The sequence below is a fragment of the Quercus lobata genome, chromosome 3, assembly GCF_001633185.2.
Source record: "Quercus lobata isolate SW786 chromosome 3, ValleyOak3.0 Primary Assembly, whole genome shotgun sequence".
NCBI classification, from domain to species: Eukaryota; Viridiplantae; Streptophyta; class Magnoliopsida; order Fagales; family Fagaceae; genus Quercus; species Quercus lobata.
In genome coordinates, this window is record NC_044906.1 from 49,893,322 (window position 1) to 49,965,410 (window position 72,089).

Genomic DNA, 72,089 nt, shown 5'->3' on the forward strand with positions numbered 1-72,089 from the left:
TTTATTATTATTACGTTATAAAAGTTGGATCTCACAACTGATGGATGCACACAACTCTGACAAGTGACGCAATTTTCAATCTATTTAGAATGATATGGACAAATAATGCCACATGGCAAATAGCAATTTGTCCATGACATATATAACACATCTAACTTGTGTTATATATTTAATATCTAACTTGTGTTATCTATTTAATTATAGAATAAAATCAGTTATTTGAATTGATTCTAAATTAATGGTCTGTTCAAAAAAAAAAAAAAAAAAAAAAAAAAGAAGGTCTGTTACCAACATTTTGTACTTAATATTCACAAAAAGTTTATACTTAATATTCACAAAAAGTTTAAAGGAGAGAGAGAGAGAGAGAGAGATATGGACGTTTGAGGTGCATCTGAATAGGAAAAAAACCTTTGCCATACTTAAATCATTACCAAAATTATATTTAATATTATAATTATTACAATAGAGATAGAGATCCACGTTTAAGGTGCAAACTAAACAGGAAAAAGAAAAATGTCATACTTAAATCATTACCGTAATTATATTTGTTGTTATAAATATTACCCTACAAGGGAAATGCTAATGAATGCTCTTAGAGCATTGGTTAATAATCCATTTAAAGAAAGTTTTTATGAGAAAAGAAAAAAAAAACAATTAATGTTTTGATAATTTTTTTCATTTCCTATAAAAATGGTGTCAAAATTTTCCTTAAATGGATTGTTAACCAATGCACCAGAAACACTCGTTAGCATGACTCATATTACAATTAAGAGAAAGATGTACCAAAAAAAACAAAACACCCACCAAATCCGAGTCATGTAACCCATGCCTATTGGTTTGTCCTATGAACTCTAGTTATTGTCTAATTGATGCCTCTTCATCTCTTGCAACAACAAAACGCACAATTAATCGAAAATGGTAAATGAGTGTTTAATAAACCTTGCACTGTATATTAAGCACTTACACATTGGGCTCCCTTTGCAACAAACCCAGTGAACTTTTCTTTTCTTCTTAGGGTTTGAAGATTAAAGCCCGAGTTAGTGACTATGGGATGTGTCATGTGTACAATCTGCAGAGTAAATAATTTATGAGCCTGGATATGGTGTTGCTAGATGAATAGGAATGATGCACATGCAACCATACAATTTGAACTTTAACAATTGTTTTTTTTATTATTAGTAAATTACTGAATGATTTCTTCTTTTTTATTAAAAAATATATTAATGATTGATTATTTAATTCATGATTAAATAAAAAATTTACAAATTTGAAATATGAGTGACCGATGTGACAAAAATGTCCACTTAATAGGTATTGACACCTACAAATTTAGTTTTTTTTTGGTGGAAAGCGGGAGGTTTTATTTAAAAAACTGAGTTCATACAACACCTACAACTATGCTGGGTTACAAAGCCGAGTTTCCCCCAGGCCAGTCAAGTCCCTCACATATGATACATAAACAAAAGTGGGACATTCGCTATACATAGTCATCCTATTTCGGAGATGGGTCCCCCGTTTTGCTAGAGCATCTGCACAGCCATTTGCCTCACGGTACACGTGTTGCATGTGCACTTCCCATTCTTGATCCAAAAGGTTCCTACAATCATAGATCAAGGGCAGAATATTAGTGGGATAGTTCAAATTTGAAATTGTTAGCCAGTTTAGGACCACTTTAGAATCTAGTTCCAGTTGAAGGAGCTTTACTCTCATATTCCACGCCATAGCCAGTCCCTGTTTAACCGCCGCCAACTCAGCCATATTGTTTGTTGCGAGGCCCACATGCATTGAGAATCCTGCGATCCATTGGCCCTGGTGATCTCGAAGAACACCCCCTGCTCCGGCCAATCCTGGGTTATCTAGGGCACTACCATCAGTGTTGAGTTTAAGAAAGGGGTAGGGGGGCTTGCCAGCTGATAATCTGAGGAATCAGATCCGAGGGTCGTTTGGTGGTACCGATGAGGAAATGGAACTCTATCGCCGCTTGAACAGAGGAATAGATTAGGCTATGTTGGGAGTGTGATTTGTTTTTGAATATTCTTTCATTCTTTGCTAACCAAAGTTTCCAACAGGTAAAGGGAAAATAGACCTGCCATGGGGGGTGGTGGGGTAAGGAGGTCCTAACTACCGTAGCATTATATCTCAGCTAGTCTTGAAGTGGCAAATGGAAGAAAGACAAGGGCAGGATACTTGGAGATTGGTGCCATACCTCTTTTGCCTAAGGGCAGTCACGAAGAATGTGTATAGTCGTTTCAGGTGAGTGGCATCTAGGACAGCGGGTATCCACATATGGACGACCAAAGGATAGCTATGTTTTGGTGGGGAGTCGGTCACGCATAGCCTTCCACAGAAACATTTGGATCTTTTTGGGACAAGGGGATACCCAGATCCATTGCCAAAGGGCTTTGTTCCAAGGGGCTTGGTGGCGCTGATAAAGGAATTTTGACGCGGATTTGACGGAACACATGCCCTTATTGTGGGGCCATAGAAAAAAGTCAGTAAGGCTAGCAAAGCGGGCCACCGAAATGCCTTGAAGAAGGTCTTGGAGTTGGGTGGGGAGGGGAAGATTTAGAGAGTCGAGAGACCAATCCTGGTTTGACCAAAGAGAGTTGACACAGCGGTTGTCCTCTTGGGGGAGGAGAGGACCCTTAATATAGTTCTGCAGGGATCCGTTAGGAAGCCAATGGTCTTTCCAAACTCTTATAGACATTCCATCTCCTACAATCCATCGCATGCCTTCAAGAAGAAGCTCGGCCCCTAATGAGATAGCGGTCCAAATGTGTGAGCCTCTTGATGTTCAGGGACTGGTAAACACAGTAGCATGAGGAAAATATTTTGCTTTTAGGACCTTGGGCTAGAGCGAAGTGGTATTGGAATAGAGGCGTTAGGCCTGGTTCATGAGGATAGCTTTGTTTCTATGTTGGGTAGAGGACATACCCAATCCTCCAGCCTCTTTAGGGAGCGTGATAGTCTCCCAGTTAACAGTGTGGCAACCCCTATGTTGATCGGTGTCCCCCCAGAGGAAGTGACAGCTCATTTTATCTATGTGGTGGCAAATTTTTTGAGGGAGAAGCGTGGTTTGCATGGCGTAAAGCGGGACAGAGGTGACCGAAGCTTTGATGAGGGTGACTCTGCCAGCCATCAAAAGATACCTAGCTTGCCATCCTTCTATTCTCTTACGGATATTATCCACCAGATATTGATAGGAGCTAGCTGTTCGACGGGTGGTAAAAATGGGTGTTCCAAGATAGGTTCCTATGCGGTCCGTGGTAGGGAGGCCAAGGATACCTGCCACTTGATCTTTTATCTGCCTAGGGGTTCGGGGAGAGAACCAAGTTTTAGATTTAGTGGCACTTATAAGCTGGCCGGACGTCGCACAGAAGTTAAGTAAGAGTCTTTTAAGATTTTTACAATCCCTGGCTGTGGCTATCGTAAACAAGAAGATGTCATCGGCAAAAAATAGATGCGAGAGGCAGACCCTAGTTCGAAAGTTTATTGGGTGGATAAGTTTATCACAGACAGCCTCATTAAGCTTAATGGATAGTCTCTCCAAACAAAGGATAAACAAGTAGGGGGAGAGAGGGTCGCCCTGTTGGATGCCTCGACTGGGCACCACTTCCGGGAGAGGGGATCCATTCCATAGAATGTGGAATCGCGTAGAAGAAATCATATTCATGATGAGAGTAATGAGATTAAGAGGCACCTGAAAGAATTCAAGGGTTTCTCGGATAAAGGACCACTCAAGACGATCATAAGCTTTTTCGAGATCTAGTTTAAGTGCAACATATCCCGTCCAACCCCGTCGAGAAATAAGAATCCGAATAACCTCTTGGACAATGACGATATTATAACTCGTACGACGGCCAGGCACAAAGCCCGCTTGACAAGGATTGATGACTTCTTCCATGAAGGGTTTGTGACGATGAACAATGATACGGGAAAGTAATTTGTAGAGGGTATTGCAGAGACTGATAGGATGAAATTGCGTGATCACATCAGGGTGAGCAACTTTTGGAATAAGGACCAAGTTTGTGATCCCCCAACTAGGAGGGATAGAGAGATGCTCAAAAACTTCTTGAATAACTTAGATAATGCTCGGACCCAAACTAGACCAATTTGATTGGAAAAAGAGAGTGTGATAGCCATCCGGTCCGGGGGCCTTTAAGGGGGGGAGAGCCTGGAGGGTCTGGAGAATTTTATCAGGTTGGGGAATCCTAGTAAGTAACTGAGCATGGGTTCGGAAGGGACTATTGGGACAATAGAGCCTCTCATTACCAGGGGTGGTGCGGCAATACGATGATGAGGCTTGGAACAAAGATTTGAAGGCATTGTGAATGTGATGGGTTAGAGGCTCTCCAGTGAGCCATAATCCCGTGCCATCCTTTAAAGTTATCACTCGTAAGTGACTGCGACGTTGGACGGTTTTGATGTGGAAATATTTAGTATTGGCATCTCCATAGTTTAACCACATGATTCGAGATTTGAGACGCCAATATAAATATTCTTGGTGGAGAACAATATTGTACTCTTGAGTGAGTTGGCTTTCGAGCGAGTGCAAATATGCAGAGGGTTTCCTAGCTAAGGCCATTTGGATACCTCTAAGTCTGGCTACTAGGCGGTTTTTGCAGTGAAACACATTTCCAAAATGAGTTTTGTTCCAGGAATGAATGTTTTCCGTCAACGCATCCAGGCGTTGAGGGAACCTAGATAAGGATGAGGAAGCAGTAGGGATATGTTCTGAGGCTTGCCAGCTGTTCTCCACAAGGGATGGGAATGTGGGATCGGTCAACCACATTTGCTCGAATCGGAAGGGTTTGGGGATTTTAGGCTCCGATAGGTCAGTGTTCAGCATGATAGGGCAATGATCAGACTTGACCCTAGGGAGATGGTGAATTTCAGCGATAGGAAAGAGCAAAGTCCAATCGGCATCGCCCAGACCTTTATCTAACCGCTCCTTTATGGTGGACTGCCAGACCGGGCTCTTGTTGGTCCACGTGAATTGGGGGCCATGAAAACCTAAGTCTATAAGCCCACATTTGTCCAAGCAGTTTCTAAAAGCTGTAATGCGGGTTCTATTTATAGGAAGACCTCCAAGTTTTTTATCGTCCGAAATCATATCATTAAAATCTCCTAGAAGGATCCACGGAAGAGATATATTACTAGCAAGATTTTCTAAGTAATCCCAAAATGGTTTTCGCTTATTAAAATGTGGAGGAGCGTACACAGCAGTAAGTAAAAAAGAAAGGGGTGGAGAAGGTACCTTCACAAGGGCGTGAATACTGTGATCACTACAGGTTATAATTTCGACACTGAAGGAGCTCACTGGAAGGCTCCGTTGCCTAACTGGTGAAGCTTGTGTCCTCCTTGCCTGGGTGTGATAAGGATGGCTAGACCTATTTACTCGGACATGGGCTCGGTGGCTGCGGTAGGGGTTGGAATGGAGAGGTGGGTCGAGCCTCAGAGGCAGGCTCGGAGTTTGAGTTGCTTAGTTCCAGTTCATGGTTGTTCGCGGATGAACCGGTATACGGACATAGCCCACTGTCCCGTCGAGAGTTTGTTCTAGAGACAAACCGCTCCAAAGCTTTTCTAGGTTCTCCATTTCCTGCTTGTAGGCTTGGAGAGGAGGGGGATGGTTGTTCAAAAGGGGTATGGTTGGGATAGGTGGGGTGTCTTGAAGTGTTGGTGTGAGTTGAAGGTCGGGGTCCGTTGGTGTAGGTGAGGTTGAAGCTTGGTCCAATGAGGGAGCCATATGTTTGGTTTGTGTCATGAGAGATTGGGTCGGCTAGAAGAGAAGGAAATATATCTTGCCTTTGCTGCATGGTGTTAGCTTGAGGAGATAGGTGATCTTCATTACAGTTGGCCATGCAAGGAGTGCGCATGTCGTTCATAGCCACATCATTCAGTTGGAATGGAAGACGTGAACAACCGGCATCACCTGGCTCTTGCATGCACTGCTGGTCTATCTCACGTGGCTGTATTAATTGAGCTTTTTTACCCTTTGATGCCACCTCGCCACAGTTAAAACCAGGTGGCTGTTTCACATTTTTTGGTTCAAGTCTTTTCACCGATTCAGTTGAGTGAGTGCGTTGCCCCTGTTCGTGAATTGATGATGCTTGACCACGTGGTTGAAACATTGGGTAAGTCTTGGTCACATTTGTTTTATCGCGTTGAGTTATTTCATTTGGGCGTCCACGTGTCCGAGAGCGGCGAGTTTGGACCGTTTTCCAGGGGGTTGACACGTGGGTTGGTTCAGGTGGTGAAGCGGTTGGGGTGTGAGTTTCTGTCTCGTGAGGTAGCACGGTAGTAGGAGATGGCATGCCTTCTGTGCACTGTGTTTCCTGGTGTCCGATCTGACCACATCTGTAGCAATGCATAGGGAGGTTCTCATATACAATGTCTTGCCAAAATGAATCTATTTTCACACGTTTGGGCAGCGAGTTGGCCATATTTATTTGGACACACACTCTAGCGAATCTTCCTCGAATGGTTGTGCTAGTGATGGCGTCAACTTTCAAGAGTTTTCCTAATTTTTTGCCCACATGTTTGAGAAATTCTGGATGGTAATGTTCAATGGGTAATTGTTCTAGACGGATCCAAACCGCCGTGGTTGTTATTTTGGCAATTTGTGGATGAAAATCCGCTTCCCAGGCCTACACATGCAAGTAATGGTCTCCCACAAACCATGGTCCATCCAAGAGAACATGTTGGTAATCTTTTAGCACATCAAAATGCATAATGAAAAATCCGTAACCAAGGTCAATTAAATGCGTCGAACCTGTGGGGTGCCAAATACCAGCTAACCTGGTTTGGAGTACCCGATATCCCAGTGGCCTTCCCATAAGCTTGAGGATAACGCTTGTTTTCCATGGTCTCGCTAGCTGGTTCTTCAATTTTGGAGTGAGTTGGATTTCCCAGGTTTCATCAGTGTGTTCATCTTCAGTTTTGGGTTGGATGTCTTCATTTTGTGTCCGCTGCTCCACGGTCTTGTCCTGGTTGGGTAGCTCTTCATTATCTTCTTCGCCCACTCCATAACGTGCTTCTAGCATATTGGCATCTTGGATCACCTCTGCGTATGTCTTTTTGCGTGAGTTATCGCGTAGGTAAATGTTTTTAGGATCGTTAGCTCTATATTCAAATAGTTGCAATGTATATGCTAAATATATTTGATCATGTAAATCATATTGATGTCATTGGAAAAGTGTCAAGCATTTCCTTTTCAGTGGAATTTGTTTGTTGTTTGAGGACTTGGTGATAGAGTTGGGATGTACTCTAATTTTATAAATGAATAATAGTCATTGCCTGGTTTATTCAAATTTCTATTATTTTGGTAGTATGTTTACACCTTTTATATATATATATATATATATAGATATATTTATGTGTGTGTGGGTGGTTGGCAATGATTTATATGTGTTGAGGACCATTTTTTCGGTCTACATGGCATTACTTCATTGGCAACCTATGTCACGTCAACATATTACTGATTTTTTTGGGTAAATCTATTTAAAACCCAAAATAAGTTCATATCTCATTCAACTACATGGATTGGGCTTACATGGCCTGCAAGATCCTTACTTCAAGAGGCGGATTCATGGTCCACATTTCCTCTTCATCAATTGAGATCATAACCCCACGACATCATCAGCATCATCAACATATGAATTGGGCTTAAGCAATGAATCAAAGCTCACGGCCCATATTACCTCTCTTACACTCATGGCAAATGGCTTCTTCAACAAGAGCCCATATTTACACAAAATGACAACAAAACCCAAGGTACGTAATCTCATCTTCGGCTTATGATCCAAGCTCATAAGTCTCTTTGCAGAAACTTTAGGAGTCATGGTTTGGAGGGGCAAGAGGTATGTTCAATAAAGTTCCAGTGGTTTAAAGTTGATAAAAGAGACATGTTGCTTGGCGTGTTTTCTCCAACTTCCTGAACTTTGACGAGTCCGTGTGTAGCAGGTAACATATGGTAAGCATCTCTTATCAAGTAGCACTTAAAATGATAGAATTCCTCATTGCTCTTTTTCCTAAAACTTAATATTCATCATGTGACAAATACTCAATATCTCCAGCCATCTAATTGCTGGGTAATTGTTCATTCAATCCCTAGCTATTGCTATACAAATTTAGAAACTTCATTATATTATTCTACATAAATCTCATTACTACTTTCAGCTAAAATTCAACTCAAACACATGACCTAATATGATTGGCTATTTTTTATCTCCAATTATATACAAAATATTGATGATATCTCTAATACCCAGTTGTTGTTTGCCACAATCAGACCATATATGTCTCTGCTAGCTGCCAGAGCAGAGTATAAAATACTCTTCTTGCTCACCAAGATTATGTCACAGTACAATGAGACCTTGACCAAATCTCTAAAGCTTCCTTAGCCTTTAACCAATCCTTCTATTACTTGTTAGAAATGTGTTGTAATGGAACCTTGGACCAAAAACACAAACACCAGAAAAGGAAACATTTCCAACTAAACCTCAGCAGTGCATTTAGCACTTGACACCTGGCTGGAAGTGATATCATCAGTCATTTAATGCTGAAATCCCAACAGCCAGCTGTTATACCAAAAATAGCAAGATACCCTTCAAAGAGATCTTACAATTTTAAGCCAAATCCATGAAATGACTTCCCCAGCAGTCTGAAATCACCCATCTAACCTCATTGGCTTCTGCTTAAAGCAAATAGTTGTCTTATGACAGTTGTGACAATTGTCTCATGATAGCTGTCACAGCTTTTCCTGACAGTTGGGACAACTTTTTCATGATAGCTATCACGACTTTTCCTGACAACTAGGACGACAGCCTTTTTTAGAATAGCTGTGCATTACTGATTTTTTCCACATTTAGCTAAAACCAAAACCAACCAAAGAAACTACCTTTCTCTTGCTAAAATACTTTCCTTTTCTGCTACTCTTTCCCCAATAGCTCTTACCCAAAACAACAACAATACCTTAAAGCTAAACATACCTTTTTTGGCCAAATCTTAAGATGGATTCTCTAAAAATTTATTGCTATTTGGGACAGATTTTGGCTAATATTATTTGCTAAAATACCCCTTTAAACTCAGCTAAATGGCACCCTTCATTAACACCTCAAAGGGGACACCAATGGAGAAAAACTCTCTCATAAGCTTCCCTGTTCTTTCTCTCTCCGATTATCTTCTAAAGCTCTTAATGAAATTCTAAGCTTCTGAGTTTTTTAGTTTCTAAATTAGGAACTAAACTCTTCAGCTCTTAGCTCATAAATGCCATTCATAAGCCTTCATACATCCTTCAGCAGAAGATCCCAGCAGAAAATCCCAACAGTTTTGCTAAACACACTATAATACTATTACTCTCATATACTTATTATCTCACTCTCCATATTCTGAAAATACATATATCTTGCTGCCCATATCTCCAAACATCTCTTTCTTCACCTCTCTTACACAATCTCATACACACTTACTACACCATTACATATAACACACCACAACTCTTTTAAGCTCCACTCTCATACTCTCATACTCTCTCACTTTGAAATTCTATTGTTTTGATACTTATAAACACATCTCAATACTCTTCTACATCTATCTTACTGCTCCTATCTCCAAATACCTAAACACATCTCCATACTTTTCTCTTACAAAATCTTTCCTCTTGGAAAGCAATCTCTACAACTTTTCCAGAGGTTATAATCTCATATTTTTACTATCTTTAACCTCCATATCTCTCATACTTTCATATATCATACATATTACAAATACTACATCTCACAAAACATCTATATCTTTTACCATCTCCACACTTCTCAAGAGATATCAAACACTCATACTAAAAGTCCTTCTCATGGAAGGCATGGACTTCTATTACTAAAGTCCTTCTCTTAAAAGGTACCAAGATCTTATATCAAAGCCCTTCTCTTAGAAGGCACAAATACTCTATGCAAAAGCCCTTCTCATGGAAGGTAACACTATTCATAACTTCACAATAACTAAAAGAGCATTATCAATGGGAAAATTCATTTAAGTGCATGATAAGAGGGGCAAGCTTAACCAGCCCCTACACACAACTGGACATACTCTCTCTCCCTCAAGTTGCACCCATTTTCCCCCCTCAATCTTGAAGTTATTATGGCAAACTACCTCTCTACCGCTGGGGTCACTCTACTGGGATATTATCAACTCACAGAAGCTGTATAGTTGGGGCAGCAAACCATCAGAGATAAGTGACCTTGCTTCCTTATCTTTAAATTTACACCATTGAGTATATGATTACTTCACATTTAAATACATATTACTTTATTCCAACTACTATTACAACTATTAACCAAGGTTTAAACTCATTTAAATGCATGATAAGAGGGGCAAGCTTAACTAGCCTCTATTGCTGGCACTTTGCTGGAATCCTATCAGCCCACTAATGCTACAAAGCTGGAGCTATAAACCATACAAAGATAAGTGATTTTGCTTCCACATCTTTAAATTTACATCATTGAGTACATGGTTACTTTACCTCTAAATAAATACTACTTTTCTTTCAACCATTATTACAATTATTAATCAAAACTATTATATCAAACACATATTACAAGGCTATTATATCAAACACATATTATATATTTATTCGACTATTATCGTGATTCTTAGACTTTGGTTTTAATGGTCTTGTAGGCTTAAAAGTGGTAGCCATTGGACCACGTGACCCAATGTTAAATTCCGGAGGCAACTCCCCAAAAAGAACCTGGGCCTAGTAAGGTCATCCATTCAACGGATCACACGTGGCCGACGAACCGAAAAAGGCCCCCGAACAATATGCAATACTAAATCTTATTAATTTTTTTTTGAGATAGATAAATCTTATTAATTTAATTGTTCTATATTTGGAAAATATTTAAAAAAAAATTACCATATGTTCCTACCTTCTATCAACTTATTATCATTAAAATCTTATTAGTCTAAAACTTTACTTTAGGTTATGATATTCCTTTTTGACAAAAGAAGCATAAACTCTACATGCAAGTGTTATTTAAAAGGCGAAAACACAATTTTGGTCCCTACATTTTAAGGTTATAGTCAATTTAGTCCTTATATTTTGGTAGTAGCTAATTTGGTCCCTGTTATTTTCAACTTGCAACCAATTTAGTCATTACCTTTAACTCACTAACGGAAAATACATATGTGGCAAACGATTTGCATTGTTGGCATGCCTAGTATTAAACTATTACATTTTATGATGACGTGTCTAAATTTTAGTGACCACATCAGTGCTTAGATGGCAAAAAAGCCACGTCTCCCTTTAAAAATTCTATTTTATTTTCTCAAGTTTTTTCCCCCATTTCTTGCAATTTCTTGGTAACAAAACACACTCTCTCTTTCTCTGCAACTTTATTCTTTACATAAACAACAATTAATTGGGAAAGAACCTTTGATTATTTTATTAGTGCTACCACTATCAGATATCAACAATGATCCAAAGATTCTTTCTTTTCCTACAATGAATGGGAATTCTTTAACGAGGTTTTGAGAGCAAACATGAAGTCCCAAAGATTATTTAAAAAAAAAAAAAAATCATCATTTTGCTTCCCATTGTGGTTTATTAGAACTAGAAAGTAGATCTCTGTTTTTTGAGGTGCTTTTAGAAATTAGAAGATTCAAAACTTATAAAGGGTAGAGGAACCAAAAAACAAAAAGGAACAACCTTATATGTAATCAAACCCAGATTATTCTTGGTAACCCCTTCTCATTCTTCTCCAGGACCATCCATTACGAATCTCATTCTTGAAGAAACTTATTGAACTGTTGCAGTGGAGGGACGACGATCTTCTTGGGTGAATCGAAAAATGATTGTTGAGAAAGCTTTAGGGAGTTGGGACGAAGTCCATGGTGGCTTCATGAACACTATATATGGTTCGATTTTGCCGATCATTGGTGGAGGCGTAGAGTCTTTGTTGATAGCCATTGATGACTGAAGAGAAGAAGAGTGAAGTGAAAGAGAGTGAAAGGCAGAAGAGACGGAGAGGGAGAGAGAGAAGCTAAAGAGTAAAGAAATTGCACAGAGAGAGAGAGAGAGAGAGTGTGTGTGTGTGTGTATGGGTTTGGTAACCCAAAAATTACAATAAAGAAATAAAAATAAAAAAGAAATTTTTGTTTGGTTAAAAAGATGTGTAAGAAATTAAAAGAAAAAAAAATGGTAAAGACAAGAAAAGTAATTTTAAATGCTAATGTGGCCACTAAAAATTAGACACATCATCATATAATGTAATAGTTTAATACTAGGCATGCTAATAGTGTAAATTGTTTGCCACATATGCATTTTCTGTTAGTGAGTCAACAGTAGGGACTAAATTGGTTGCAAGTTAAAAATAATAGGGACTAAATTGATTGCTGTTGAGGACTGTTTTTTTAGCCCACTTCATTGGCACCCCATGCCACATTAACATATTATTGGTTTTTTTGGGTAAATCTATTTAAAGCCCAAAATAAGCTCATATCTCATTCAATTACATGGATTGGGCTCACGTGGCCTGCAAGATCCTTACTTCAAGAGGCGGATTCATGGTCCACATTTCCTTTTCATCAATTGGGATTATAATCCCACGACATTATCAACATCAACATATGGATTAGGCTTAAGCAATGAATCAAAGCTCACGACTCATATTACATCTCTTACAATCATGGCAAGCGGCTTCTTCAACAAGAGCCCATATTTACACAAAATAACAACAAAACCCGAGGTACATCATCTCATCTTCGGCTTATGACCCAAGCTCATAAGTCTCTTTGGGGAAACTTTGGGAGTCGTGGTTTGGAGGGCCAAGAGGTATGTTTAGTAAAACTCCAGCGGTTTAAAGGTGATAAAAAAAAACATGTTGCTTGGCATGTCTTCTCCAACTCCCTAAACTCTGACGAGTTTGTGTGTAGCGGGTAACATATGGTAAGCATCTCTTATCACATAGCACTTTAAATGATAAAATTCCCCATTGCTCTTTTCCTAAAACATAATATTCATCATGTGACAAAAACTCAATATCTCCAACCATCTAACTGTTGGGAAAATAATTGTTCATTCAATCCCCAGTTGTTGCTATACATATTTAGAAACTTCATTATATTATTCTACATAAATCTCATTACTATTTTCAACTAAAATCCAAGTCAAACACAGGGCCTAATCTGATTGGCTATCTTTTATCTTCAACTATATACAAAATATTCATGATATCTTTTATACCTAGCTGCTGTCTGCCATAATCAGACCATATATGTCTCTGCCAGCTGGCAGAATAGAACATTAAATACTCCTCTTGCTCACCAAGATTATGTTACAACACAATGAGACCTTGACCAAATCTCTAAAGCTTCCTTAGCCTTCAACCAATCCTTCTATTACTTGCTAGAAATGTGTTGTAATGGAACTTTGGACCAAAAACACAAACACCTGAAAAGGAAACATTTCCAATTGAACCCCAGCAGTGCATTCAACACTTAACACCTAGCTAGAAGTGATATCATCAGCCATTTAATGTTGAAATCCTAGCAACCAGCTGTTATACCCAAAATAGCAAAATACCTTTCAAAGAGATTTTACCATTTTTCAGCCAAATCCATCCAATAAATGTTGAATGTCCTCTCTAGCAGTCTGAAAGCACCCATCTGACCTCATTGGCTTCTGCCTAAAGCAAACAGCTTTTCCTGACAGTTGGGACAACTTTTTCATGATAGTTGTCACAGCTTTTCCTAACAGCTGGAATAGCCTTTTCAGAACAGCTGTGACAGCTGACTCAGCAGCCTGAACATCACCAATTTTTCCATATTTGGCTAAAACCAAAATCAACTATTGAAACTACCTTTATCTTGCTAAAATACCTTCATTTTCTGTTACTTTTTCCCCAGCAACTCTTACCTAAAATAGCAAGAATATCTTAAAGCTAAACATGCGATGGATTTTCTGAAGATTCATTGCTGTTTGGGACAAATTTTGGTTGATATTCTTTGCTAAAATACCCCTTTAAACTTAGCTAAATGGAACCCTTCATCAACACCTCAAGGAGGGACACCAATGGAGGAGAACTCTCTCATACACCTCCCTATTCTTTCTCCTTTAATAATCTTCTGAAACTCTTAATGAAGTTCTGAGCTTTTGAGTTTTCTACTTTCTAAATGAGGAACTAAACTTTTCAGCCCTTAGCTCATAAATGCCATTCATAAGCCTTCATACAATCCCAGCACTTTGCTAAACACACTACAATACTATTACTCTCATATACTAATTATCTCACTCTCCATATTCTAAAAATACATATATCTTGCTGCCCATATCTCTAAACATCTCTTTCTTCACTTCTCTTACACAATCTCATACGCACTTACTACACCATTACATATAACACATCATAACTCATCTAAGCTCCACTCTCATACTCTCACTCTGAAATTCTACTGTTTTGCTACCCATAAAAACATCTCAATACTCTTCTACACTTATCTTATTGCTCCTATCTCCAAGTGCCTAAACTCATTTCCATACTCTTCTCTTACAAAATCTTTCATCTTGGAAAGCAATCTCTACAACTTCTCTAGCAGTTATAATCTCACATTTTTACTATCTTTAACCTCCATATTTCTCATACTTCATATATCATACATATCACAAATACTACATCCCACAAAACATCTATGTCTTTACCATCTCTACACTTCTCAAGAGATGCCAAACACTCATACTAAAAGCCCTTCTCATGGAAGGCATGAACTTCTATTACTAAAGCCCTTCTCCTAGAAGGCACCAAGATCTTATATCAAAGCCCTTCTCTTACAAGGCACAACTACTTCTTACAAAAACCCTTCTCTTAGAAGGCATAATTACTTCTTACATAAAGCCCTTCTCTTAGAAGGCACATATACTCCATACAAAAGCCCTTTTCATGGAAGGCAACTCTATTCATAACTTCACAACAATTAAAAGAGCATTGTCAAAGGGGAAACTCATTTAAGTGCATAATAAGGGGGGCAAGCTTAACCAGCCCCTACACATAGCTGGACATACTCTCTCTCCCTCTAGTTGCACCCATTTTTCCCCTTCAATCACGAAGTTATCATGGCAAACTACCTCTCTACCGTTGGGGTCACGCTGCTGGGATATTATCAACTCACAGAAGCTGTTCAGTTGGGGCTGCAAACCATAAGAGATAAGTGACCTTGCTTCCTTATCTTTAAATTTACATCTTGAGTATATGATTATTTCACATTTAAATACATATTACTTCATTCCAACTGCTATTACAACTATTAACCAAGGCTTAAACTCATTTAAATACATGATAAACTAGCCTTTACCGCTAGCATTCTGTTGGAATCCTATCAGCTCACTGATGCTACATAGCTGGGCTACAAACCATACAAAGATAAGTGACTTTGCTTTCTTATCTTTAAATTTACATCATTGAGTACATGATTACTTTACCTCTAAATAAATACTATACTTCAGCCGTTATTACAACTACTAATCAAACCTATTATATCAAACACGTATTACATATTTACTCAACCATTATCGCGATTCTTAGACTTTGGCTTTAATGATTTTATAGGCTTAAAAAAATACGCCGGTAGCCATTGGACCATGTGGCCCAATGTTGAGTTCTGGACGCAACTCCCTAAAAAGAACCCGGGCCTAGTAAGGTCATCCCTCTAACAGACCACACGTGGCTAGGCATCCAAAAAAGGCCCCCAAACAACTGCTACCAAAATAAAGAAACTAAATAAATTGTGACCTCAAAATGTAGGGACCAAATTGGTGTTTTCGCCTATTTAAAAACGTGTTTATTTCTAAGATTTATATATAATCTTAAAATTAAAACCGTGCGAAGCACATGACAAAAACTAGTTGGAGAGGATGAGGGAAAATGACATTAAGAAGAAAAGTACAAAACTATCCAATTTTTTCTGTTCTTTTACTTTTAATACTAAGGGTATAAAACTAATATGCTCTTTATCCTTCCAGTTTTCCATTCTCTTTACCAAACACACATGTCAGGAAAAAATATGTATTTTCTATCCTTAAACTAAACAAAGCAAAAATCTAATAATAATAAAAAATGCTCTTTGTGGTCCGTTTGATTAGGTGAAAAAAGGGGAGGATGTAAAATGGTTAATACCATTGTTTTGGCTTGGTAGAAAAGAGGGAAGATGGAAAAGGTAATTGTTAGAGTTTTCCACTCGGCCCACCAACACCATTCCTCCTAATCTATCTACATTCTATAATTCTATGGTATAATATAAAAGTAGGATTGTTAAACTGGAGGATACACACAATGGTGACATGTGTCCTTTTGAAAATGTATAAAACAATGACACATATAACGTTGGAAAGATGCAGACAATCATTGGTCAATGTCAAATTTTTTTTTTGCTGTGTCAATAATAAATTACACCATAGTAATAAATATCCACTACAAACTCCTTTAAATACTCTAAATTGTCCTTCAATAAACATTATAAATTCCACCTTTATAATAAATTCTTAAATGATATGTAGTAAAATATCCATGATTAGCTCCTTTAAGGGCAAAACTTAAGTACAGTATCTTAAGTTCCCAATTTAAAAATTTGACATCTGTCCAATTTAACACCTTAAGCAAATGACGTTAAAAAAGAAAAGAAAAGAAAAGACTATCTCATATCTCTCTTGGTGAGTTTCTGCTTCCTTTCTTCTTTTTTGATCTATGATTCTTTCTCTCTCTGTCCAGTGTGTGTATATATGTGTATCTGTTTTTGTCTTCTTCTCTGATCTATAAGGCTTTCTTTGTTTATGATCTATGATTCTGATCTATGATTCTTCATTTTTGATCTATGATTCTTTCTTTCTCTCTCTCTCTCTCTCGGTGTGTGTGTGTATGTATGTGCATCTATTTCCTTCTTCTTCTCTGATCTATGAGGCTTTCTTCGTTTTGGATCTATGATTCTTTGTTTCTGATCTAGGATTCTCTCTCTCTCTCTCTCTCTCTCTCTCTCTCGGTGTGTGTATGTATGTGTATCTATTCCCTTCTTCTTCTCTGATCTATGAGGCTTTCTTCGTTTTGGATCTATGATTCTTCGTTTCTGATTTATGATTATGATCTATGATTCTTTGTTTCTGATCTATGATTCTGATCTATGATTCTTCTTTTCTAATCTATGATTCTTTCTCTCTCTCTTTCTTTCTCTCTCGGTGTGTGTGTATGTATGTGTATCTGTTTCTTTCTTCGTTTATGATCTATGATTCTTTCTTTGTTTCTAATCTATGATTCTTTCTTCTTTTCTAGAGATTTTAAGCCAGTGGGTCTCTTGCAGTTGCAGTATAGGAAAAAGAACGAAGAAGGGAAAAAAAAAAGTTTTAATGCCGTTTGTCTGGGTTATTAAATTGTACATATGTCAAAATTTTAAGTAGGGAACCTAATGTACTGTACCTAAGTTTTGCCCCTTCTTTAAATACTCCGCAAGTTTGCCCATTTTTTCTCTTGTAAACAACTTTACAAGGAAATTTTTATTTTATTTTTATATAAGTAACCTAAAAGGCTTTTTTTTTTTATTTTTTTTATTTTTTATTGGGGGGGGGGGGTTGGGGTTGAGTAAATTAATATGCAAGTCCTAAAAAATTAATTTGTACACATATTTCTCTTTTAAGTGTAAACAAAAATAAATAAATAAATAAATAAACAAAATCGTAGATGTCTTTCTATATATATAAAAATATAATTCCACCTATTTATTATCATTCTCATTTGAGTTTTAGGGGAACAAAAAAAACTAAATTACTATTTTTATTTAAGTGGGTATTACTATTACACATCATTTAGGGGGGATTCTAGATTTAAATACACTATACTTGCACTTTTGTGTTACACTTACTTATTTATTACAATTTTTATTTAAGTTTTAGGGGAAAAAAATAAATACAATATAAAATGCAGTAATTTATGTTCTTTTGAGTTCAAAAGGAAAAAAAATGTGGATTCCAGTTAGCTCAACTGGTAAAGTTTCTGATGGTTATATAAGAGATCTGGGGTTCAATCCACACCTACCCCAAAAACTGATTAGTGTCTTGGTCTAATGATAAAGAACTATCATCAAGAGTGGATACCATAAGTTGAAACTTTCTTAAAAAAAAAAAAAAGAGGAAAAAATGATTTACGCATTTAAATTTTTAAATATAATAACACATGAATTAATACAATACAGAAAAATCATTGTAAGAGTATTCACAACTGGAAATGTCATCCTATCCTATTTTACCATCCCAAAAAACTACTTTATTAATTATACCATACCATTTTACAATACACTCAACATCCTAACTTTTATTTTACCATTCCGCACATCAAAATAATATAAATTATACCATAAAATAATATAAAATTATCTCTTACTCCTTTCTAATTTTTGTCTCTTTGTCTCTCTCTCAACCACACATCTATATAGCAACCACCCTCTTAACTACACCACCTCCACACAGCAACCCAGTCACCACCACACAGCAACCACCGTGACACCATACCCACCACAAACCCAGCAAATATCCAGCCATAAACCAACCAAAAACTAACCACAAACCCATTAAAAAAAATCAAACAAACCCGGCACCACCAAGCCACCACCATGCCCACTGCCCACCACCGCTACTGCCACCAGCATGAACCCACATCAAGCCACCACCATGCCCACTACCCACCACCGCCACTGCCACCAGCATGAACCCACATCAGCAAACCATTGCCACGGCAACCCCCACCTCCACCATCATCAACACCCACCACCACCGCAACCCCCCACCACTACCACCACATCAGTCACAAACCCAACCCCACACACACACCCACATTCATCAAACCCACCGCTACCATAGCCATCCACCACTGAAACACAGCAGATTGGTGGAGATCAAACTAAGCACACCCACGTTGGACTAAGCAAACACACCCACTATCCACTTCGAACCAAGCACACCCACGTCAATCTCAACCAACCACACCGTGAGAGAGAAAAAAAAACCCAGCCATGCCATAAAAAACCTAGCACACAGAGAGAGAGAGAGAGAGAGAGAGAGAGAGAGAGAGAGAGCTATGAGAGAGGGAGTGAGTGAGGACTGAAAGGAGAGAGAAAATCAGAGAAGAGGAAGTGAAATCAAAGGGAATGGGAGACAGAGTGTGAGGTGGTACAGTGCTACAATGATCTTTTGGAATTAAAATATATTATAATTTTTACAATTCTCATATTTTACAAGACCGGCTGCTGGGCTCTTTTTGTGCTTTGATGCTAAATTTTCCCCATATTTCCCATTTACAACCCCCAATGGAAATGCTTAAAAGGACTTATATGCTTGTATTTAGGCTCTATACTGGTGTTAACGTTCAAAGTTGTTATAAAGAGAAAGGGGCCAGGTTTAACAATAAAAATTTCAATTCATAATCCTTCTAGATGGTGCTATTTGAGATGGTAATTATATATTCTGAGGTTTGTAAAAGTCATTGTTGTGGTGTGAATTTTGACTTAAATTGGGAAGAACATGCGTAATAATGTGTTTTTTTCCCTTTTTTTTTTTGCCTTGATATTGGCCCTAGTTTTGATATGAGGATATAGCAAGTATAGTAACTCGAACCTAAATCTGAAGCTTCAGACGTGCCGATAGTTCATATCGATCAAATTCATGATAATCCGCTCCGTTGAATCTAGTTGGGGCATATACAATTTAGTTTCTATCAGAAGGAAGAAGGAGAAGAGTCATGAACATGATGGTATTAATTTCAATTATAGCTATCACTTAAATCCTCTTGGGAAAGATGTTTGAGCAAACACTGCTCATATTACCACTTATTACCATTTTTATTTCAAGGTCAAAGTAACAAAAAATGTAGGCTAATCAAGGCATCTCATAGCTAGGTGGTGTTATTTTTTAAATTCATACCTGCGGGTCACGTTATGAGGGTGAAACATCAATGCATAATTAGGATCAACGATTTCCAAAAATTTGATGTGAAAGCAAACTAATTTTTATCACAGTGCAAAACAGTATCAAGTTAAAGAGAAGATGCAAACCTTAGGAATCACAATGCGTCCAACTGTTGCACATCTACCGTGGGAATGTCCTTTTGCAAGAAATGTTTAGGCCCTTTGCCAAGGAAAGCTTCAGAAATGTCCTAATGAAGCCCAAGATATTTTCATGCTTCTTCGATGTCTATTGGATAAACTTCTACAACAGGAGTTAGAAAGATGGGCAGTGATTGCTTGGGAAATTTGGAATGCTCGAAATAAATTTTATTTTTAGCATATCCAAACCCATCCAAAGGTTATTCTTGATGGAGGAATTGGTTTTTTGCATGAGTATCAGAGGCTGGTAGCTGCTCAGTGATTTGTTTTGGGTGTTTCTGTTGCTGTTTGGTATTGTATGTCCTGAACTCTGTATATCTGTTGTTTTTCTGCAGTGGTGTTTTTTTGCATATTGTTGTTTTTCTGCACAGAGCACAGTGGTGTTTTTTCTGCAGTGTTGTTTTTTCTACAATGTTGTTTTTTCTGTAGTGTCTGTTTTCTACAGAATAAGTCTGGTTTTCCCTTGTTTGTAGTGTTTGTTTTCTGCAGAATAAGTCTTGGTTTTCCCTGTTTTGATGATACAGGGTTCTTATGGACTGTTTAGTATACTTTATCTAATAAAATTTCTATGTTTTATCTCAAAATAAAAAAAAAAAAAAAAAACTTTCTTCCCTCAATAAAAATGGATTTAGATGTGTGAACATGAAAACAACAGAGTAATCGAGTGATATTTTGTACAAGGAATGTTTTGTGTCATAATTTGTTGGTATTTGTTATTATATTGATGCCAAAATCTTTGCCACAATTGACACAGGGCATAAGATAATTTGTGACCTTTTGAACATAATTTATGCAAAAGAATTAGTTAACATGTTTAAATTGACAATATCAATATATCTTTCTAAAAAAATAAATGGATTCAGATAACATGAACACGAAAACGACAAAGTAATCAATTATCATTTTGCTTTTTTGAAAAGTTAAAAAGTAAGTGGGGAAAAAGTGCTCTCGGGCTTTCGAGCACGTAGAAGCAGTTGAGTGTTCTTGCCCTGTGCAAGAAGTTGCGTGCCCTCCTTTGGTGGGGCGTGAGAGGGTGTGTGTGTAAGTGGGTTTTCGACTGCAAGAAAACATGGCAGAGGAACTGGAGAAGCTGTGGAGTAAGCTGTCTTTTATTGAGGAGGAAGACGAGGGCATCAATCTGGGAAGCAACAGTACTAAGGCAGCCAGAGATCGTGGGAGGTTTTGTGTGGTTCTAAAAATCCTATCCCACATATGTGTTAACGTGGAAGCGCTTAGAAAGACTCTGAATATGCTCTGGAAACCAAGCAAGAGCATAAAGTTTAGTGAACTTGAAGAGGACTTGTTCTTGGTAGAATTTGGGGACGAAAGGGAGAAGAGAAAGGTGCTTGACATGAGCCCATGGAGCTATGAGAAACAACTTGTCCTCTTACAGGAATTTGAGGGGGAACTAACACCAAAGGAAATAGTGATGAGATGGTCTCCGTTTTGGGTTTAGATTTACAACCTGCCACTCAAATGCAGAACAAAGGAGACGGCATGGGCCATTGGGTCTAAGCTGGGGTCAGTGATGGAGGTTGATGTCTCTGATTCAGGTGTTCAATGGGGAAAATATCTTCGGGCAAGAGTTAAGATTGACGTTACAAAAAAACTAGTGCGTGGGAAGAAGATTACTATTGAGGGAGGGGAGAGTTGATGGGTACATTTCAAATATGAAAGACTACCAAATTTCTGCTATAGATGTGGTCTCCTTAGCCATGCAATCAGGGATTGTCCGGAGTTAGTTGGGTTGAACTATCAAACGGATGATAGACAACTGCAGTATGGGGCTTGGTTAAGGGGCGAACCAAGCAGGAGGGGTGGATATGAGGTGTTGAAACCGATAGTGCGTGGTGATCCACCAAACGGAAAGGCGGCTTCAGGTGGTGGAACGGAACAAATGGTGGCCACGGCGCAAATACCAGAACCCCAAACTGAGATTGGTAGGGCTTATGTGGAGAAGATGACAGGTCGGGGAAACACACCAATCACATCGGGAGAGTCAAAGCTTGGTGTTTCAGATCAAGCAGAGGATGTTTTACACGAAAATGGTAAGGAGTGCGAGAGTGTGGAAAAGAAGCATGAGAAGATAGCCAAATCAAGTGAATGTGTCTCGGCCTCATCCACAAATCATGGTGACCAGTCAGCTTTTATGCATTGGGAGAAAGCACCTTTTCTAGAGACAGAACCCATCTTCAAATACGTAGTGGCGCCAAATGAGAAGGTGGGGAGCCATGTGAAAAGCCCAAGTGATAAAGATGTTGCAATGGGCCCAATGGCGTTAAGTTATAACCCAAATGAAGGCTGGGTGGCTGCTGAACTCGGCCCAAAAAGCAAACATTGGAAAAGACTTGCGCGTGAGGTGAATCAAAATAAGCCCAAAGGAAAAAAAGGCTTGAAGTCTGGTAAAAGGGAGGGCCCAACCCCGTTACAAGAGTTGGATCCTAACAATTTAGATCAGAAACGTAGGAAAGGTTTGAAACAGAATGAGAGTTTAGAGAATGGAAATACAGAGAACGAAATGGAGAGTATGGATGGCGGAGTGGCGGTGCTTGCGACGCAGCACCGCCGAGCCTCATGAGTATCCTTGCCTGGAACTGTCGGGGTCTCGGATCCTCCCTGGCAGTTCGTACTCTCACCGATGCGGTGAAAGAGATGGATCCATTGTTGGTCTTTTTATCAGAGACAAAGGCGAGTAAGGGTAGAATAAAGGGGATTCAAAACAAAATAAACTTCACACAAGGGATTGTGGTACCGAGTGATGGAAGGAGCGGAGGCTTGGCCTTGCTGTGGAGAGAGGGTTTGGCGGTGACCTTCAAGAGCTGTTCGCATTCCCACATAGATGTGGTAGTCCGAGAAGAGTCATCGCCGGTCCTTTGGCGCGCTACCGGCTTCTACGGCCATCCCGACGCTAGTAAGAGACATGCTTCTTGGCAACTTCTGGAAACTTTGCGAGATCAGTGCGAGATGCCATGGGTGGTTTTTGGTGATTTCAATGAAATCACACACCAACAGGAGAAGATTGGGTGGTTAGAAAGAGATGTTAATCAGATGGAAAGTTTCAGGGAATGCCTAAGTCGGTGTGGTCTTTTTGATTTGGGTTTTGTGGGGCAAAATTTCACTTGGTGTAATGGGCGTTTGGGGGACCAGAGAACACTGATTAGGCTTGACCGAATGGTGGCTAACGCAAGCTGGTCTGTGCTTTTCCAAGAAGCCAGAGTCCGTCATCGCTCAATGTCAAGCTCGGATCATTGTTTACTGATTCTTACACTGAAAATTGGGCAACAAAAGAAACCAGCTAGAAGGCGTTTTCTCTTTGAGGCTATGTGGGTTAGAGAGGCAGGGTGCAGGGAGGTAGTGGAAGAAGCATGGGATCCGTACAGAGGGGATGAGGAGTACACGGTCATAGATAGACTCAAGAGCTGCCAAGCGAACCTGCAACGGTGGAACTGGAGGGTTTTCGGAAATGTAAACAAAACTTTGAAGCGGAAGCAAGAAAGACTTTAGCAACTGGAAAATCTGAGCAGCCTTCACGAAAAAGCAGAGGAAATTCAAGAATTAAGAAAAGAAATTAATGAAATGCTGGTCAGGGAAGAGATCATGTGGAGCCAAAGGTTTAGAGCGGCGTGGATTAAATGGGGTGACCGCAATACAAGTTTCTTTCACGCTACGACTAGCCAAAGAAGACGAAGGAACAGAATTGGGGGGTTACAGAATGCGAATGGGGAATGGCAAGAGAACCAGGAGGATGTTGAAAGCATTATTCTTGAGTACTTCGAGGGTATTTTCAAGTCAGAGCAATCTTCGAATGCCGATGCAAGCCTAAATGCTATACACCAAAGGGTATCTCCGGAGATGAATGAGAGCCTGATAGCTGAGTTCAAGGCAGAGGAGGTGTCGCGAGCTTTAAAGCAAATGCACCCTACAAAGGCCCCGGGGCCAGACGGTATGTCCCCGATCTTTTTCCAACAATATTGGGATATTGTGGGTCCTGAGGTGATTAATTGTGTTCTAAATTCTCTTAATTCTGGTGTGATGCCTTGTGGAATTAATGAAACATATATCTGTCTTATCCCTAAAGTAAAATCACCTCAAAAAATTACGGAATATAGACCGATAAGCCTATGCAATGTTATCTATAAAATAATTTCTAAAGTGCTTGCTAATAGACTCAAAAGTAAGCTTGCAGAGATTATTGATGAGTCCCAGAGTGCCTTTGTTCCGGGTAGGCTCATTTCGGATAATGTCTTGGTGGCTTTCGAAACTATGCACAACATAAACCAAAGGAGGAAGGGGAAAGAAGCTCTGATGGCAGTGAAGCTAGATATGAGTAAGGCCTATGATCGGGTCGAATGGAGTTATTTGGAGGCAATGATGAGGAGGATGGGCTTTCATGAGAGGTGGATTTCTCTCATTATGATGTGCGTGACCACAGTGGAGTACTCGGTTTTGATTAACGGGGAAGCAAAAGGAAAAATAAATCCAACTAGAGGCCTGAGACAAGGGGACCCTATATCCCCTTATCTCTTCCTACTGTGCACTGAAGGGTTATCTGCTATGCTTAAGAAGGAAGAGAGAGAGGGGCAGATTAAAGGAGTGGCTGTATGCAGAGGTGCTCCGCGTGTGTCCCACTTGCTTTTTGCTGACGATAGCATAGTTTTTTGTAGAGCATCAGTGGAAGAATGTGATAGGCTTATAAGTGTTTTGGAGGAGTATGAAGGGGACTCGGGACAGAAGCTGAACAAGGAGAAAACCTCCCTCTTTTTCAGTAAGAATACTCCTAGAGAGACCCAAGAGTATGTTCAGTGGAGATTTGGAGCTCAAATTGTCCATCACCACGAGAAATACCTAGGACTGCCTCATTTAATTGGTAGAGGGAAACGTAAAGCTTTCAACCGAATCAAGGATCAAGTGGGGAGACACTTAGCGGGGTGGAAAAGAAAGTTGCTGTCAAATGCAGGTCGGGAGATACTCATCAAGGCGGTGGCCCAAGCCACACCCACATACACAATGAGCTGCTTCAGAATTCCGGACTCGTTGTGCAATGAACTAAACTCCATGATTAGTAATTTTTGGTGGGGACAAAAGGAGAGGGAAAGAAAGATGGCATGGGTCTCATGGAAAAAATTGTGCACTTCAAAGGAGAGGGGAGGAATGGGCTTTAGGGATTTAAAAGCCTTTAACTTGGCCCTTCTCGCTAAGCAAGGCTGGCGAATCCAGAAAAACCAGACCTCCTTGATTTATAGGGTGTTCAAAGCGAAATACTTTGCACAATGCTCCTTTATGGAAGCTCAGTTGGGAAGGAGGTCGTCTTATGTATGGCGAAGCATCATGGCTGCTAGGGAGGTAGTAGAAAGGGGGTCAAAATGGTCTATTGGAAACGGGGAACAAGTTCGCATTTGGAAAGATCGTTGGCTCCCAAACTCGAGCTCATTCAAAGTTGTAAGCCAAAGACCTCCTCATGCTGATTCTGAGCTGGTGGCAAGCCTCATTGATATGGATAGGAGAGGGTGGGATGTACCCAAAGTGAGAAATACTTTCATGACCCAAGAAGCCCAAGCAATCCTAGGCATTCCCATCAGTCCTAGACTCCCTCAAGACTCTCTGGTATGGGCTTGGACTCCAAGTGGTAAATTTACTGTTAATAGTGCATACAAAGTGGCCCAGTTGCTGTTGAGAGAGGCAGACCAAAAGCTGGAATGGGGGGAGACCTCAAACAATTCAGGTATGCAAAACTTGTGGAGGCTGATATGGAGTTTGAACTGCCCCCACAAGATAAAACATTTTATGTGGAGAGCATGTCTGAACATACTCCCAACAAAATACCAGCTAAGATGCAGGGGAATTGGGCAGGATGATAAATGTGTGTTGTGTGGCTGCTGTGAAACAACGGGACATGCCTTGTGGGGATGCAAATTGGCAGGGGAAGTATGGGGAAATACAAGACTGAAGTTGCCTTTCTTTGAGACTACGCCTAGAGATTTCATTGATGTTGTGTGGGAAACAAAGATCAAGAAGCCGGACATAGACTGGGAGTTGTTCGCGGTCATAGCGTGGAGCCTGTGGAACAATAGGAACTCAACCTGCCATGGTGGGAAGAGTAAAGCAGCGGATTTGATAGTGCGCGAAGTGTCTGCATATGCTAAGGAAGTTAGGCAGAAAAAGGAGGTGCAGAGTAGGCCTTTACGCGCTGCTGGGCAACATTGGACTCCGCCAAGAAGGGGGCAATACAAGGTCAATGTTGATGGGGCGGTATTCAAAGAGTTGGGCTGTTGTGGGGTGGGCGTGGTTATCAGAAATGAGGAAGGACAGGTTATGGGAGCGATGAGTAAAAGGGTGGAGCTGCCATTGAAAGCTTTGGAAACGGAAGTGAAAGCAGTGGAGGAGGGCATCATTTTTGCAAGGGACCTCAGTCTTAGAAATATCAGTGTGGAAAGTGATGCACAGGTTGTCATAAAAGCTTTCAATGCAAATAGTCCAGTGAGTGCCATCCAAAAGGTGATAGAAGGGATTAAAATGGACCTTAGTGTTTTTAATTCGTGGGAAGTAAACCACGTGTGCAGGACTAGAAATTCTGCAGCACATATCATGGCAAAGTTTGCCAAGTCTGTAACAGATTGTTGCATATGGGTGGAAGATATTCCACCTGTTATTGCAAATCAATTGTTGTTTGATGTAGCTCATTTGAGTATGACCTCAGTTTAATGAAAGTTCAGTTATATTGATTATCAAAAAAAAAAAAAAAAAATCAATTGTCATTTCCTTACTTGTGCACGTGAGATTTTTTGCGTCATAGTTTGTTGGAATCTGTTGTTACGAAGGTATTGAAGTCTTTGTCGTAATTGACATGGGGCTTATGATAATTTGCAAATATTTGAACACAATTTACGAGCCAAAATTAATGTAAGATCAAAAGAAATCATAACTAAACTTTGATTTTTTTTTTTAATACAAGAAAATAGTCTTAGATTCTATTGCACAAACCTGTGGGAGTGGTGATTTTGCAAATAATCAACAAATTTGAGATGAAATATACTTTTCTAGCTCAGCTAGGAGCTGGTCGTTCTTATAAACTTCATGAATAGTCGGATCAAAAGAACGCTTGTAACTTTGTATTTGGAAATAAAGTAAATCTCCTTGTAATCCTTTTAATTACAAATCAAGCAAAAAGGAGCACCAATCAAACACTCAAAAAATGTGAAAACAAGGGTGAAAAAACTGTATAAATAGAAAAAATTAGTTAATCTTACTTGAAACCCTCAAGCAATTAATTCACAAGCATATATATGCCTAACATTAGATAAACATACTCGAGATCTACTTTCTTTGGCTAGAGATTTAGAAACCATATATAAGTTTTCTTAGAAAAAGAAAGCAGCTAGAAACCAATCTCTCAATGGCCTATCTATATGTCGAGGCTGCCCCACAATCACTCACCTTTTCCTTGCGGACGACAACCTGCTCTTTTGCAAGGCAAATACCGCTGAATGCATGGAGCTAATCAACATTCTTAATGCCTATGAAAAAGCCTCAGGTCAGAAGATCAATGCGGATAAATCATCAGTCTTTTTTAGTCCGAATACCCCTCCTGAATGTAAGGAAGAAATCTTGAGTATTCTTGGCCCTATGCAAGACACTAGGCATAAAAAATACCTTGGTCTCCCATCGTTAATTGGGAAATAAAAAACGCAGGTGTTTGTGGAGATAAAAGAGAGAGTGGGAAGAAGCTGGTTGGATGGAAAGGTAAATTACTCTCCATTGGGGGCAGAGAAATCCTCATTAAAGCCGTTGCTCAAGCCATCCCAACATACACCATGAGTTGCTTCCAATTGCCTAAAATGTTGTGTGATGATCTTGAACGGATGATGAGGAATTTTTGGTGGGGCCAAAGGGATCAAGAAAAGAAATTGGCTTGGGTGAGCTGGAAAAAGATGTGCAAGTCCAAACTTTTTGGGGGTATGGGATTCCAAAATCTCCATGCCTTCAACTTAGCCCTATTAGCCAAGCAAGGGTGGCGGATCCTCTCAAACCCTAACTCCTTAGTGGCACGGGTTTATGAAGCAAGGCATTTTCCCTATGATGATGTCCTAAACTCTAAAAAAGGCAGCAGCCCAAGTTATGCGTGGAGGAGCATTCATAATAGCTTAGATGTTATAAGGAAGGGCACGCGATGGAGGGTGGGAAATGGCAAAAGGATCCACATTTGGGAGGTAGGTGGTTGCCAACATCGTCCACCCACAAAGTAATCCCCCCCCCCCCCCCCCCCCCCCCCCCAAACCTTTTGACAACTTCCCAATGGTTTCCTCTCTCATTGATGATGACACTAAATGGTGGAAACCAAACCTAGTGAAGTCCTTATTCCTCCCATTTGAAGCTGCAACCATTCTTAGAATTCCTATCAGCTTTAGCCTTCCGGAGGATAGCCTAATCTGGTTGGGGAACAAAAAATGGTTCGTTTACTGTAAAAAGCGCTTATTATATTGCTGCCAAGTTGGTTGAAAAGGGTGAACTTGAGGAAGGCACTTCTGACAGCTCGGCCTTGCCACTTTGGAGGAAAATATGGTAGCTCAAGGTCCTTCCTAAGGTGAAGATTTTTGCCTGGCGTGCCTGCATAAATGGTCTTCCTATTCTATATAACCTCCGCTGTAGAGGCTTGAACTCAGCTGGTTTTTGTTCTTTGTGTGATAAGTGCATGGAAACCACTACTCATGCTCTTATACACTGTGCGCATGCTAAGGACACTTGGGCTTTGTGGCTGGACTGCCCTTTAGACATAGTTGCTGCAGAATTGGATATTATAGACATTGCGAGTCAGATTTTTGAGAAAGGAACCTCCAGGGACCTAGACACCTTCTTCATGACTGCTTGGTCCATTTGGGGTAGTAAAAACCAAGCTATTCACAATGATGTAGGTATCACTCCGGTGCAAGTGTGGGATTCCACTAGAAGAGCTTTACTTGACTTTAATATTAAGCCTTTTCTCAGTCCACCTTAACCCCCCTGCCCCCCATCACAAGTGGACAACCCTTCCCTCAGGCTTCTTTAAGATTAATATGGATGGCGCCACCTCAGCAAATGGAGGGAACTCTTGTATCGATGTTACCATCAAAGACAGCATAGGTACCCCAATTGGAGCTCTGAGCAAACCCCTCTCATCGGACTTCTTTGCCGAGGTGACTGAAGCCTATGCCCTTATCCAAGGTGTTCTCTTCGTGTCAGAAATGCAGGTATCATGCACCATTTTTGAGTCAGATGCCTTATCAGTAATCCAAGCCCTTTCCTCGGACTGCTCAGGTAGCGAGTTCGGTCATATCATTCATGACATCAAGTCTTCTTTGAATTCCTTCTCCTGTTATTCATTCAAGCACTTGAAAAGGATTGGCAACAGAACAGCGCATGTCTTAGCCAAGGAAGCAAAGCTCTTGGGCCTAACTCAGATTTGGAAGGGTGTCACCCCCCCTCCCATCCAGCAGATTATTAGAGAGGATATGTTGTAAGCTTATCTGATTGTATTTTCTTGTTTCCCTTGCTTTGTTGTACCTTGTTTTCAAGTTGGAATGTTATTCTTCCAAGTTTCTCATCAAAAAAGAAAAAGAAAAAGAAAAAGAAAGATTAATATAGCCAATTAACTCCTAGGTGAAAAGTACCATAAAAAGCTCTTTATTTATTAAGAAAAAGATTGGGAAAATGTTATTGATTTTTATATCAAAGAGGTTACACACCATGAAATCATCTTATGAACCTAACTTAAATTATATATTATTTACACAAACAACAATTTTCCTATTAAAAATGATAATTATATAATAATTGCAAATAATTTTTCTGCAACCCATTTTTAAATTACTTGGACTGACTCAGAAAACATACTGATTAACTAAAACAGAAACAAAAAAGACAGTGAAAATTGTATGTTTCAAAGAACAAAAGCTGCAAAACAAGAGGAGGTTATATAGCTAAAAAAAGTGGGGGGGAGGGGGGGGGGGAACTCAATTTGTAAATAGAAAACGATGCACAAAGTTAATTAAAGGGATTAAAACATACATGCATGCAGCGAAAGAGAAAGTATATGATAGGGAATAAAACTAAATTACTCGGGGAATTGGTGGCATAAGAGGTGGCAGGATTGGTATTGGTTTAGGAATGGGTTGATAAAATAGGGGTTGCACAATGGAGCGTCTCAAAAATCGCCTTTGATGTTGTCTCCTCTTAACAACAGCAAAGGTTGAAACAGAAACACTTACACTTGATACCCATTTCTGGACCAATTGGAGGAGTTGGTGGGTAGTTCACAAAAAACTGGTTATTATTGTTGTTGTATTTAAAAATGTCTCCTATTTGCATTGCATTAGCAGAAGTGTTAGTAGGATTATAATTTACAGGTATATTACTAGCCATTGACACAACCAGATCAAGTAGTCTATGTTAGGATTACTGCTCTTAAATCCTATTGTATGATATTATGTATGACATTATGTATGACTTAATGTTGTGATTAATAAAGTTGTTTTATTATTATATAAAATAATGGTAACATAAATATTTGGACATTATCATATAGTCCATGAGATGCATAGTATGTGATTTAGTCACAGAATATATAAATCACAAGTTTTTTGTAAATTTAGAATTTTAGTTCGTAGTCGGTGATGAAATTAAGTATTTCATCTGCGAAGACTATAACATATCAACTAAGATGATTTATCTTCATCATGGAAGTGGAGACTTTTAGTTGATATGTTTTAAAAGTTAAAATATATTGAACTGGACCGCTATAAGATTTATTATTCTTCTAACGACTGTCAAATGAATAATGAATCTCACGGCTTCTATTTACATGAATTCTTAATCTTGAGACAATAATGGACCTGATCATGAAGTGTAGATTACTTTGATATATTAGGAGTGAGATCTAAAGTCACGATCAAAATCTCAGTATGTTGGGCAGCCACATTTAGTGTTGATGGAATATATATTTTTAAGATGGAATTCATAATCTTTTAACATGGATATAAAATATTCACTTGAGATAAGTTTAATGAGTTCAATTATTCAGAGTGTTAGGCCTAACCACTTTAGTAAGGAGTTACTAAAATATATATTTAAAAAATTGGATTTCATTAATATATGATGAATAACTTAAAGGATTAAACCGGGTCCTCAAGGATTAAGATGTAGCAATTTTCAAAGTGGCAGTCTACATTCATGACTTTGTATTACTACGAATATTTTATGAAAGGGTTGTATGTATAATAAAATCTTGGGATATAATTTATTAATAAGGCCTAGAGTGCAATTATATTTATATAGTGGTATTAAATATAATTAATGATAACTTTGGACTTGTCAAGAGTTGACAGAAAAACCAAAGGCCCATTGGAGCTAATGTCTTATTTGTTCTCTTTTTGATCCCACTCTAAGCCACATACTAAAGCCCAATTGGAATGACCAAAAAGGCTAGCCTAACTAGATAATTAGTTATAAGAAGAGAAACATACAAAATTTTGTAAGTGAATGAAATGGTTTGTATGTGAGTGTAGGACACTCTCTAATTCTCCCTTGAACACATACATATAAACTAATCAAGGGACCACACTTCTTAGGCACAAGTGGAATTGGAGTGAAGATTAAAAGTGTTCCCAAGTACTTCTAATCTTTGGTTTTGAATTTCATCGCACCAAGGTAAACTCTCTTGTTCATATATTCTGAAACTTACATAGTACATGTTATCAATTGCGAAAGAAGTAGATCCGTTATTTTTCTGTTGCGTATGTTTTATATACAATACAAACATGTATTTTTCCAACAATCTATATCTACCTAAAGACCAAAGTCTCTCTCTCTATCACTTAAGTAACACTCGGTCTCAGACTCTCTGACACTCAGGTCCAAATTTAACACACTTTATGTTAAGGATGAAGTTATACATATTTTGGCTTGTAGCATAAGAGAGTGACTCAGTACTAGTGTGTATGATGCTCGGCAATTACAAAGTTGGGGGAAAAATGGAGAAACAAAATTAGTCTTACAATCTTTTGGTGCTTTCCAGTGTTTTGAGAAAAAAGATTTTACATTAATTGTGATATCCTTTTTTGCATCTGCATTGATAAATTCAGTTGTGATTGTTTGTTGTTTTCTTCTATTGTTTACGTTTTGCATTTACTCCTTCCTAATTGTTTTCTCTCTCTTTTGTGAGAGAGTTCATATTATATGATTGAAAGAAGAGATAAGAAAAAGGAGTGGTTGAAATGAAGCATCGTTGTACAAGTGTTGGAACAACTTTGTTTTCTTCTACATGATATCAATGGTGAAGTATGGTAGAATATAAATGAAATGAAATCAAATATGATAGAGAGTAATTGTTAAAGAGAGAGGAAAAGAGCATAATTGAGAAGCGTTTCAATTTTCAAACGAAGGAAAGAAACCATAATGGGCCAAAGAATCTAATTCCAAGCCCACTTTGAGATCCCTTAGCCTTTGTCTTGTGTCTTCCTTTGGATTTGCCAAGCCCAACTCGATCCATTTGAAAAGGCTTTTGTTAATGTGTGTCTTGTGCACTTGTTGAAACTTGATTCAAAATAGTCTCATCTTCATTGGGAAGTAACAAACACTATGTTTGGTTGGGGTGAAAAGTGATAGGATGAAAAGTGGAGGAAGGAAATGAGATAGAAAAATGTGATTTTTCATTGTTTGGTTGGAGTGAAAGGGGTGAAAAAAGAAAAAGGGATGGATAGAGTTTTCCACTCAAGGCCATCATTTTTTCCCCTCTCCAAATTAGGGAGAAAAGGCGAGAAAATGACATTAAGAAGAAAAGTACAAAACTAACCCAATTTTTTCTATTCTTTAACTTTTAATAATAATGGTTGCTCTTTATCCTTCTAGTTTTTCATTCTCTTTACCAGACATACATGATTGAAAAAAATATTTTCCCAACCAAACAAAACAAAAGGCTAATAAACAAATGTTCTTTATGGTCCGTATGATTGAGTGAAAAATGAGAAGAATGGAAAATTGTAGTATTCCATTTGTTTTGGCTTGGTAGAAAAGAGGGAGGATGGAAAAGGGAATTGTTGGAATTTTCCATTCAACCCACAAACACCATTCCTCCCAATTTGAGAGGAAAAGTGAAGATAAAATGTTCTTTTATTTGAAATTTACTAATTTGCCTAATATTTTCTATCATCTCCTTACGTTTTAAAGGTATAACAATAAATTTATTCAAATAACATTTTCCGTTCTTTCACTTTTCCGTTCTTTCACTTTTCCGTTCTTTCTACCAAATACATAAGAGGAAAAACTGAAACATTTTCTAACATTCCACTTTTCTATCATTTTTACCATTTTTTATTATTTCGCTTTTCTATCCCCCAACTTAAAGTGAAATAAAGTGACTTGACTTCCTATAAAAAGGCAATCAATTACATAATAAAATTCAACTTTAACGAAATGTTTTGTAACTCAACTAACATATTGTGATATTTCAAATGTAAACGTTTAGGATTCAAATCACGATTCTCCTAACTATCGGTTTATAAAAAAAGGTGATAAAAATACAAATCAACGCTTGGTCTCAAACTCTCTAACACCTAGGTCAAAATTAAACGTACTTTTATATTGAGGAAGAAGGTATACGTATTTGGATGGTAGTGTGAGAGAGTGAGTTAGTACTAGTGTATGATGCTTGATAATCACAAAGTTAAGGGCAACATTTAGGATTCAAATCACTTTGCCCCCAACAATCGGTTTATATATATATATATATATATAAAGGCAAAAATACAAATTACACCTTTCAAATTTCAAAATTTGATTTTTAGTTAAATAATGTTTAAAAAAAAAAAAGAATTATTGAAGTAATTTGTTATGATCATTAGTCCTTCTTAATGAAAATTTTTTTAATTGAATGTTTAAATGATGAATGGTGACCGCAAATGTAATCATAAAAGACTAAAATAACAAAAAAAATAAAACTTACATTTCTAGAAGAGATTAAATTCTATAAGGACTTGATGTAAATATTTTAATTAACACCCTCAAATAAGGACATGTCACATCATCATATTACTAATAATTAAATATATATGATCACACATGATAATATCTCAATAAATACTATATATCATGTTTTAAGTAAAAAGCTAATATGGTGTTATAATGTGCGATAAAATGTATTGAGTTTTAGGTTGTGATTGGCAATGTGTAAAATATTTTACGGAAAGGAAGATATTTTCAGTTATTTGTTTGTGTTATGGAAAAATTGCAAGAAAAGTTTTTTCAGTGTTTGGTATTGCATGTAAAAACCTATTTTTAGAAAACCCAGCCACCACAATCACCACCATAAACCTAGCCACCACCGGCTACTATAAACCCAACCATTACTAGCCATCATCAACCACCACATAACCAATTAACCTGAAAAATTATAACAAAAATCAAAACACATTAATCTTAAAATCAATATCAAAACCCATTTACCAAACCCACAATCCACCACCATTGAAACCCACAAACCACCCTAGCCACTGATCCACCACCCTCATTGGCCACCATCAACAGTAGAACTCACCTCAATCCACCACCATTAAAACCCACAAATCACCCCAACCATTGTTCCACCAAAACACAAGAACAAAATTATTTACAATCAGCAAAAAAAAAAAAAAAAAAAAACCCACAATCACCACCATTGATGGAGCTTCGAAATCGGGAAAGGATGGTGTGGGTTTTAATGGCAGACACAAGATTGGATACGTGCAGTGCCTGATTTGGACTTGATTGGTCAGAGGTGGGTTTGAAAAAGATAGAGGAGATGAGGAGGGACACGGAAGAGAAGAAAAGATGAGGAAGAAGAGAGAGACTTTAGAAAGAAAAGGGGAGGAGTACTCACTGGCAAGGGGAGGGGAATGGGATGGCGTGATTTGATTGGTGAAGGGGTTGGGTGGGTCTTCTTGTCACTTTCCCTTCTAGCTCTAGCTCTCTCTCTCTCTTCGGTTGTGTGAGTTTGGAAAATGGGTTTGAAGGTAAATGAGATGTGTAAAATATTTTACAGATCAAGGAACTTATTTTACAATCAAATTTTATTATTTTCAGTTTGACTTTATTTTATATATGCATCCAAACATGCATCTGGGTGTAAAATATTCTCCCAATTCCATTTACACCTAAAACAAACACAGTCTTAAGTAAAATATTGATATGTGATAATCTTTTATTAAATAGTGTAAAATATAAATTTTACATTACATCCTTACCAAATTCGAATTCTTACCGTAATCACAATTGGCCAATTTAAAGGGGGGTAATATGCATTTTTCCACCAAAAAAAAAAAAAAAAAAGAAAAAGAAAAAGAAAAAAACCGGTTCGGGTCTAATTTTAATGACATATCCATCCCAGATTCCCTATCCGTGATCTACCCTTATCCTACGCACACTGACTCGACACACGCTCTCTATAGTCTATACTCTGTGCGCTATATTCTGTTCAGCCACTGTAATGGCAACTGAGCTACAACCACCAGAAGCCCCAATCCCAGGCGGCCCAACCGCCACCACAACAACCGCAACCGCCACAGCAATAACAACCACAACTGCCGCAATAACTGTATCAACCGCCCCACCCTCATCCGAAAACCCGGCCCCAGCTTTAGCCCCAAAACGACAGCGCCGGCCCAGCGTCCGATTAGGCGAGATCGGTGACCAACCCGCCACTCTCTCTTACGAATCGCACGTGCGTCGAAGCAAACACCAACCCTGGCGACTCCCCAAGGACCACTCGCACGTGCCTCATCCTCAGCCTCATCCTCATCCTCATCCTCAGACTCAGCCTCTTTCTAGTAAGTCCGTTAAGGCTCGCTCCATTACTAACCTCGTTAACGGCGGAGATTCTAACGACGTCATCATCCAAGAACACGAGGATAGGAACCAAAATAACGGTGACGGAAACCTAGAATTCGTGAACCGGAAGAAAGCGAAACGGGGCTCCGTAGCGAAACGGGTCCGATCCAATTGGGTATCGAAAATCGACGAATCGGCAGGACCCGAAGGAGATAGCAGAGAAGACGAAGGGTTTCGAGATTTCTTCGATCCAGACTCAGATAGTCCATTGAAGGAGCATAGTCCAGTCCATTCCGTTGACAACGTGGCACTCGATATATGGCACAATAGAAGGCAATCGAGGCCCAGGGTTTCGGAGGAAAACGACGCCGAATTGGAGAATTATCCGGAGTCGGATTCGAGGGATCGGAGATGCGAGACGAGTGAAGGAGTGAGGTCGTGGCTTATCGACTTAGGGTTGAGCCGGTACGCGCCGGTGTTTGAGATACACGAGGTGGACGACGACGTTTTGCCATTGTTGACGCTCGAGGATCTTAAGGATATGGGAATAAACGCCGTCGGATCGAGGCGCAAAATGTACAATGCAATTCAAAAGCTTCGCAAGGGGTTTTCGTGAGTGCAGTGTAATTTTTGTTGTACTAATATTTTACTGCTGTTGCTCTTTAGTACTGCTAATAATATAAATTTGTAGTAGTGTAACATGTTATAAGAAAACCCTCGGAAATGTTGAATAAAAATGCATGTCTGAGATGGTTTGAGCTTAGATAATAATCACATGATATTGATAATAGTAATGATGTCTTCGTTTCGGTTTTTTCATGTTTTTCTCTAATTGGTACTACTGGTGTTTACTTATGGCATTGGCGGAAATTGGGTGACAATGAAATTTCGCATTTTGATTTCATGAGTTATTCTTTCTTCTTATAGTGTGCTAATGAATGCAAGGAACTTTGTCTAAGCTTAACATATTTGAAAGTTTTCGACTTCATTCTTATTTGAGTATTGGTTAAGTACTTTCTAGGTGTAATAATATGGTAAGACCCAGTTAGTTAGTACCAATTTATTGTTTCATTATGTAATGGGTTCGTTTTAGCGTGATTCATCTACTTATTACTTTTGAGATGCTGACAGTTATGGAGACTTCCTCAATTCCCCTCCCCTTCTTGGTCTTGCCTGTCTGTTCTAAAACAGTGAGTAATAGTTTCTTAGTCACTGTTTTTTCTAGTGCTTGCCTTGATTATCTTACATATAAACTGGATGAAACCTATTATCAGTTGTTTAGATGAGTGGGTTGTCTGTCCTGTAATTAAGATAATTCGTGCTCTGTTACTATCATGGTAGGTTGAAGTTGTGTGGCTATGTTTCTGTTGTCTCTTTAGTATTGACCATACCCTTAATTAATAGTACTGTTTTGTTTATGATTTAATGCTCAATTTATTAACTAGTAGTTCTTTTTGTTTCGGAATATGTTTGTGAGGACCTAACTGATGTGCTTGTAGGATAAAGTCGTTTGTGGTTCCAAAACAAGTACATATTGCCTGCTCAAGCATTCTTTTGTTTTATATTTTGTGAGATATTTAATTTTTCCTTTACCTATCAAAAAAAAAAAAAAATTGGTGAGATATCAATTGGGTTGTTTCCTGTTTAGCTTCTTCAATTTTCTTTGAGGAGATCTTGTCTTTATTGCCTGCACAAGATTTCTTCATATTGAGTTTTTATAATAAAATTGATACTCCTCCATCTGCATCTATTGCTTGGTATTGGCAGCTAAAGCTAAAACTGAACTCGTTGCATGAGCTTTAATCAAACTTCTGACTTGGCTAGTCTCATATATGGGCCTCTGTTCTTCCTGCTTTGGTGGCTTAGGGTATGTTTGGGATAGCCTTTTATTTTTATTGGTTTTTTTTTTTTTTTATAAAAATAAGTTAGGCAAAGTATAATTATACCTAGAAAAAGTGATGCTTTAAAAGATGTACATAAGTTGGCTTGGTTATGGTTGGATTTTATGCTTATCCAAACACACACAAAATTCATATATAGGCCTTCTTTTGTGTAATGATCGGTGAAATTTAATTTGGTCTCTAACATAAGAGATGGTATATGAAGGCAGTAAATTCTTAAACAGGACTTGGGTTTGTCTGTCTGATCTTGATGAGGAGCAACTGAGCAAACATCTGCCAGTGTTGATCCTAATGCTGTTGAATCTGTATGTATTACGGTATATACATTAGGTTTTAGATGGCATTTGCCTTTTCTTCTTGGGAGAACAACCTCTGTGTTTGGATGGAGGGAGATGGGGAAAGAGGATAGGAGAAGAGAAGGGAAGGTGATTGGAATGTACTAACTTTTATTATGTTCTGGCCACCTTTCCCTCTACTCCCTTTTCCTCTCCCTCCATTCCCCTCCATTCACAATATATGGTTTTGATATTCATAAAACGATACAGCAACCCATGAATTTGCACCCAAAACAATGTCTTATCAAACCTGAGTTCTTCCACTGCCTTGCTTTTATTGTAACGCTGTGCTGCATGATCACAAGGTGTTTGTCGAAACTCCAAGGTTCAGCCTTTTTTAGCACCTTATCAACATCAGTGGCATTGTCAAAGATAAACAGAACTTTATGATCTCCGACATTGCGAACCTGGAACCCATTTCGTGACTGCCACAGAGTAAACGTTCTAGCTATTGAATCAATGTTAAGGGCCCTCTTTGTCAGAAACTTTGCTGCAATGATGTGGTCTTGAGAACTAAGATCATTCTCTGAACAATACCCTGGTCCCTCCCTCTCTGATAGCGTAAGTTTAGTCCAATTTTGAGTCAAGTCCTCCATTGTGGATGTATCAGATTTGTAATCTCAGAACAGGAATAGAGAAATTCAAAAAAATAAAAACTGTTTCCCAAAACCCTTGAAAGAAAACCCTTGAAAGAAAACCCTAATAGTCCATGGATTAACACTGTTAATATGTGGAAAAACAAGAAGCCTTCAGAGTGAAGGAACGACAATTCTACTGCCTAAGAGAAGTTAGAGGGCTTTCTTAGCGACAGAAAAACTTGCTTGTGGGTGTTAGTTGTATGTGATGCCACCTCAATATTAATTTTGTTTTTTATTTGCTCACACTACAAGTTCGAGATTTTTTTTTTGATTAATATATGGCAGGTTGTAATTTCCAAATATATGGTTGTTCAAAAGAATTGATTTAATGTTCTTGCATTTCTCTATATAATTGTGTATTGTGTTAATATTATCTTTTGACATTCTCCACACACACAACACCCCCCCCCCCCCCCCCCCCAAAAAAAAAACAAAAAAAAGGGAACTATTTGTTCTGTACAATATATCAGGTAATTTTGTCCTATATAAATTGACCTTTCTTGCATGGCTCTAGTTTGCCTATGTTGCTGGTTGTCCTGGTCTTTCTTGGTGTTTCATTGCATTGGTGGCTCACGGATCCTACTCTCAGATTTACACAGTCCAGCTTTGGCCTAGTTATTTTAAAGCATAGGCAATTCTCAAGCCCAAAGCTAGCTGAGGAAACCTGCTTCTTTGGGGATCCTGATAATTATCAGTCTTAACTAGAACTTGCATAATATACCTTAAATTCTTGATTTATCTACCCTTTAGATCTGATAGTTATGTATAGACTTCCTACCCCCTTCTCCCCATTTTATCTATTTTGCATACACTCGAACATTGATTTACACGCTCTTGTCCAGGCTGTTCGCAAATAGTTGGTGTTGTCTGTTTTGAAGAGTAACAAAATTTGATGGCTATCTGATTGGTTTCGAGCCTCTAGTTTGGCTCTCTCTCTCTCTCTCTCTCTCTCTCTCTCTCTTGTGTGTGCCTGTGTGAAATGGCCATGTTTTAGCTTAAAACTCAGTTAAGGAATTTACGCTGTTACCTATGCCTAGTTTCAGAATTTGGTTGACAGGTTTAAGGTTGCAGTCAAAGAAGCATACCGATCATAGGTAACTCTTACTAGGCCATCAAGATTGTTCATGCTGTGTTTCAAGATTGCTCATACTAAGGCCTTTATGGCTCTTGTCCAATTTAGTCTTTACCGTATCTTTTAAAATTTAAATTGGGATTTGGGCATCGCGTCGGAGGTAACTTTTGGTAACTCAACTGCCCTAAGATTTTGAATTCTGGTAAAATGAATTCTAGTAGATTACATTCTTCTGATAATTAACATTTGGCATTAAGCTATAACTTGTACCAAAAAGTATCCATGTTGAGTGAAATCGCATATAGCTATGACAATTTATTTTTGAATTTTTCTTTCTAATTATTGGATGGGTTGTCATGGTTCATATTTATATTTTCTTTTTCTTGAAATAAATATATTCTTTAACATGCACATAGAACTAATCCAAATATATGTTAAATATAATGTCAAATAAATAGACCAAATTGTTCAACATTAGATTATATCTACTTAAATACAATTATCAAAAGTACATGAAAATGAAAAATACATAATGGCAATGAAATTTTTGAGAAGGCTTAGGGTATATTTGGGCCTAAATTTTGTACAAGCTTCAAAAAGCCCAAATTTGGGAACAATTGCCAAGGGAGTCAATTTTGTATTGGAGGTTGTTTTGATTTGGCTAGGAGAACAAGACATTTCGGTTTATCATTATCTATATATTTCTATACATAAATATATATTTGTATTATTAATGTAAGTATGAATTTCTTAATTTTAATGTTTATCAACATAAAATTTAAAATTCACATATTTTATAAGCTTCATATTAGCTTAAGTACATTAACCAATATATTAGATTAAATTAAATGTTTTTTGATAATTTTTTTCAATTTTTTTTTATTGTATCGGCCGAAACGCCAATATCGACTGGTACAGCCGAAATAAGCTGATACAACCAGGTATTTTTTCCAATACGTCTTAGAGGAGTACTGGTACCAGTTTAATGGTCGGTATAGTATATTTTCCTGGTATGGCTGGTAACGATCATGGTTTAAAAAACTGGATTGGTCGGTTTGACCGGTTCAATAAAAAACAGGGCACTAATCCGATTTGGTTCTTATCAAAAACCGAAAATTAAAGAAAAAACAAGTTTAACTGGAAACCACCAGTCAAACTGTGAAAAACCAGAACGGTTAAAACAATTTTCAACCATTTCAATAAAATTGAGCAAAATAAACAACAATCTTCCTCATTTTGACGACAAAGTTGGTGCTTATCTCTCATTGAAGGCAACATGGCTGCTTGTGAGCAAGATCTAAGACAAGATTTGAGGAAATCTAAAATTTGTGGGTAAAATAAGATTTAAAGAGGTGGGAGAAGCAAAGTGAGAAATGTAGTGCTTAAAAGAGTTGAAAAGAAGAATTTTTGGTTTTAGCCTTTTAGGTGATGAATTGGTTTGGCAGAGAGAGAGAGAGAGAGAGAGAGAGAGAGAGAGAGAGAGAGAGAGAGAGAGAGAGAGAGAGAGAGAGAGAGAGAGAGAGAGAGAGAGAGAGAGAAGATAAATTTTGAAATTGTGTAACTAAGGAGATGAGAAGTTGGAAGTCTGAGGGCTTGTTTGGATTGAGGGGGGAGGGAGGGGGAATAGAGAAGAATAGGGGGGAGGAAGGCAACATGGCTGCTTGTGAGTAAGATCTAAGACAAGATTTGAGGAAATCTAAAATTTGTGGGTAAAATAAGATTTAAAGAGGTGGGAGAAGCAAAGTGAGAAATGTAGTGCTTAAAAGAGTTAAAAAGAAGAATTTTTGGTTTTAGCCTTTTAGGTGATGAATTGGAGAGAGAGAGAGAGAGAGAGAGAGAGAGAGAGATTTTGAAATTGTGTAACTAAGGAGATGAGAAGTTGGAAGTCTGAGGGCTTGTTTGGATTGAAGGGGGAATAGAGGAGAATAGAGTAGAGTTGGTTGAAAATAAGCTAATTTTGAGTCAATTCTATTTTACTCTACTCTACTCTACTCTATTTTTCCTTCTTTTCCCTCAATCCAAAAAGACCATGATTGATGGAGAATAAGGATTAGAAAAAGTGGGTGGGTGGGTGAGAGTGGGATAAAAACAAAATTAATGACACAAAAGACAAAACATTAACAGTGGGGTTTAAGTACATGGTTTATGTTGTTTTGTTTTTTTATATGACGTGATTTATGTTTTAAAGCCAACAAAAGTAAAGAAAACAAATAAAATAATACTAATTGCATTTACATGGTAATTGGGAACTTCAGTTGATGCACCTAAACGCATGGCAGCCATGTGTCCTTGTATTTTTTTTTTTTTTTGGTGTTAATATTAATTGGTAATGATATATAACTTATTTATTAAATATTAAAGAACAGTTTGTATTTTAAGTCATTAACATCTAATTTAACACCCTTTATTTTTGAGTAGATCTTTACAAGAAAAATATATAAATCCTAAGTTGAGGGAAGTTCAATTAAATTATGTATTCTTAATTATGTTGTTAAAAAAAATTTATATTATTGTCATTATTTTTGTAATGTTAATTTAATTGTTTATACTTTTTTACCCTACCCATTCATACTTAATATAAAGTATGAAAACTCATTTAAAATTGTTGGTAAATAAAATTATAAGTTATTTTTAATTTTTATAATTTTAAAATTATTAATTAAATTATTTATGACATCATTGGTTCCACCATCAGTTTGACCCCGATTATCAATTCGACTCCGATCCAACCATAAAACCAAGAACCACTTCCTTTTTCGGTTCTTTCACCTGTTCAGTTTTTTAAACCATGGAACTGGTATTGTATTGACTTCCTTGATAGTTGCATGGTTTGTTGGTGGCTATAAATTTGGAAAAAAGTTTTTTTCCAAATTAATTTGGAAATAAACCCTTTAAAGTTCAAACTCCTCCTATATCTTTTTATTAGATGTAAAAAATTTGAAAATCTAACCGTTGGATATCATATTTTTATTGGAGCAAGACTTAGGTACAGTACTTAGGTATTATTCCTTAGGTTCATCTCTTAAGGTTCTGCCATGTGATTTTTTTTCTCATGGATGAAAGTATATTTTTTAAGTTAAGTAGCCACATGGCAGAATCTTTAGAGGGGAATGAAAGTTCAATAAGTGTATAAAACACCTTGAACGTTTAAACCCCCAATTTACAAATTACCAATTCAAGCTTAATATCAAACAATTAATGTGCGAAAAATGAACATAAACTTAATACAGAATTGATAAACAATCTAAACCAAATAAAATCACATCCACAGTAGAAATTAAATAGAAAAGATTAAGGGAAGAGAGATGCAAACACAAGGACAACACTCGATGTGTTATCGAAGAGGAAACCGAAACTCTCGGCATAAAACCTCTCCGCCGCTCTCCTAGCGGTAAACAATCCACTAAAGAATGTAGTTGGGATACATGAACAGCAGAAGACCCTCCAAGCCTAATCTATCCAATGTACCTAAGCCCTCCAAGCTCCTATTCCAACGAGGTTACGCCGAACCTATTTCTTCTTTAGCTTACCAGATTCCGCTACTTGACCATAGCATCTACTAATATGAAATTGGTCCCTTCTTAACTGCTTACTAAACACCAAATGGCCTCCTCACAGATATGGGTATGGTGAGAAAAGGTTTTGGTAATGTACCTATCAAGGATATGACAATGGAGAGGAAGAGAGTAGAGGAATTTGAAGAGTCTCTATATGAAGATTGTGGATGATTCAATATTATTTTTCTCTAGGGTTTCTCTCTCAAAATTCTCTTTGGAAGCTCTCTAAATATCGTGGGTATAAGGGTATATATATAGTAGGGTGAGAAGGAATGTGAAAAGTCAATATTTCCCAAACAGGGTGTTCTGGCGACTTGACCTTGTGACTGGGTTGAGTCATGAGTTCAAGCCGCGAACTAATGGCCTGGCCAGCCTGGGACTTTTATCTTGTAGTGCAATAGTTGGTGCGACTCTTCAGCTTGTGGCATACTTGACACGTGTGCACCTTTTTGGCGGCTTGCAAGCCGCGAGCCACCCATGAGATCCAATCGCTAGTCCCTGCTTCTTTGCACAATCTTGAGCATTTCTTCACACTTTCACACACACTATCCTTATATGATTCCCACTTAAATACACGGTTACTAATTGCTAAAATACAAGAAAATTTGGTACGGAATAAAACCAATAAGATGGTTGATAAAATTCAACCTTACAGGGAACCTAAGGAACAATATCTAAGGTACTATACATAAGTTTTGTCCTTCTTATTATATCATCTGTGCTTGCAAAATTTCAAGAAAATCATAATGAATAGCTATTTTATCAATAAGATATTTAAATTTTAAGTTATTGTGATCTAAAATTACGTATTAAAAATAAATTTATTGATCGAATAGTAAATAACATTTGATTTGAACGAAATTTGACATCTGTGTCAAGAGCATGAAGAGCATATAATGCAATGGTTAGAATATATTTTCAAAATTCATATTCCATTAAAAGATATGTGAGGCGTTTAATGAGTTTCTCTCCAAACTAGATATACGAAGTGTTTGAAAGGTTTCTTTCCAAGCTAGATATATAGGTGGGTTTCAGTTAGCTCAACTGGTAAAGTTTTTTATGGTTGAATAAGAGATCTGAGGTTCAATCTCTGCCTACACCAAAAACTGATTGGTGTCTTTGTTTAATAGTAAAGAACTATCATTAAGAGTGGATGCTATAAATTGCAACTCTCTAAAAAAAAAGATATATGGAGAGAAACCTTTTCCTATAATTTTTTTTTTTTAAAAATAGAATATAAGTAATAAGCAATCCCACTCCAAAAGTTGCCAAACTCATTTTTAATATTTAGACACACTACCAGGCAAAAAGCTCTTTCCCTGCCCCCCAAAAAAATGCAACTAAGCTTAGTTTCATTCTTCTCAAAAAAAAAAAAAAAAAGTTTTCATTCTCACAAATCTACCATGTTAGAGTCCCACCATTGCTCCCAACCCACTAAAATGCTACCCGAATAAGGGTTAGAATTGGTTCTAGTGTATTAGTTGTATTGGACACGTTAGGATGTAGAGACGTGTCCAAAATTGGACCTGTGTCTGTATCCCAACGTCTCCAATGCACTAATACACTAGACACAAACCATGTCTCATAGATAAAACTACACTATTAATGTTGTGTAACCCATGCCACTAATCGATTGCTTCACATCTTTGCAAGCACAAGCCCATGAGTATGCTTACCTAAAAACCCCAAGCCAAGCCATGTCACCCTAAGAACTAAGGCATCTATTTGGTTGTGAGGATAAAAAAGTAATACGATAGAAAATGTGATGAAGATAAATAAGTGAAATAATAGAAAATATTTTAGTTTTATACCAACAAGTGAAATAATAGAATATAAATATAAATTTCCTATATATATTTGGTTGAGAATAATTTATTTATTTATTTATTTTTGAGAATCGGTTGAGAAGAAAAATAAAATAATGGAAAAGGTAGTTTGTATGAATTTATTATTTTTACCCCTAATATATAGTATAAGAATAATATATTTTTTTCATTGTTATATACGAAAAAAATTATTATTAATTAAATTAGCAAAGATGACATGTTATAAAAGTTTCCACATCACACTTAACTATATTATTATATTTTTCTTTACTCATCTATTTTATTATTTTTATAACAAAAATAGTTCAAATCTCAACTCAGGATTAATATAAACAAGAAGATAAATTAGAAAGAGAAAAGGAAGTACAAGAAAAAAAGAGAGATAAGAATGGGACTATTCTTTTTTGTTGCCATGTATTTTCACCATACACGTGTGTACATGAGAAAGAGGTCCACTTGCACCTTTCTCCTCGTACGTAACTTTCCCTTTTGGCTAATAGCTTTTTGGCACAAAAAATACAACCCATAAATCTTGAAGGATTTTTGTTCTTGATTGGCCCCAAACTCAATAGCCTTAAGTTAAAACACAATGCTTTTGTTCTTCATTCAATAGCCTTAAGCCTTATTGTTTTCATGTGTTTCATAGCTTATTATTATTATTATTATTAACTTGATAATTATAACAGAAATGAAAGATTTGAATCTTAGATATCTCCGTTGAAAATAACAAGAAATGTCGGTTAAGTTATGTGGAACTTGACAAAGATTTATCTATTTTGAAAGCCTTTTGCATCTGCTAGTTCATCATTGTCAACCATTTTTGGCTACCCATATATAAATGTCTATCCACTATCTATTTGAGCTTCACAATAGCATTAGACTAATCTTGTATATCTCCATTGAAAACAACAAGAAGTGCTGATTGAGTTATGAGGAACTTGACAAAAATTTATCTATTTTAAAAGCCTTATGCATATGCCAGTTCATCACTGTTAACCAGTTTTGGCTACCCATATACAAATGTCTATCCATTTGAGCTTCACAATAGCACTAGTTGCTTGTCAAAGCCACACAAATGTATCGAGTCCAAATCTCCTATCTTAGTTTTCTTGCTTTACTCTATGCTTTACAAAAAAAAAAAAAAAAAAAATGCCATGTGTAACATAATTAATTTAGAGTGGAACAGGAAAAATGGTACAGAAGATTTGGATTCGGAGTCCAAATCTTCTGTCCCACTCTCTTTACTCCACTCTATACTCCATCAATAAAAATTTGACGATGGCCATCTCTTTTAATTAAATCCTAATTATTAGCCTTTTCATATTTTAGCTTCCTAAATTAAATAAATAACCCAAACTAACCCATCAACCTACACCACCATTACCACTAGTTCACCACCATCAACCTTCACCGACAGTTCTCACGTTATCATTGGCCATCCACCATTACTGGTCAACCATCCACCACCACCACTGCTAGTAGTGACCAAAAAACAAAAACAAACCCAACATTCTCCCATCACCATTATTGGTCTAGCATCACCACCTATCTCTAGTGCCACTAAGAAGTCATCAACACCGCATCTTTGCCATCAATTTTGAAAAAGATAATCAGCCATCAGTATCTGTACCTACATGGTGGTGGCCAGTGGGGGTTGTTGATACCATATTTTGGTCGCCCTTGATTTGTGTGCCGGACCTTGAAAAACCCAAAAATATCATTTTCTCTGCATGGGATCATGAGAACATATATAATGGCATAGTGCAACCTGTTCGGACACCGAAGCACCCAAAGTGCCTTTTTCGGCCAAAATGACCAAAATGCCTTTAATCAACCTTGGGTTGACCGAAGTTCAAACAAGGTCAAGATCCTCACAAAACTACATTTTTCATGATTTTACATCAAACTTGAGCTCCTCAGAGAATTTTAGCAACTTTGACTAAGTTTGACCTGAAGTTGACTCTTGGTGGGCCCCAAAAACCCTAATATTGATTCGGTCATCAAAACAGGTTAAGACCAAAGCCATTGTGAAGATAATCAAATTCTCATTCCAACGACTATTCATGGGTCGAAATCGGAGTTAAAACAGTTGAGATATTGAGAAAACCGTGAAAAGTGCATTAGCACGCTTCTTGAAGCCATAACTTTTGATTCAATTATTGGAATTTTAATTTATTTGGCTATCTAAAAACTATACATCCAGATCTTTCTAAGGACACCAAGACCGCCTCAATCTGAGCCTGGGAAGACCTCCAAATGTGCGTCCAAAGTCAAAATTGAAAAAGTGCAACACGACGAATTTGCTGATGTCACGATAACATCAGCATGGCGGCCCTACAAGGTGCGCCGAGCCTCAAAAAGCGTGCCAAGGGCTACAAATGGCCCCTGGCACCTCAGATTGGACCAAAACTGAAAAATTGGGTTTTTGGGAGTTGTTTTGGGCTTTTTTTTTTTAATCTCTTTTCTCACCATATTTCTCTCCCAAAAAACACAAAAACACATCAAAGCTTTTTGATTCTTCTCTCTTCCCCAAGAATACAAGGTAGTGTTCATACCCTCCATCTTCCTCTCCTTGGTTCCATACCTTGGATTTGAGGTTTAAGGGGTATGGATGTAGCTTTTTAGCTACTATCCATACTCCTTTTTCCCGTACTCCTTTTTGTTTAAAACTTCATCAAGTTTTTTATCATTTCTTTTTGCTTGAATAACATGATTTATTGCTTTCTTTAGCATATTTCTTGCTTTATTTGTGCTTCTAGCTTAAATCTGCTTCCTTTGTATGCCTTATGTCATGTTTTATGCTTAGATCTACATCCTTACATGCCTATATGTTTAGATCTACATGCTTTTTGCTTTATGCCATGCTTTCTATGCTTAGATCTATTTTTCCCATATGTTGTTTGGCTAGATCCACATGTTTCTATGCTTGTTTACATGTCTATTTGTCTTTCCTACATGTTTTATGCTTTATGTTGTGTTTTCCTATATTTTGTTCCTCTTTTTGCTTTGTTAGGGTTACATGCTCACATGCTTGTATGTTGTTGTTGGCTATGCCTTGCTTGGATCTATGTGTTTATTTCCATGCTATATGGTTAGATTTTTGTCCTCACATGCTTATATGCTTGGATTCATGTTCTTCCATGATTATGTGCTAAGTTTCTACACGTTTACATACATGTTTCTATGCCTAGATGTTTGGATCTATGTATTTGCATGCTTGTGTGCTTGGATCTATGTTCTCTACAAAATTTATGCTATCTCCCATGTGTTCGTGCGCTTCATGCCATGTTTGTGTGCCTAGACCTAGGCTATGTTTGTCATGTCATGTGCTATTGTAGCCCTTTTGTCACTTTGTTTTTCTTTCTTGTGTTTTGACCTATTGGTTTGGACCCTATCTAAGCCCTATGGTCTTTGTCACTTTCCGTACACCTTGGCCCTCATCAAAGGGTTTGGATCAACCTTATTTACATGTCTATACTTGTTTGCTTCTGTGCTTTATGCTTGTGTTAGCCTTTCTGGATCTAGGCTTTGCCATGTTTGGCGCCCTCCGCGAGCTTGACCTTGTGTGGTTACATCTGATGCCTATGATGTCTTGTTTGGATGTAACCACTTGGGATGCATCACCATGAGGCTAGTTGCTTTGTGCATACCTTTCCCATTTTTGCTCCATGGATGATATGCTTACCATGCTTGTTTGTGCCACCCGTTGGCTTTCCATGCATCTGTACACATTTGCTTGCATGTTCATGCATGAGTCTTGCTTGCTAGTGCATCGTCCCTACTTCAAAACAATGGAGTTGTGGATATTCGATCCAAACCTACATTTGTCCATCGTGGACACCACCTTTTGTTTGCTCTCTGGCTTATTTGCTTTCTTGCTTGTTTGCTTACTTTCTTGTTTCTTTGCTCGCTATGTCTATCATGCTTATTTGCTTTATGCCTTCTTCATATGCTCTTTGCATCTTTTCCTTCCATTGTCTGTCTACTGGTTTCTTGTCTTTGCCTTTGCATGTACACACATGGAGTGAGGATGCATGGAACTAGGGCACGGTCTCCTAAGCGCAAGCAAAAAGGGCGCGGATGCAAGCATGTAGATATGAGCCAAGCGGTTGTGTTCTGTAGGTTTAGGGGTCTAGCCTCTCCCTTTTGGTTATGTACTCTTTTGAACCCCTTCCTTTCTCATCCCTTTCTCTTTTAGATGGGTTGTATTAGGTATATCATGCTATGTACCATTCGTCCTCATCTTTAGAGTATGATGACCCCTGTTTACTTTCCTGCACCTATATTTTGGGCCATGCTTTAGGGATGCAAGCATTTACTTTCCTGCTTTGTGTGCTTGCATTGTGCATGATGTATGTATATATATACATGCTTTCCCCCTTCGGTGTGATTGTTACAGTCCATGTCACTTAAGGCAAAGCGATGCCTAATTTCCGCTGCGAAAGTAAGGTGACATGTCGTTGGATTTTCGTTGTAGAAATTTGGCACTTTGCTTGAAAGCCTTAGGAAAGCATAGATTGGGACCACACCCATTCAAAAGCCAAACCTCAAAGCCCCCGTACATGCAAAGCCCCGAAAGCCAATGCCAAAATCATGTTTTTTACTGCCAATCTCCGAAAATTAAGGTTTTATCAAAACAAAGGACTGTCCTTGGATAGGCGTTGTGGGGTTGCCTAATACCTTCCCCACATGTGACCAAACTTCTAGACCTAAGAATCAAGATTTTTTTGCCATCCATATTAGATTAGGAAAAATGTCTTTTTCTTAACCTAGGATTGGTAATAAAATCAACTAGAAACAGGTGACCAATCACACCTTAGAAAAACCCAATGATTGGTGGTGACTCCACTTACCTTTGGTAATCTCTTAAAATTTGGCCCAAAATCCTGCCATAATGCCAAAGGTAGACCTATCTTCCTCCACCAAGAGAGAGCACCCGAAGCCTTGCGCAAACCATGCCACACATTACATATGTGCACACACGTAATCACCATTGAGAAGGGCCTCCTACGGCCCTGCGCACACGGGAGTGTCGCCACGGTGAGTGGTCGAATGAAGGCCCACGACAATGGTGGCGGTTTTCCACTACCCCATTTCAATCGAGGTCGAGCGTCGACAGAGTGGCGATTCCACTAGGGATGAATGAGAGTTTAGCCTTTAGAGTTTTTGATAAAACCTAATCTTTGGACATTGGCTTTCATAAACACAGAAATTGGCATTGGCCTACGGGGCTTCCTTCTACTATATCCTAATAGACTATTTTCAAAAGAGCAAAACATCTTTTTCCAAAAAAAATCATTTTCCAAATGGGGGTATGAGGTATTTTCATGGGGCTTTACAGCTTTCTTCACATGCTTTACTGCTTTCCTCACATACTTTATAGCTTTCCTTCACATGCAAACATAGTGTTGCAAAATTTAATTTCCGCTACACCTTTATCTGCTTTCATATATATCTCTGCGGTGCTTTGAAAAAGTCTTTCCCTTTCATTAAGGATTGCATGACATATACACCCTTTTTGAGCCGAACTCGGGCCTCGCATTACTGCTACTAGGTTTTGCTATCACTACTCAGAAACCTACAGAAATTTGCCAAGTGTCATTGAAATAGAGGCATAAAATGCATGCAAAAACCAATCACACATTAGCACGTGTAAGCGATGACATAAGTAGTCCAGCACTTGTAAGCAATGACATGGGCAGTCCAGCACTTGTAAGCAATGACATGGGCAGTCCAACATGTGTAAGTGATGACATAAGGGGACCAATCAGGCTGTGACATGTGTCACCAATTAGACTTCATCACGTGTCACTCACCCACCCCAAACTCCTATAAATAGAAGCCTTCCTAAGGCATTTCAAAAGACCAAGACTTCTTGGAAGAGGACTGGGAAGAGATCTTGAGTTTAGAGGTCTAGAAGCTCTGCTGGAACCAAGCCTTGAAGCCTCCAGGAAATTCAAAAACTTCAACTTTGAATACAAAGAACATTCGAAGAGAAATCATCTAAACTACCTGCCTAGATCTCAAAGGTCATTTGGATCAAGCTTATAAGCCTCCAGAAACCTCAACAAATCACAAATCAGTGAAGCTCTACGGATTCAAGCCTCCAAAGCCTCAAAGAACTTCCACCACAAACCTTCAAATATGAAGAACATTCGAAGTAGAATCATCCAAACTACCTACCTAGATCTCAAAGTTCACTGGAATCAAGCTTGAAAGCCTCTAGAAACCTCAACAAACCACAAATCAGTAAAGCTCTACGGATTCAAGCCTCTAAAGCTCCGAAAAACTTCCACCACAAACCCTCAAGAAGAAGAAGAACGCATGAAGAACACAAAAAACACACGAAGAGCGTGAAGAACAAAGAATTTCTAACAAGCTCATAGCCAAAGATTCATTGTAATTCATTTTCAAAGATCTTCAATCCATTCCTCAGCCAAATTGAAGAATATTTTGTGTTCAAATCAAAATCATATTACCACAATTCCAATCAATAAGTCTTGCAAGGAGATTGAATCAGAGGATCACTTTTTTGTTTTTTTTTTTTTTAAATTTTTTTTAAAATTTTTATTATTTTTTTAATAAATTTTTATTATTTTTTTAATAAATTTTAGAGAATTGTACCACATATTCATCAATACAAATTCACATTTGTGAAACTATTTTACTTGTTTGACTTATATTGAACTAAGAAATTTAGTCGTCCATAGATGGAATATAAGATGATTAAGTGGTTCATTGATAACCTTAAGCCTCCTTATTATGAGAAGATCATCAGTGCCCAAGTCACTCATTTTCCTAGCTTGATTCCCATTGGGGAGCGTATCGATGAGGGTATTAAGACCAAGAAGATTGTTGACCCAACTATCCTCTATTCTCTGATGGAACAACAACTCAAGAGAAGTGATGCCAAGGTCGAAGAAGGAGATGTCCATATGGTGGTTGAAGATAGGGAGTACAATTGTCTAAGTCGTTACTCGTCCAAAAGGCCAAAGGAAATTCACATCTCATGGGGAATCTAGGGAAGAAGCCGAAGAAGTCCCACCACTTCCCTATGTCGGTTACCGAGTTAGACTCCTCTCTATTAAATGGGGGCTTAATCACTCCAGTCATCCCTAAGCCAGTCACCAATCTTCCAGAAGGTTACGATCCCTCAAAGACTTGTAAGTTTCATTATGATGCTCTAGGGCATTTGATAGAAGAATGTCACCTATTAAGGCATAAGATCCAAAGCTTGATTGATAGCAGTGCCATAATATTCGAGGGTGTTACGCAGTCCAAAGCTGCCACTACCACGACCTTTGATGCTTAGGGTGAGGACGTGAATGCAATAATGAGAGAGAAGGATGACTGTCCTGAGCCAGAAGATCTGCATGGGTACCTGGATAGCCTTTTTGTGGCTCTAGTGGATTTAGGATACATATGCCTAAGGGAATTGAAATAGCAAGGAAATACTGGTGAGACTTGTAAATACCATTCAGGAGCACGGGGACACTCATTAGGAGATTGTGACGAGTTTAACAAGGAGGTCCAGAGCCTAATTGACCAAGGAATTATTTGGTGGGGAAAATCAGAAGAAGTTGAGTGTTGTATGGCCTCTAACGAGCAGCTTACACTTGCCGGGATGAATGCAAGGATCGAGCATTTGGAAAATCAGCAAGATAGACTTCTTCACCTTGTGTATCGGCTGATAGACCTTCGCATTGACACCTTAACAAGTGACCTGACTTGTGGAGTTGATGTTATGGATGCCCTAGCACCTATAGGATAGGCCAATGAAAGATCATATATTGAAAAGAGATCTAAGAGATCTCGAGGGCAAAAGAGTCACATGGCTCCCACAATCTGAACTCCTCAAGGAATAAGCCAACCAAGGCAAGGCCGATCCAAGCAAAATGATGATGCTCCTGCGAGGTAGATGGTACCAGCCCTACAAGTCCAAGAGGCACTGGAAAAGTTTCCTCCTTTTCCTATGCTGATTTAGCAATTATATCATATATTGTGGAAAGAACGCCTAGTGGCCCCAATTTTGCCGAGACGTATAATCGATTCCCCTTCGGGTTCAAGACATGTGAGCACCATTTTAGTAGCTAGGGACATAGCCTAGAAAAGTGAAAGTCCCTTAGGGGGACGATCCAAGGCTTGATCAACAATAAAATCATTCAATTTGAAAATGCCATAATCACCGATTCTTCCTCGATGAGCTATGAGGGTCAGGTTAATGGGTTGATCAAGAACGGAGGTCAAGGGGACTTATTCATTACAGGCCTCCCTACGGCTCCATATCCTCATGGAGTATCGTATCCTTCTCTGTTACTAAACAAAAGCAATCTAAAGAGCGAAATTTCCCAATCAAGTGGCACAACTGCCTTGGACCTTTTGTCAGTCTCGTTATCCATACTATTGTCAATACTGTTAAAGGCAAAGTTGGTAGAATTGATGGCATCTGAGATCCAACCAAAACTTTCATCAGATATTTACAATTCTGAAAGTCATTGCGACTATCATAGGGCGATGGTTGACCTCACAAGAACATATATAATGGCATGGCACAACCCGTTCGGACACCAGAGCACCCAAAGTGCCTTTTTTTAGCCAAAATGACCAAAATGCCCCTTGTCAACCTTGGGTTTACCGAAGGTCAAGATCCTCGTAAAACAAGATTTTTCATGGTTTTATATTAAACCCGAGCTCCTCGGAGAATTTTATCAACTTTGACCAAGTTTGATCCGAAGTTGACTCTTGGTGGGCCCTAGAAACCCTAATCTTGATCTGGTAGTCAAAAAAGGTCGAGACTAATTCCATTGCAAAGATAATCAAATTCTCATTCCAACGACTATTTATTAGTCAAAATCGGAGCTAAAACGGTTGAGATAATGAGAAAACTGTGAAAAGCGTGTTAGCACACTTCCTAAGGCCATAACTTTTGATCCAACCATTGGAATTTTAATTTCTTTAGCTTTCTAAAAACTATACATCTTGAGCTTTCTAGGGACATAAAGGTCCCTTCAATTTGAGCCTGGGAAGACCTCCAAATGCGCATCTGAAGTCAAAATTGAAAAAGTGCAACATGATGAATTTGCCGATGTCACGATGACATTAGCACGGCGGCCTTTGTAGGGCTGCCGGCCCTACAAGGTGCGCTGAGCCTTGAAAAGCATGCCAAGGGCTATTTATAGCCCTGACACCTCAGATTGGACTAGAACTGAAAAATTAGGTTTTTGGGAGTTGTTTTGGGCATTATTTTTTTCTCTCTTTTCTCACCATATTTCTCTCCCAAAAAACACAAGAACACATCAAATCTTCTTGATTCTTCTCTCTTCCCTAAGAATATAAGGTAGTGTTCATACCCTCCATCTTCCTCTCCTTAGTTCCTGTTGAGGTCTAAAAAAAGATCACAGTGCTCAAGCCCAAAGAAGTGAGCCAAACCCAAAAGAAAATAAGCCAAGGAAGCTGGTGCAAGGGGACCGCGAAAGAAAAAGAAATGGCAGGCCCAAGAGGCTTGAAGCCCAAAAGAAGAAGCATCAAGAAGGAAAAGAAACCCATGGCAAAAGATTAAAGAAAAATAGCAAGGATTCTCAGCAACCACCAAGAGACGTGGATCCTTCCAGGTGCATAAGCACAGTCAAAGGAAGATTAAGACAGTTCGAAAGAAAAGGACAAGAAAAGAAAATAAGAAACAGAGTAGAAGCCACAAGTGCCAAAAGACCCAGCAAAAAAGAGGAAATAACCAGCGACCTCTCATGGCGCAAGTGGGAAGCGTCTCGGGGAACCAGAATGGAGAAGTACGAAAAGGGGAATGGAAACAGACGTCTTTCAAATCAGCAGAATGGGATTCCGCCCGGGTGGGAAAAAAGGCAAAAAGGGAGAACTGCCAAACGGTGAGATAGAGAAGGGCATACCTCAGCACATCCCGAAGTAGGTAACCAGCCATGGACTTTCAAAGGAATCAAAGCTGAAAAGAGGGAAAGAATGAAAAAACAGGAAATAGAACCTGCCGAGTGATGGGCACGGAACAGGCTCTGTTAACCATAAGACGAAACAGGGGAACCAATGGTTCCCTTGGGATTCCAGAATTTTACTATAAAAGGAGGGGGAGGTTACGAAGAAAAGGAGGAGATTTTTGAGAGGAAAAACTATCGATAAAGTTTTTTGTAAAAGAAGAGAAAACTGAGGGAAATTTGATAACATTATTTCCCGGTATCCTGTGAAAGCCATATTGCACATACTCGGATTCAAAAAGAATCAAACTTTGCAAGTTTTGAAGGTTGAAATAGCCATTCAAGACTGTAATTTTTGAGCTTGCTTGAACCTTGTATCACGTCTTAGTGAGCATACTGTAACCATAACAAAGGAAATCTTAATGAAATATGTCTCACTGATTTAAGGATCCTTATAACATTGCTTTGTGTTCTTTTGTTGATCCTGTTCTCTGCAATTTACTTTGCTGTTTTGATATGTCTTTCAATACGAATATTCTTGCTTGTCATTTTACTTGTATTGTAGGAAGCGTGCCCTGTGCATTACTTGATTCTTAAACAGCCTGTTAGCTGCGGTGAGTCAAAACCCAGTCCACCAAACCACAACTTATTTAGGCCCGGGATCCTTGGGCCTGAATGTCACAAAAAAGGCACTCTCACAGTTCCATACCTTGGATTTGAGGTTTAAGGGCGTATGGATGTTGCTTTTTAGCTACTATCTATACTCCTTTTTCTTTAAAGCTTCATCAAGATTTTTATCCTTTTTTTTTGCTTGAATAACATGATTTATTGCTTTCTTTAGCATGTTTCTTGCTTTATTTGTGCTTCTAGCTTAAATCTCCTTACTTTTCGTGCCTTATGCCATGTTTTATGCTTAGATTTACATCTTTACATGCCTATATGTTTAGATCTACATGCTTTATGCTTTATGCCATGCTTTCTATGCTTAGATCTATTTTTCCCATGTGTTGTTTGTCTGACGCCCATGAGGCCTTGTTTGGATGTAACCACTTGGGATGCATCACCATGAGGCCAGTTGCTTCGTGCATACCTTTCCCCTTTTCCACTTCGTGCGATGATATGCTTACGATGCTTGTTTGTGCCACTCGTTGGCTTTCTATGCATCTATACACGTTTGCTTACATGTTCATGCATGAGTCTTGCTTGCTAGTGTGTCATCCCTACTTCAAAACAATGGAGTTGTGGACATTCAATCCATACCTACATTTGTCCATCGCAAACACCACCTTTTGTTTGCTCTCTTGCTTATTTGCCTTCTTGCTTGTTTGCTTGCTTTCCTGTTTCTTTGCTCGCCATGTCTATCATGTTTCTTTGTTGCTGATGACGTCGGCGGGATCTTTCTCTTGGAGCCAATGAAGGTCGTTGGTAGTAACCGGTGGTGGTGGGTTGGTGGGGATGGTTTGAATTTTTTATTATTATTTATTCTAGGAAATTTATATAAGAAAAAGGCTAAAAATGGGGATTTAATTAAAGAGGTGGGCATGTGTCCAAATTTTATTGGAGTATAAAATAGAGTAGAAATTATGTGACAAAAGATTTGGACTTAAGGTGATTATTTAGCTTCTATGACTGCTTTTTAGTTAATTGGTAAGCATAGTCATTAATTTTTTTTTTTGATACCAAATAAACATGCATATATATAAATATGAGAAGACAAAGTATAGCCAAATGACTTACATAGATGTTGGATATAGCCTACAGTGGTGAACAGGCAAATGAAGCTAATTCAGTTACATGTAGGACAACTGGGTTAAGGACAAAAATAGAATACATGACCATTCCTTCTTGTTGCTAATGATTAAGATCAGATATCATGGTTTGTTCCTGCCACGAAGGTGTTCTCAGCTTGTTGCAAACCTGATCTAGTCTTTTGCTGTTGCTAAGAATTAAAACATGTCTGAATCCTAAATCTTTAGCTTTAATCATGGCTTCTACCAGAGCATCCTGGATTGCAAGAGAGTAAGGCTTCCTTCCACTGCTAGCACCACCTGTGAAAATTGTGATCCCTTCCAAGTTTTTGGCTTCATAGGCATAACCACTTCTCTTGAAACTTCTTTTCCTATAGCCTGCACTTTGATGAGTAGCTGCCATTCATTATGACGATTTTGCTGTGGGGAATGATTTCTAGAAACCTGCTTCTGATCTTCATCTTCATAAAAGGCTATTTGCAGCTGATACCTGCAAATAAGAGTTTGAGAGGTGAGAATAACTTCCATGGGATTAGGCATTTTCCCTTGGTATATAACCTGATTCCTATGGTTCCATAATGACCAAAGGACGGTAAATAAGGATTGTAGAAAACCCATCCTAATCTGCTCCATAGAATTATTTGCAATGATGCAGTCTACTATCCATTTCTTGGCAGGTACTTGGTTTATGTCAGAGGTTCTGATTTCAAGACAAGAACTATGCCAAACTGCTCTTACAAATGGACATTGCAGGAAAAGGTGATGGATGGTTTTCTCCTCATTACACATAGGGCATCCATTGATGGCTGAAATCCCTCTGCTATTCAAAATAGAGAAAACTGGGAGGCTATCTTGAAGTAGTTTCCAAGTGAAGGTTAAGATTTTCAGGGGTAATTTGACTTTCCAAATCAGAAAGCAGAGTCATTAATAATTAGACCATTTAGATAATCTTTTGTCTCTTGCAAACCTTGCATTTGAGGAAACACAAATAATCATTAACGTAAGCATTGGTGCATCTCAAGTCATCTATAGATTCTATACAATATTTAGTACGATGAGTTAGATTTCCTTCTCTGTATAACTAGCTCGAGTTCATACTGGAAAAGAAAAAAGAAAAGAAAAAATAAAATTAAGAACTCGAATTGTATAACTAGCTTGAGTCGAGTTCATACTGGAAAAGAAAAGAAAAAAGAAAAAAGAAAAAAAATTTAGAACTTGAATTTTTACGAAGTTTAGTTTCTTAAAAAGTTTTTATTTATTTTATTTATATATTTGAGTATGAACTCAACTTTTTGACGATTGAGTTTTGTTTAAAATATTCCAAGTTTTATTTTTTAAGAAAAATGATATTATTTTTGTTTATAATTATTAAAAATAATGTTGTAGGGAAATTATTTTGAAGAATAACCTAACTTTGAAAATTAAGTTTAAAGAACACAATTTTAATAATTGACATTTCAAAATTTGCACTAAAATGATGTTTCCAAAACACAATTTCAGTGTAAACTAACCTATTATTGGAGAAGTGCAATGATCATCAGTGAGATGTGGCTGTTGGGGTGACATGAGATGCGGCTTTTGAGGTTGTCACTGCTAGTTACATAAGGAGAGAGAGAGAGAGAGAGAGAGAGAGAGAGAGAGAGAGATACTTTATTTGATTTGTATACCATAGTTGGGGTTGATTTGGTTCCTTTGTAACATGTCATATAAAGACTTTTGGATTCCTAACCTAGCTAGGTTTGAAAGGGAATTCAGCTCATTACTCACCTGTGATAAACGCTAGTAGTGCATTTTAAGTGTTCACTCGAAGACGATCGCTCACCAAACATCATCAATACATAATAACCTTTACACAATAGTGAATTACATTCACATTGCAAAAAATTAGGACGAATTAGAAAGAGGTGGTGAAGGAGAGAGAGATGATTCCACTTTTGTTTCCACACACAGAAACACCCTTATAAATCTTATGTTACATAAGATTTGTGAGGGTGTAATGTTCTTATAAGAATGAGTCGAGCTCAAGTAACTGATGGAAAAACATAGTTTGTATCAGATACAAAAACATATGCAGTGGAAAATTAACGGATTTACTTCATTCGTAATTGATAACATGTATTATGTAAATTTCAGAATTGAAGAATAAGAGAGCGTACCTTGGTGTGGTGAAATTCAAAACCAAAGATTAGAAAAGATTAGAAGTACTTAAGAACACTTTTAATCTTTATTCCAATTCCACTTATGCCCAAGAAGTGTGGTCTCTCAATCAGTTTATATGTATGTGTTCAAGGGAGAATAAAAGAGTGGCTTACACTCACATACACATCATTTCATACATTACAAAATTCTGTATATTTCTCTCCTTATATATAACTGATTATCTAATTGTGCTAGCCTTTTGGGTTATTCCAATTGGGCTATAGTATGTTGCTTGGAGTGGGACTAAAATGGATAAATAAGACACTAGCTCCAATGGGTTTTGGGCATTTCTATCAACTCTTAACAAGCCCAAAATTACCATTAATTATATTTAATACCACTATATAAATATAATTGCACTCTAGGTCTTATTAATAAATTATATCCCAAAACTTTAATATACATTCAACCCTTTCATTAAAATATTCATAGTAATACAAAGTCATGAATGTTGACTGTCACTTTGAAAATTACTACATCTTAATCCTTGAGTACCTGGTTTAATCCTTTAAGTTATTCATCATATATTTATGAAATCAAATTTCATCAATATATACTTAGTAACTTCTTACTAAAGTGGTTAGGCCTAACACTCTGAATAATCAAACCCATTAAACTTATCTCAAGGGAATATTTTATATCTCTGTTAAGAGATTATGAATTCCATCTTGAGAATATATGTTCCTTCAACATTAAATGCGGCTGCCCAACATACTGAGGTTTTGATCGTGACTTTATATCTCACACCTGATATATCAAAGCAACCTACACTTTATGATCATGTTCATTATTCTCTCAGGATTGAGAGTTCACGTAAATAGAAGTCATGAGATTTATTATTCATTTGACAGTCGTTAATAGAATAATAAATCTCATAGCGGTCTAGTTCAATATGTCTTAACACTTAAAACATATCAATTAGAAGTCTCCACTTCCATGATCAAGACAAATCATCTTAATTGATATGTTATAGTCTTCGTAGATGAAATGCCCAATTTCATCACCGACTATGAACTAAAATTTTGAGTTTTTAAAGAACTTGTGATTTATATCTTTTGTGACTAAATCACATAAATCACATACTATGCATCTCATGCACTATATGATAATGTCCAAATATTCGTGTTACTGTTATTTTAGATAATAATAAAACAATTTTATTACATAGAACATAATGTTATACATGATATACAATAGGATTTTAGGGCACTTATCCTAACAGTAACATGACGTAAATAAGATTAGTTAAAGGATAGATGAGTGGTGAATACTAAATAATGCCTTGTTTTGGCCAAAGGAATGTCTAAGATCCATTTTTAGATAGAGGACAAGGCTTCTAATTGCTGAGCTTTTGAGAGAACAGCAACCTTGAGTAGTGGATTTCATAGGACACAGCAATAATATATATAAATATAAATATATATATATATATATATATATATATTTATATTTATGTCAATTTGGGGTAATCTAGTTAGCTTAACCAATCAGTTTTGTTTTTTGTTTTTTGTTTTTGTTTTTGTTTTGTTTGGTTGTGGAAGAATTGATCCTTAATATGCTAATTAATATGAGGAATCTTGTTAGTTAGAATTAAATGATGTCAGATGGCCTTATCACGACTTTAAGTAGGGATGACAAAAGGGTGGGGCAGGGTCAAAGGATGAGATTTTCATCCCTGCCCCACATGGTTTTGTCTTGCTCCATCCCCACCCCTTGGAGCCTTGCGAAACCCCACCCCATCCCGTAAAAATCTACTTCTTGTCAATTTTCCCCACAACTATAACATTTTTTTTTTAATAAAACCTGTTTCATTAATGAAAATATACTTGAAAATACAAGTAAATTTATTTCATCAAATAAAAATATTTTTTAACAAAAACTAAATAATATTATCTAGTGTTTAACAATACAATATCACAATAACGAAAAAAAAAAAATCTCATAATATAAAAAATAACAAAATAGAGGCGGAGAGCCACATTGGATAAAATAAAATAAGCAAATATTGATATGCTTGTTTAAATTGTAAAGTTTTAAGGAATGGAAAATTTACAATTATAACCTTTATTGACACGGGGCGGGGAAGGGACGGGGTGGGGTGGAGCAGGGTGGGGCTAAAATCTCGCTCCATCCTTGCCCTAGCTACCACCTTTGTGTGGCGGGGAAAACCCGTACGGGATGAAGGAGGGAAGGGTGCGTCAAGTGGGATGAGGCAAAATTGTCATCCCAAACTTTAATCAATTAAGTTGTGGATGAAAGAAAATACAATTATACAACAAATTGTTGTGGTGCAGCTACTTGGGCTTGTGGCTTGCAAGAGGGATTGCTCATGGGATTGTGGATTTTATTTTTATAAGTACCCCAACCACTCTTTACAAAATTCACAGCTTGGTTCATGGGTACAACTTTAAATAGACCCTCATTTGCTCTCCATACCACATTCCTTCAAAATCCCCATTAATTTTATATGGGAAAAAAGAGAGTAAATAACGAGAGCAAAATAATTGGACTTGGCTTATCTTGTGCCCTGGAAAAAATGGGCATTAATGCCATCAATTCCATGTTGTCTTATATTATGTTTCTCAAAAGAGTTAGTAATCCACTCTCATAGCTAAACATAATCTATGCCTTGGGATGTTCACATGAAATCAAAAAGAGAAATAATTCAAATAGACAACAAGCACAAGATGATCTATCTAAGTTTTTTTTTTATTCGTCTTTCCTCGTGGATCCTTTTTAAAACAATTGTATCTAAAATAATAATTACCTAAATTGAAAAGAAATATCGCATCAACTGGTTCAGAATTTGAGCTTAGATACTGCTGATTGGGTTAGGAGTTAGGAATGCCTGTAACTATGATTTTTATGAAAATGAATTCTCTCTTCTAGTAGTCTTTGATTTTAGAGACGTGTTTTGCAACAACTTCTTAGTCACTTCACTATTTGGAATATCTATCCTAGCTCTATTTGTCATATTTATTATGGAAGCATAAAGTTTAGTCCATTTCACTTCTTCGTGTTTTTTTTTTTTTTTTTCTTCTCTAGTCCACTAGGTTAGTAAATTTGCATCATGTAGCGTGTACATTTATTCATGTGTCTCCTCTCAGTAGAAACATATTAGTTAATCTCCTCTCACGGTCTCACCCCTAGCCCCAACCCAAATTGTTAATTAACACTGGCATTTAGCAATTATCTAAAACCTTTGAACACAGAATAAAAAAATTCATAACCCTATTAGTCGATAAGAACTCATTGAAACAAGGAGTCAGAGAGTACAATTTTATTAACCGGACCCAAACTTTTTTTTTTTTTTTTTTTCTCAAACTGGATTCAAACTGTTTTTTCCCCCTCAAGACTCAAGACTAGACTCAAACTTAAAACTGAAAAGAAAGTACAAATTTAATTAAATATATTAGCACTAATTACCAATATCATTATTTGAAGAAGGAAGTTCATAGAACTCACTGAAACAGGGAGTCAGAGAGTACAATTTTATTAATATATATGAAAGATGACTCGAAATATATTAGCACTAAAACTACTGATTACTACGTTGGCCACCTCCGCCGCCACCTTTGCCGTTGTTGCCAACTTTTTCAGTGTTGCCACTTTTGCCATTGTTGCCAACTTTTTCAGTGTTGCCAACTTTTTTGGCAGCCAGACGATGTTTAGCTACGCATTTTACGAGCTCGTTATAAGTTTCAAAAATAGTTCGGCAAGTTGTGCATTTGTAGGTTTTTAACGATCTGCAAGAAGAAAGATTAAAGTTAGCTAATTTACAATAACAACAACAATAATAAATAATAAAAAAACAAACATGATTTAAAAACAAGCTTACTTTGCAGGAGGAATGTTGGTCTTTGAATTTTTATCCTTTAAGGGAGGCATGTTGATTACTCAGAAAAGGACTTAACTGAGTGTATTGTGATTTGTGGCGTGGGAAAGCCATGGAGTGTGGGATTTCTTTTATGGTAGAAATCAGTCCCCCCTCCCTTATACGTAATCAATTATTATCAAACATGTGTAGTCAATGATTTATTAATTAGGGATATTCTAATACAATAACATTTAACAATTATCAACCATGCCCTAAGGGCCAAGTCCTCTATCAACTTTTACTTCACTGCCTTGGTTTCGATTGCATTTTCTGATAAATTTCAATCAATTAATTCTTAGCATGTTACCTCAGTATTTTCTGTAGTTAATCATAAGCATGTTAAAAATTTACAATTTATTACTTTTAAAGATAAGGATTTAATAACATACACGTGAGGCATTTCCAATTAAATCAAGTTTAAGATTTATGAGATTGCACATATTTTTTCTCTTGTTATGAATGTGGGATATATTGCACTTTTATTTCATGAAGAGGATGCAGTTTACGTTATCAATTATTGATGAGGATGCAATTTGCATTATCATTTCAAGAAAATGTCTGGGACAATTGGATGCTGCCTAACAATGAGGATAGACATTTGGATTGAAGAATGCAAATGCACATATAAAATTCTGTTTGTCAATTATTACTTAACTTGTGGCAAAGCAAGCCAAATTCTACATTCAATTAAGTTGGCACAACTTGTATACATGTTTTGTGTGCGTAACTCATTTCCACTCTTATTATCAAATCATAGTTAGATTACTATAATGGAAATGTTCTTGAAAATAATACAAGGTTTGATATGAACAGCATTATTTTCATTATAGGATTCGTAGAGGTCTATTGCTTGTGGGCTTGGCCACCTTCGTGATCAATTCCTTGCATGCCACATTTAGCCTATTGCTCCAATAGGAGTGACGATAGAATAAGTAAAAAAATGTTATGATATAATATGCATGAGTCTACAAGCTTTTCAAGGTTTGTGTGACATTGTACTAAGAATAGTGGTCTTCAAGACAAGTAAAGGGTCACATTAGAAGAGCAAGTTGCCAAATTTCTTCACATTCTATTACATAATGTGGAAAATCATACAGTTTCCTTATTTTCCCATTATTCTACTGAGACAAGTAGTCGTCATTTTTGTAGTGTTTGGATCACTAATTGAATTAGAAGATCAATTCTTTCGACAACTTGATAGAACACAAGTTCCACCTGAAATACTACACCATAGTAGGTTCTAACCATATTTTAATGTAGATATATCATTTGTATATTTTACATTTAATAGTTGTTTGGTATATGTACACATACCTTTTTTGAGATATTATGTTAATAACAGGATTGTAGAAGGTCACTATGTGGAACACATGTTCATGTCAAAGTGTTTAGTGAGGATGCACCAAGATATGGAGGCAGGAAGGGTCACTCGACACAAAATGTGTTGGTTGCATGCTTGTTTGATATGAAATTCACATATGTTATATTAGGTTTGGAAGGGACTACTTAAGATTCGAGAATAATAAATAATTCATTAACTAGAAAGGATAAATGGAAAATCCCACAAGGTAATTTTAATTCTAAATACATCTTAGATAGTTATTTATATAATTTATAATTTATAATTAGCCATTTTTATTGCTTATTACGTAATATTATATTTTTGATGTAGGATGCATGAATAGAAGTCATTTAATCACACCTTATAAAGGATTGCATTATCATCTAAAAGAATACTATACTTGTCCCTATAAAAATACTAAAGAATTGTTTAATTTGCAACATGCATCATTGCACAATGCAATTTAAAAAGCATTTAGTTTGCTAAAAAAAAGCTTATCATAGCAAGCACTACGAAGCCTACTTATTCTGTTGACATACAATTTGAAGATATTTTGCATGTTGCAGAATTCATATTTATTTAATGGGTGTCCATCCTGATGAAAGACTTATTGCATGCTGAAGTCAATGAAGATAATTTTACTACAATCTCATCATGAATATGATGCCTACGCTCCAAGAGAAGATGACGAGGCTAGTTTATCCCAAAAAGAAAAAAGAAATCATCTAAGATTTTTGTAAAGTCTCTTCATCAACTTTAGTAATAAGTCTTTAATCAATATCAACATCAATTAGTTAATTATGATTTGCCAAGAGCCTTTAAGCTTAACTGACACCTTTGATGTAATTAATGAAAATGTCCATGGTTCAAAATCCCCCCCCCCCCTCCTACAAATATCTAATTATAAAAAATAAATAAAATTAAGCAATACGCCAAAATAATTCCAATTTATGCATCAAAAGAATAAGTAGGCTTTGTACTACTTCTACTATAGAAAATCTATTTCTTAGTACACCAAGTTCTCTTTCAATATAACTTGTACAATGATGCATGTTGCAAATTAAATAATTCCTTAGAATTTTTTAGAAGATGGGTAGAGTATTCTTTTAAATGATAACACATTCCTTTATAAGGTGCGATCAAACAACTTATACATATATGCATCTCACATCAACAAGATAATATTTACCTAATAAGTAATACAAATTGTTAATTATATATTGGGTTTCTAAATTACATAAATGATGTAAGATGTATTAGAATTAAAATGACATTATGGGATTTTCTAGTTATCATTCCTAGTTAATGCATTCAATATTATTAATGAATTTGAACCGGTCCATTCCCAACTTAGTAACACATATGTGAATTTCAAATCAAACAAGAATGCAACCATCACATTTTGGGTTAGGAAACCTTTCCTTGCTCAATATCTTGGGACATCCTCATTAAACACCTTGACAAGAATGTATGTTTCATCAAAGCCCCAATACAGTCTTGATACTAACATAATATCTCAAAAAAGTATTTGTATGTTCACCAAATGACTATCAAATGTAAAATATAGTACACATGATATATTTACCTTAAAATATGTGTAAAACCTACTATTATGTAGTAGTTCAGGTGGCATTTGGGTTCCATTAGGTTGTTGAAGAAATTGATCTTCTAATTCAATTAGTGATATTAGCATTCTATGAAAATGAAGACTAACCATCTCACTAGAACAACAGAAAATGAAGGAAATTGTAAAATTTTTTACACTATGGAATATATGAAGAAATTTGGCAACTTACTCTTCTACTATGGCGATTCACGTAACCACCATCCCTCCATAGAATGTGACCACCATCCCTTCATTGAATGTCACACAAACCTTAAAAAGCTTGTGAACCATGCATATTATAAACTTTTTCATTTGTTCTAAGTTGATTCATTAATTCATCATGTACTCTTTCTCTTTCTATGATTGATTGTGTAGGAGGACAATGAACACATCTTCCAAGGTGTTGCCTTCAGCGCATAATGTAGTACATATAACACCAAGCAACATAAACCAAGGCCAATCGTTGCACATAGTCGAAAAAAGTTATGGTCTTAAGTATTGGGGAAAATGGGCTTCTGTCCTTAATTTTTAAACTATGCAGTAATTTATCCCTATTTTGAAACTATATAGCAACGTGTCCCTCTTTTGGAACTCGATTTTTGGAAAATCGAGTTCCCTCATAACTTGGCTTTATCATTTCCGAGTTATCTTCTACACCCGACTGGTGTTTTGGCTATAACTTTTTGCTCATAATTCCAATTCGAGCTAGATTGGTGTCTTTTGAAAGAAATTTAATTCTCTACAACTTTTTTAGAAATAAAGAAAACTAAATTTCAATGTTAGTTCCTGTTTTTGAGCATTTTCTAAAGGGAAATCATATTAATACCGATCCGTATTATTTAGGTTGCAATTAATACTAATTTTAATTAGATTTCAATTAGTACCGATCAGTATTAATAATTTCCCAATTAATACCGACCGACACTAATAAGAAAACTCAAAATACCGATTGATTATAAGAAAACTCGACTTATAAGGGGAACTTGATTTTCATAAAATTGAGTTCCCCTTATAACTGAGTTTTCTTATTATCGATCCAATTATTACCGATTGGTATTAATTGGGAAATTATTAGTACTGATTGGTACTAATTGAAATATGATTAATTTCGATCGGTATTAATATGATTTCTTTTCAAAAAATACTCAAAACCGTTACAATTTATCAGCAGCGACTTGAATTTGGTTTTCTTTATTTCTAGAAAAGTTGTGGAGAATTAAATTTTCTTTCAAAATATACTAATCCCGAATCAATTGGAATTATGAGCAGAAAGTTATATAGCCAAAACACCAGATAGGTGCAGAAGATAACTCAGAAATGGTAAAGCTGTAAGGGGACATGCTGCTATATAGTTTCAAAACAGGGATAAATTGCTGCATAGTTTAAAAATTAAGGGCAAAAGCCCATTTTCCTCTTAGTTTTCCCTTTCATTTTCTCTCCCAATCAAACAACACCAAAAAAAAGAAAAAAAAATCATTTTCTCTCATATTTTTTCTCCTCCTTTTTCTATCCTCCCTCAAATCTCCCCAACCAAACGGACTGGTAAGCTAAATTTGGTCTCTAAGGTAATTTATGATATTCTTTAATCTGTTCATGCTTAACATAGAACTGTAATTACGTTGATACATTTGTGTGGTTATGATTAGTGGCAGGTGCTATTGTTAAGCTTTATTAGGTTTAAATTTATGTCTTACAGCCAAAGGTGGGTTATTAACAATATTGAAGAAAACCTAACAATGATGAGCTGGTAGAAACTTAAGGCTTTTCAACACAGTAGATGTAATGATAAATCTATGAAAAACATGAAAACAATAAGGTATTTGATCATAAGAGAATGGGAGAAAAACTCACAGGAATTGTTGAAGAGTGCAGAGCAGCGGTGAGAGAATAGCAGCTAGCAGTAGCGTGAGAAAGACACAAGGCAAGAGCAAGAATACTACTATTTGTACTGCTGATTGGGGAATTTTTGTGAAATTTTTATTAAACCTAATTTTAAGAGTGAAATTAAAAATATGAAACTTTAAACATAAGAAAGACCATCCACCAAATTTAAATGGGTATTTACATTCTTGCCATTTTTAAAGTATTATAGCTAGACGTGGAAAAATGGGACTTAACTTGAACCCAAAATTTTTGGCTCGACTGTTATTTATTTATTTATTTTTCTTTTAATAAAATCCACACCTGGTTGATTTACTTGTTTGTTTTGGGTTTTACCGTACACAACTCAAACTTAATTGATAATTATAATGTCACTAGGGCTAGCTTTATAGTATAGGTAAATGAGACGGTCGCCTAAGGCTACCAAGTAAAAAAAAGAAAAAACCCTCCCTAATTTTAACCAATAGAGTTATTTCTTAGCTAAAACTCTAAAAATTCCAATTATCCAATAGAAGTAAATTACCCTATGCATGTATGTGAACCCTTGTTCAAAGCCTAAACCAGTGGGATTACGACACATAATCAATCACAATTATTTAATCATAATCACATCTATTTAGCCATAATTGCAATAATGTATTAAATCTTGATAAGGCTATATCTTGCAATCCTTTGGTTCAATTTAAGCATATAATATATTGTTTTGATCATTAAGACTTCTAAATTCATATTATATTAATTTTTTAATCATCTAACTATGTTCGATCTTGATCTTCTCTCAAATCAATTGAGATTGGCAAGCCCAAGATCCGAAGCTTATCCCATATCAACGCTATGTTAGCTCAGTACCAAGTTCAAAAGTGTAAACGTTACATATACTCAGAAGGCACACTAAGTTCACTAACGCCTTGTAGTTGAGGGGTGTTGCCATGTTGAGGAAGAGATTGTTGGGGAAGAAGAATCATGAGAGTCGGCTAACCATGGAAAGTGACTACATCAAGCATGTTCAATCTTGTCACCATTGCCAGATTTATCAGGACCAAAAGAATGCACCACCATAACCATTGCACCACTTGGCCACAACTTGGCCTTGCTTGGCTTGGGGGTATGGACGTTATTGGCCCTATCTCTCCAAAGGCTTCAAATGGGCATGAGTACATGCTAGTGGCAACCAACTATTTCACCAAATGAGTAGAAGCCAGTTCCTACAAAAGTGTTATCTAAGCAATAGTGGCTTGATTCATCAAGCAAAACATTATTTGTTGCTTCGGTGTGCTCGAAGAGCTCATAACTGATAATGAAGCCAATCTGAATTGAAGGATGATACAACAACTATGCCAACAATTCAAAATTGAGCATTGGAATTCCACTCTTTATTGTCCTCAAATGAATGGAGTTGTAGAAGCCGCTAATAAGAATGTGAAGAAGATCTTAGCAAAGATGACCAGTACATACAAGGATTGGCACGATTTCTTGCCATTTGCACTCTAGAACTATCACACCTTAAGTAGAACATCAATCGGTGCCACTCCCTATTCACTAGTGTATGGGATGGAAGCCGTGTTACCAATTGAGTTCGAAGTGCCCTCTCTTAGAATCTTGGCTTAAATAGACTTGGATGAAGCCGAATGGATTCGTACTTGCTACAAGCAATTAAACAAGATAGAGGAAAAGCGCATGGCTGCTATTTGTCATGGACAATTGTACCAACGGAGAGTAGCTCGTACATTCAACAAGAAAGTTTGATGAAGGAAATCCGATCCCTAAAAAGAGAAACTTGGCGCTGTCCAACGTAAGAGGGAAGCTTGCGCCAACTTATGAAGACCCATACGTTGTCAAGAAAGTTTTTTCTAGAGAAGATCTAGTCCTAGCCGACATGGATGGAGAGGAATTCCAAATGCCTATGAATTTTGATAATATAATCTGTTACTATGCTTAAATACTTAGTGTCATCTCTATGGAACCAATAGAATATTTTAAGTCAAGGAGATTCTCACCAAATGTTTTTTCATTATTCACAAAAAAGATCCACCCAAATTCCAAAAAACCAAAAAATCCAAGGCAACCAATAAATGCACCACAAAAAAGAAGAGTCATACAAAAAGAAATACACCACAAACACAGAGAGAGAGAGAGAGAGCATAAAAAATGTGCCAACAAAAAGAAATACCATACAAAATAATAATTAAAAATTCCTCCAAGAAATTGCAACCCAAAAACTGCAATACAAAAATACCCACCCAACATCAAAGGCACATTTGAGCCTAAACACATATCATTTCTTTCTAACCTAAGCCGTTTCTCCTAACAAAAAATAAGCTTGAGATTACTACGGGATGCCAAAAAGAAAACCTATAAAAACTATAAATAAAAAGACAAAAAAGACCCCAAAAAAAAAAAAAAATGGTAGATTTAAAACCCGAGAAGTTAGTCTATGCAAAAATTAAGGCAAAAAAAAAAAAAAAAAAAAACACAATGTATTTTTTAACTATGTGATGACTTTATCCTTCCTTGAGAAGGTACATAAGAAGTCATACCGAGAATATACACCATCTCTTGGAGATATAAGGTCACATAAAAGACAAAATCAAGAAACTGAGAATTGTACCCTTGAAGGTTCCTATCAGTCGGCTATGGACAGAAGCTCTCTTCGCAGTACTATCAATGACGTGGTTTCAGTTGAGATCATCTTTACCAAGTAAGATATATGGACAGCAGGACAAACCTAAAGCATATTACATTTTCTTTACTTATGTAGTCTTTCAAGTGCATCTATGTATAGATCTCAGCATTATATATATGTCTATATGTACACACTTAATGAATAAAAATCTTTGCAAAATACTCCAGAGACTCATATCGTAAATTGTTTTCAAGTCATTTTCCTTGCATAGATTTCCATGACAAATTAGGACATGCATGATCTTGAAAGCAAGTGCAAAAGGTTATTTATCCGGACATGAATGAACATAACTGACTCAATCTAAATGCCAAAATAGGAAAATTAAAGTCGGTGACAATGTTTTGTAATTCCACCAAGGAATAAGCAAAGGAAGAATGAAGAACTGAGGATTCTCTGCAAGACCGCCTAAAATCCACATTGAGGCAGTTTTATTTTACGTGATCTCGAAATGTAACCACCTCCCTATGGCTCTTTTCTTCGAAGGTGTAGCTAGAATTTGTGCGAGATTCTAGAAAGTACCCAAAATCAACCAAAAATCCACACTGGGACAGATTTTATTTTTGGATAATGACAAGTCACTCTCAAGCATTCACAAGATATTCTGAAGATCATTTGTCAGCCTAAAGGCAACCATAGGTCAAAGATACTAAATAAGTTCGGAAGCACTAAGTACAGACCAAGCTCACGTGGGAGAATTGAAAGGTAAAAATACAAACCAAAGACATAAAGAGAAAGCTATAAGCTAATCCATAAAGTTGAAGAGAATCGTTCCTCAATCACCAAGGTCCAAGCCCCTGTCACCAGCTAGGTCGTCAGTGCTGGCTAGTAGAGGAACAAGCATGAAAGAAACGTGTCGGTGGAGAAGGTGGGGCCATGGGATTCTGTGATGGCGCCAAGGGACGACAAAGTAACTTTAGCTCATGCTTGAGATTCGCTGCCTCCAATTGAAATCTCAATGCATCTTCACGTGACAGACTCGTGCTGAGTTTCTCGTTTACTACGGAAAGTTGAAGAACATTGATCTCATGTTGATAGCGGGCCTCCACTTCCATCCGCCCTTGTTGGCAATGTTGGAAAAATGCATGTTTATATTGCATACAAGACATATGTAGCGGAAACGGATCTACTTAATTCGTAATTGATAACATGTACTATGTAAATTTCAGAATATAAAAACAAAAGAGTGTATCTTGGTGCGGTGAAATTCAAAACCAAAGATTAAAAGTACTTGAGAACACTTTTAATCTCCACTCCAGTTCTACTTTGTGCTCAAGAAGTGTGGTCTCTCAACCAATTTTCAAGGAGAGAATAAGAAAGTGGCTTATACTCACATACATACCATTTCATTTTCATATAAAATTCTATATGTTTCTTTCCTTATAACTGATTATCTAATTGAGCTAGCCTTTTGAGCTATTTCAATTGGGTTTTAATATGTGGTTTTGGAGTGGGTTAAAAGGGAACAAATAAGACTCTAGCTTCAATGAGTATTGGGCCTTTTTGTCAACTCTTGACAATTCTA

General features: G+C 37.2%; 1 protein-coding gene across 1 annotated transcript; it reads left to right on the forward strand.

The window, feature by feature from the left end:
- Positions 1-35,542: 35,542 nt before the first annotated feature.
- On the forward strand, positions 35,543-36,775 carry LOC115981505. The gene has a single exon (XM_031103695.1). The coding sequence runs from the start codon at positions 35,621-35,623 to the stop codon at positions 36,575-36,577; it is 957 nt and encodes a 318-aa protein (XP_030959555.1). The 5' UTR covers positions 35,543-35,620; the 3' UTR covers positions 36,578-36,775.
- The last annotated feature ends 35,314 nt before the right edge of the window (positions 36,776-72,089 follow it).

Coding starts and splice junctions, on each gene's coding strand:
- LOC115981505 (XM_031103695.1), top strand. CDS start 35,621: ATGGCAACTGAGCTACAACCACCAGAAGCCCCAATCCCAGGCGGCCCA.